The sequence below is a fragment of the Sardina pilchardus genome, chromosome 3, assembly GCF_963854185.1.
Source record: "Sardina pilchardus chromosome 3, fSarPil1.1, whole genome shotgun sequence".
NCBI classification, from domain to species: Eukaryota; Metazoa; Chordata; class Actinopteri; order Clupeiformes; family Clupeidae; genus Sardina; species Sardina pilchardus.
In genome coordinates this window covers 22,301,954-22,358,079 of record NC_084996.1, presented here as the reverse complement: position 1 = coordinate 22,358,079, position 56,126 = coordinate 22,301,954, and the positions used below count along the sequence as shown (strand labels likewise).

The 56,126-nt window shown below is 41.9% G+C and overlaps 4 protein-coding genes and 1 pseudogene across 8 annotated transcripts; 2 read left to right on the top strand and 3 right to left on the bottom strand.

The window, feature by feature from the left end:
• Positions 1–3,042: 3,042 nt before the first annotated feature.
• eif1 (eukaryotic translation initiation factor 1) lies at positions 3,043–5,371 on the bottom strand. The gene is made up of 4 exons (XM_062532464.1): positions 5,190–5,371; positions 3,902–4,065; positions 3,692–3,793; positions 3,043–3,500 (listed from the first exon to the last, which is right to left on the bottom strand). Exons 1-4 carry the CDS (start codon positions 5,218–5,220, stop codon positions 3,456–3,458), a joined length of 342 nt encoding a protein of 113 aa, XP_062388448.1. The 5' UTR covers positions 5,221–5,371; the 3' UTR covers positions 3,043–3,455.
• A 3,536-nt stretch (positions 5,372–8,907) lies between these two features.
• LOC134077075 (keratin, type I cytoskeletal 13-like) lies at positions 8,908–11,926 on the bottom strand. 5 transcript variants are annotated; one of them, XM_062532458.1, is made up of 7 exons: positions 11,459–11,926; positions 10,943–11,025; positions 10,526–10,682; positions 10,201–10,362; positions 9,781–9,906; positions 9,257–9,492; positions 8,908–9,163 (listed from the first exon to the last, which is right to left on the bottom strand). In XM_062532458.1, exons 1-7 carry the CDS (start codon positions 11,924–11,926, stop codon positions 8,959–8,961), a joined length of 1,437 nt encoding a protein of 478 aa, XP_062388442.1. In that variant the 3' UTR covers positions 8,908–8,958. The 5 variants fall into 5 exon arrangements, with proteins under 5 accessions (XP_062388442.1, XP_062388444.1, XP_062388445.1 ...); XM_062532460.1 differs by having other exon boundaries at positions 8,908–9,065; positions 9,261–9,492; XM_062532461.1 differs by having other exon boundaries at positions 8,908–9,062; positions 9,261–9,492.
• Positions 11,927–20,241: 8,315 nt separating this feature from the next.
• LOC134077073 (keratin, type I cytoskeletal 13-like) lies at positions 20,242–23,494 on the bottom strand (annotated as a pseudogene).
• Positions 23,495–28,389: 4,895 nt separating this feature from the next.
• LOC134077072 (keratin, type I cytoskeletal 13-like) lies at positions 28,390–31,305 on the top strand. Its single transcript, XM_062532457.1, has 7 exons — positions 28,390–29,049; positions 29,235–29,317; positions 29,548–29,704; positions 29,873–30,034; positions 30,244–30,369; positions 30,650–30,885; positions 30,979–31,305. The coding sequence occupies exons 1-7, from the start codon at positions 28,570–28,572 to the stop codon at positions 31,181–31,183; spliced, it is 1,449 nt and encodes a 482-aa protein (XP_062388441.1). The 5' UTR covers positions 28,390–28,569; the 3' UTR covers positions 31,184–31,305.
• Positions 31,306–45,475: 14,170 nt separating this feature from the next.
• Positions 45,476–49,658, top strand: LOC134075943 (GTPase IMAP family member 7-like). Its single transcript, XM_062530969.1, has 3 exons — positions 45,476–45,629; positions 47,793–48,556; positions 49,584–49,658. The coding sequence occupies exons 1-3, from the start codon at positions 45,476–45,478 to the stop codon at positions 49,656–49,658; spliced, it is 993 nt and encodes a 330-aa protein (XP_062386953.1).
• Positions 49,659–56,126: the final 6,468 nt, after the last annotated feature.

Below are 56,126 nucleotides of genomic sequence, written 5' to 3'. Positions count from 1 at the left end.
CACAGCAGGGGCAGCACAGACACAGCAGGGGGCAGTACAGCCACATAGACACAGAGACAGACAGACACAGAAGGCACACATAGCAGCACACAGGTATACGGACACAGACACAGCAGCCTACAGACACAGCAGCCACAGTACAGACACAGCAGCCACATGGTAGACACACAGACACAGCAGCCTACAGACACAGTACAGACACAGCAGCATGCAGACACAGAACACACGGACACAGCAGTCACGTGGACAAGGGGATCAACAAGGAACATGGGGACAGAGACAGAGCCATGGGCATGGGGCAGAGACAGGAGGAACGTGGGGACAGAGACATGGGCATGGGCATGGGGCAGAGACAGGAGGAACGTGGGGACAGAGACATGGGCATGGGGCAGAGACAGGAGGAACGTGGGGACAGAGACATGGGCATGGGGCAGAGACAGGAGGAACGTGGGGACAGAGACAGAGACATGGGCATGGGGCAGAGACAGCAACGTGGGGACAGAGACAGAGACATGGGCATGGGGCAGAGACAGCAACGTGGGGACAGAGACAGAGACATGGGCATGGGGCAGAGACAGCAACGTGGGGACATGGGGAGGGACGCATAGGCATGGGGCAGAGACAGCAACGTGGGGACATGGGGAGGGACGCATAGGCATGGGGAACATGGGGGAGTCAGGTGATGGGAGAGGTCATTTCAAGGACAGGATGAAGCATGTCATCCAATATGGAGGAGGAGCGGGCCTCTTTATGGATATAATGTGTGTGTGTGTGTGTGTGTCTGTGTGAGATAGAGAGATTAGGCTATGAGAGGGAGAGTGAAGGAGAGGGGGAGAGAGAGGGACAGAGAGAGAGAAATGCATTTTATCAGAGTTAATGCATTATTTTTTATCAGATCTTCATTACACTGTTGTCACCTGATTTTTGAGCTTAGACTGAGCCAAAAAAAAAGACGGAGAAAAAAAAAAGAGCCTGAAATGCGCAAACGAGCGAACGTGACGTCGCCTCCCGTCTGTGCTGGAATGTAGGTCAGCCGCCCGAGACCGTGTCCACGTGTCAGTGCAGCGGCGGCGGCGGCTTGTTGTGTCCTGCCCCGACCTTGTGAGATATCTAAACACACATTTAACACTCCCAGACAGCTTCCTCTCTGACTGCATCCTGCAAAAACAGGACATTTCACATTTCAAGTGCAGGGGGAGGAAGAACGGCTCCTGTGTGGACAATGCTATAGTGCTATAATAGGAAAGAATGTATAATGATTTTACCATTTAAATACACTGAGCGTGTCTCTATGTATGTCAAAACATGTTCTATTTGTGAAAAGAAACTGAAGTCCATTAATAGAGAATGAGTCATGAAGTGAAACAACATACAGAATCAAACTATCCTCGTGTCCCTTTCATCTTTTCTTCCCTCTGAAGTGGACAGATACAGTATTTCCCATTAAAAAAAAAAGAAAAAGTTTTCACTTTACCCTGCAACACGAATGTAAGTGCTGCACTTGAAGCTAATGAAATTCTTTAAGCCTTAAGCATGAGTATGTAGATACACTTTTAAGGAGCTTAGTGAAAGGGAGGCTGGGAATGTTATTTGTACGCTTAAAACCCGACAAAACGTCACAGGCTAGAATGTATAATTACGGGTGGGGACGTACAGTAGATTTTATGGTTTAATTGAAGGGGGGGAGGCACTGAAGGCCAAGCTCTTCTGGGAGCGTAATCGCTGAGGATGAGCTAAGACTGCAGGAGGCGAGGAGGGGGGCAGTCGAGGCCTCACCAACCAGTACTGGGGCTGTAAATTCACATTTTAATGTGCTCTTTAAGGTCCCCATGGCTTTGCACATCTCATGCCATATCCTGGCGGCCATATTTAATTATGCTGGAACCAAACACTCCCCAGAGGCCTACTACCACACCAACCAAGTTAGTGTGCATTATTTAGCGTCTCCCTATATCCATTGCATGCATCCTTTACTGCAGCCTGAGTTCAAAGTGTGTGTGCTAGGAGAAAGGCTGCTTCATCAAATAATATTGGGGTTACTTGACTTCACCATCAGTACATAACATGCTTTGTGAGTCATGAATCCAAACTAGAACCAAAACTTGTGCACACAATTCCATTTCGTAGTCATCTCAATGGACTCTGTTCCGTCATTACTTTAGTAAGGTAAACAGTCCTCTTCTGGCCCTTTTGGTTTGTTCATAACACTGGAACAATAACTGTCTAAATAAAAACACTCATCTTGACTGTTAAGTTTGAGGTTTAAAAGGCAAATAGTTGTACACCATTAGTGTGGCCCTCAAAGTTTTCTGCTTGTGGAAATTCAATGAATGTTTTACAACCTTGATTGTGAAATATTTAACCAACTGTAAAAGGAGACAAAATCAGTGTGACTGACATAAGCGGTTTCATTTTCTTGCTTCACAAGTGAGGACTGTTTCAACTACTTTGGTAAATGTGCATTGAGCCTTTCGATTCGTCCACATAACCTACAAACCTTAATTCAGAGGCCAATACCATATAATTTGGTTTATCATGAACCGATTCTAGTCAGGTCACACACAAAGCGAAGACCGCTATAAGGTCCATTTGTAAACCCTGCACACAAGATCAACTCATAAGAGAGCTATAGGTAACCATCAGAATCCCAGACCCTAAACTTGGAAATTACCTCTGTGAATCACTGTGCAATTGTTATAGGATTATGTATACAAATCAATAAATCGGTTTTAAAAACCAGTTCATTTCCTGAAAACAAAAAATAAAACTAAAATGTGGGCTACCCATGGAAGGGATCTCTACACAGCAACCAACGGAAAAATTTAACAATGTTTTTTTTTTCCCCCACACACACACATTCAGTTTAGCTCTGTAAAAGTAGTAAAAAGATTGAGAAACCTGCATGCTCCCATAGTCGTGCTAAATATTACATAGATGTATGGCCACCACCGCTGCGGGCTCCATGACAAATGCAATGGTTATATTCTGTTGCGCGCACGCACACACACACCCCTTCCCATACCCCATCAGAAGAATACCAAGTGGCGTCATAACGTTTTATTGTAACGGGTTGTACAAAACAAAGAGAGGTTACATGAAACTGTGCCTTGAGAACGGCACAAAGTTTACTAAAATTAGAAAAAAGGGGGAGGAAAAGAGATGGGGATTAAAATTAAAAAAAAAAAAAAAAGAGAATAAAGAAGGTCACCACTCGTCTCGTATCATTTGTGAAGCCGTCTGTCCATGTGTGCATTGATGGACCGAGCCCCACATCTCAGGGGCCACACAGGTTATTAAGAGTCTCATTTTGGAGGTAATGATCATCAGTATTAGCTACAGGGCCACGGTGGAGGCAGCGTAGGGTTAAACATCAGAGCCAGGACCCGGAGAAGGAGGGAGGGGGGGGCGGGGCGGGACAGGAGGGAGGAGAGCGGGGGGGAGGGTCACGGCAGCTTCTAGAATCCGTGGACCTTGAGCTGCTCCTCTTTAGCCAGGCCAATCTGTCGGGGGAGGGAGAAAAAGAGGGAGGGAGGTTAGACAAAGGGCACTTTCAGCTCCCAGTCAGCAGATCAGAGGGGCTGACTGAAAGCAGCTCTACAATCATGTTTATGAACAGCAGCTAACTGCTGGTTGTGAAATTACCGGCTGGAGAATGCAGCACGGACAAGTTATGTAGTCGGATGAAGCTTACCTCAGTCAAAAACTGGCAAATGTTCTTACGCTGGTCACCTTGCAGTTGAATCACCTCACCATACTCTGGATGCTCAATCACAGTCCCATTGCAGGCAAATTTCTGTGAAAAAAAAAGGGGAAAAAAACAATCACATCTACACTGCCCGCAAGGTCACAGATGAATCACGTCATCCAAGATGACCAAAACAAAGGCAAGATGGCCACATACCCTCTTGAAGGCCTTGACTAGCTTCTTCTTGTCATAGTCATTGGATATGCCCTGGACTGTGGTCAGCGTCTTCCTTCCGTTGCGCTGCTGGATTCTTATGTGGATGTAGTCCTCAGTCCCTGCTGGGAGCCGGTCATCACCCTTAGATGCATCAGCAAAGGGGTCTGAGGGGAATGGGGGAAAAAAATGCCACAAAAATTAAAAAAGGTGAAGTCAACATCAAATAGAGCAATTTCATAATACAAAAATATACGCAGATCGCCGTCTAGTTCGTTTCCAATACAGCCGGATCAGTTTGCCTGAGCAGTAACAGGAACACGGAAGTCGCGGCCAAAAATGCCATATTGACATGCAAACAGCTCCGACGATTGCAATCAAAAGCGCAGAGTAAGCAATTTGACATTTTCAAATAGCACCAACTCCAGCTACGTTAAACTTGTGCTGGCTTGTCGGTTACCTACACGTACATTAAAAGGCCACTTCGTTAATTGGGTGAGGACGCTAGATTTCCTGTGCTTCCGCTATAAAAGAAAAAAAAAATCCGATGACCCAAGGATGAAGGCCACATTTCAACAGTTGTTTTACATCCTGGTTTGAGTCATCGGTCTACATGGAGTGGATCCACTTGAAGCCCCCCCTACACAATTCATATTTATAGGGTGGTTGCGCAAACATCTCATATCAATCTAAAAATAGATGTTGAGACAGTACTTGGGGGCCGCAAAAGGGCCTGTGAATCATCGTGCTCGCCGAGATGCGTAGCATTAGCTAACAAGCTACAGCATGCACCAACCAAATAATTTACAGCAGCTAATGTTAACGTTAGCCAGCAGCAAATCGACTTACGGTTGACGTATAATTGCTGACCCAAATAGATAACAGAAGAATGGAAGCTGATCAATTAAGCCAGGCATTGCCGTGGAACATTTGTTTCGCTTGGTACAATAATACCAACAAAATGGTAATCAATGGTTGAGATAACAGCAGATTAGCGGACATCCAATCTGTGGGCCTGTTAGCAAAACTAGCTAACAAAACCAACGAACGTTAGCTAACGATTAGCATAGGGACGCAATTCGACAAGGAAGTGGGGTGATCCGACACATCCAAAAGTGTCAATTAACAGAGACAAGATGTTTAAAATGTCCATTTCAAAAATGAATTTCAGATTGGGCACACATTTTTATATTAGCCGGCGATCGAATGCTTAGCTGGCTAGGTCTGACTAGGCAATCCTCTCGCCCTTCCCCCACCCTACTAACGTTAACGTTAATTAAGTCTTTCTTACCAAAAGTTTGGAGGTTCTGGATAGCGGACATACGATAAGATTCTCTTTCCTTTCGGATGACAACTGGGTGTCGAGCGATTGGTTCTCTTTGAATAAATGTACTAGTTTTCAGCTTGCTTTCACCCGCAGGGTTGTCGTACCAGCTATTCACTGCTCTCAAAATGGCGATTGCACCGTTGGTGAAGAAGAAAACATCTCTTTATAGCCCCTCCCCGTGTGAAGGACGATGACGTTATTTGTAATACGCCACACCCGTCACCTTACGCAATCCTTACCGGAAAAGTGAGAACATGGTTCCCTTCAAGCTAAATGCTCTTTTCGGAAAATAACTCGAATCAGACGAAAGGTTTCATGTTTATTGTCAACCAACATATGTCTTAACATTGGTCGCTCATATATAGCCTGTAGGTTAGTGAGAGTAGGTATATGCCTTCAAATTGCTTTGTTGTTGTTGATGTGAAAAAATGAAATGTGTAGGAAGTAACCTATAGCCGTAGGCTATATGGTTTGTGTTTGACAAGTCAAGTAGGCCTAGCAATGTGTTAATCCTAAAATACGCCCTTGCTACACTAGGCTACACTGATACTCAACTGAGGTGAAACGATTTTCCAAACGAGTCGCAGTGAGGTTGCACAACCTGTCACAAAATCTGGTTGCCTTGGTCTGTTGATGAAGTGCTAAACAAACACTGTTGATTGAAGTAATTTAAGTAGGCTATTCACGCAACACAAAGCCCTGTTGTAACGTCATATCAAGAAGAAAAACAATGTGAAACAATGTGACAATGTGACTGGAATGGTAGGCTAATTATGATGAACTTTGTGAGAGCAGACTCGAGGATGTGGATTAGCCTATGGGACAACCTAGACCCAGAACCCACTTAATTGACATAGGCTGCTGTCTGATTGTTTTTGTTGTTTTTGTTGTTGTTGTTGTTGTTGTTGTTGTTGTTCATCTTTTTGTTTGTCTAACGAAATGAACATAATTCCATGAAGACATGGCCTTGGGAACACCTCTAGGGAAGATGACCATTTGTATCTCCATTAATATTAATCTTGGGAACACAGGACCCTGGAACGGACGACCCCCAGACTATAGACTCTGGATGTGGTTTCCATCATTACAACTCTTTACAACCAAACCGCATGTGTAGGTAACCAGCTGTGTTGTGTTGATCACACGGCTCAGCCCTGTAGGCCTACCTGCAACTTGCAGCACCTCAGACTGTGAGAAGAATGTAGCCTATAGGCCTAAGTTAATTTGTGATGTCCATGAAATTGGCTAGCCTGGGCTTGCTGATTGAAGAGGTGATCAGCTCATGGCATGGAGCTCAATCAACATTGGAACATGACTGTCTAACCTGCACTTAAAGCATCATTATGCAACAATTTAACATTTTTTGATATAGGAAATCATGGTGGTTGTAGCCACAAGTGTGAGAAAAAAAAACAAAGTAGCCTACCAAAAAAAACCTCTTGTAGGCCAACACTGCAGGTATCTAAACAATAACAGAACACATATTTTGATGCAAAAGAAATCATAGGGTGACAAGCTACAGTATCTCTTGATTGTTGAGGGCACAACCAAAATTAGATCGCTAGGTTACTCCATCAGCTAAAATTAGATCAGAGCAAGAGAGACAGAGCAGAGAAAGACTGCAAGCCAACTATAGAGAGACATTGAATTCACAGAGGACTGCTGAATACACCTACACATCATGTGAAGTCTTGTTAGAAGTTTAATTTTGAAGTCAAGTACACAGTTAATGTACCAGTAATTACTTATGTGCGCATAGTCTTATCATAATTCTATGAATTAATTAATTAATTAATTAATTAATTAACACATTCATAGTGTTGCATTCTCTTGCAATTTCTCTTGCTTTTTGATTTTGTGAAGGAACACAACCTTCTTATCACAAGGGAATGCAAGGGAACTGACTAAAAGCTAACAAAAAAAAATCCACCTTAATATAAATAATTCCCCACCTTGTCCTTTTGGTGGCTCCGTAGTACTGTACAACAAGCCTACTCTTCTGCATGGCAACACGGAATGGTTCCTTTGCTTCATTAAAGATGCTAAAACAATACAATTGAACAGAAAATGTTGTTACACATTCAAACGTCTGTTCTGTGCAGACGGCTTTCTACCATGTCCAGATCCACCTGAAACCCGTTCTCGTAATGGTTGTGTGACACTGTGCCTCATCGGCATGCTGCTGCTAATGCCCTCTGGTAGTGCCCCAGGATGCTGTGCCACCTCTGGCACATGCGGTTGAGATGGAGGCATCAGTTAAGACCCCACTGGAATCAGGAGCAGTTTCATTTAAAAGGACTTGGTCCAGATTCCTGTGCAGGGAAGACCTGCCACCTACCAGAAGAGATGCAAACAGCATTCTTTGCACATCACAAATATATCGCTTACATTCAGAGCAAGGGCAAACGAAAAGGAACAAAGCCCAAATCAAACAAGAAACAAGGGAGGTGCCATATGGGGACAGGGAGCAGCCCAAAAGCACTGAAAGATGAGCTGCCCTGTGTGGACCCCAACCATTGGTATCATTAGAACTGTGCAGAGGGAAATAGCATGCTCAGAGTATAGCCCCATTAAATGTTAGCCACAAAACATGAATGCAATGTTTTACGCTATACATCAATTTAAGCATAACATATAGAGAATATAATATGTTTAACATGCAATTGTTGGTTGCTGACGCCTTCATTTAAAATGTTTGCTTTCATACCTATTGCCAAAAGTATTGGCTCACCTGCCTTGACTCGCATATGAACTTTTGTGACATCCCATTTTTAAGCATAGGGTTTAATATGAAGTCGGTCCACTCTTTGTAGCTAATTGCTTCATCTGGGAAGGTTTTCCATAAGGTTTAGGAGTGTGTTAATGGGAATTTTTTACCATTCTTCCAGAAGCGCATTTGTGAGGTCATACACTGATGTTGGACGAGGAGACTAGCTCTCAGTCTCTGCTCCCAAAGGTGTTCTATTGGGTTGATGTTAGGACTGTGAAGGCCAGTCAAGTTCATCTACACCAAACTGTCACCCATGTCTTCATGAACCTTGCTTTATGCAATGGTGCACAGTCAGGAACAGGAAGGGGCCATCCCCAAACTGGGCTTGGCCCCTTAGTTCCAGTGAAAGTAACTCTGAATTCTTCAGCATTTACCAAGAGATTTTGGAAAATTCCATGCTCCCAACTTTGTGGGAACAGTTTGAGCCACATCTTATTCAGCTCTCAGTGTGTAGAAATCTTTGTGCCTCATCAAAAGTGTGGGGTCTCTTTGGTTTCCATAGTGAAATACTCAACATGTATGCTATACTGTAATTCTTAAACCTTTAACTGGAATGAGTTATTTTAAAAAGAAACAATGTAAGTGCTCATCACTTCATTATACCATTTGTTGTGTAATGAAAAAAAGTTTACACTTTTGGTTCCAACTTGTGGAATGGATACTAATTAGTGTGAATCCCCTCAATACCTGGCAGATGTACAGTAATCAATTATTACAAAGCTATGTATGTCTCTGTATCCAGTGTTTTTGAATGTTTGATTTTCTTTTTGTTTTTATCAACTCCACAATAAAGATGCACACAAAGAATGAGGATTTTAGTGGGCTCTTGTTTTATTGGTAGTTTTTCTGACTTGACATTACAGATAACCTGTAACAAACTGCAGGGTAAAGCCTGCCTTGTGCTCAGGTGAATCAGCAGGTAAGGATCAGGGGTTTCCACATTGAAATTCCACAAGTACTTCTTTAAGCGACGATGGAGGAGGAGGTGGAGGAGGACACCACCATTCCATCAACCAGCTCCTCCGTCACTGTCATCACTCTGGTACGTGTGGTGGACACGGATGCTGCTGCTGCTGCTGCTGCTGCTGCTGCCTCTGCTGCTGCGGATATCGATGCTGAATATGATGTCGACAGCGATGATGATAATGCTGCAGAAGACGATATGGTTCTGGAAGAAAGAAGAGAGACAGTGGTCACCAAGAGTGTATTGGTATTGAGTTTAATCAAGTGTAATTAAATTAAAATGTGGTCGGGTACTTACGAGTATGAAGAGGCGGCGTATGCGTCTCCGTCGAGCAGTCTTCTGTACTCGGCGATCTCCATCTCCAGTCTGGTCTTGATGTCGAGCAGGATGGAGTATTCGTAGCCCTGGCGCTCAAGGTTTCCGCGGAGGGCAGCGAGCTGCTCCTCCAGGCTGCTCACCTGTACCTGGAAGCCGGCCAGCATGCTAGCGTAGCGGGTCTGTGTCTCTGCCAGGGTGGTTTCCATGGACGCTTTCTAAGACACAAACAGAATAAAATAAGTCAGGAAGTCATATAAGAGAGTCATTGCATCCCACATTTTGAATATCAATACCACTGCTGTTATTAATAATCTTGTATATTACCGTTAATGTTGCAATCCCATTGATATGGGATAGCCTAGTGTAATAATAGCCAACTATGAATAGTTATTGACCTCAACAATTATGAGCTATAGGCCTATGGCCTACAAATTATTAGGATATCTTAGTAGGGCTATAGGTCTGATATTGTTAACCATAAAGTTGTTTAAATGCCCACTCACCATGCTGATGAGGCCTTGCAGCTCGATCTGTAGCGCCTGCACTGTGGTCCTCATGGACGTGACTTCTGAGGAGGACGTCTGCAGGACAGCTGTGCTTGTGAGGACTTCTTTGCTGAGCGCTTCCGTCTGTGGACAAGGAAAGAAAACACAACAATGTTACTGGAAGTTGCCTCTTCAATGTGACCTTGGTTTTGTCAATATAGAATTGCTCTTGTAGGCCTATTTTCAAGTTTCTATGACAACTGATTGATTAAGATGACAATTAACATGATCCAGAGATTGAGATAATAACCACAGTAGCCTATTCTTTATTTGAATGTGTTGATATTAGACTAATAACTTCTTTGCTGACTTTAACTTTGCTTACTAACTCCATGTTAATTAATAGCAGGTGTAGCCCTATAGGTCTAGGCTACTCACCTTCGCCTGGTACCAGGCCTCCAGTTCCCGTCTGTTCTTGACGGCCACAGCCTCGTAGTGTTCACGGACGCCGGCCAGGACTACCATGAGGTCCTCCTGAGGAGCAGCGTCCACCTCCACGTTTACTGTGCTGCCGACTTGTGCGCGAAGAGCCAGGAGATCCTGCGGAAAATATCATGAGGATGATGGAGATGCATGATAACGACCAAGGTGGTTATGCTGAACTTTACACAAGCAAAACGTTCCATGAGTGAGTGAGCAGAAGTAAGTAGTAGCCCATCAAAGATCACATGGAGATATGGACAAGGCAGGTAAAGCAACACACCTCCTGGTGGTTCTTCTTCAGGTAGGCGAGCTCCTCCTGGGTGGACGTGAACTGCATGGCGAGGTCAGATTTGGAGAAGGTGAGTTCATCCAGGACCCTCTTGAGTCCAGCAATGTCAGCCTCCACGGAGAGACGCATGGCCTGCTCTGCCTCATATCTGAAATCATAAAATAATGAATTATCGATGATTATCATTAAAATAAAGTTCTCAAGATACAGAATACGGTGAATGTGTTCGCGCTGACTGCATGTGTTTCTGCATCTGGCCACATACGCATACACTCCAGTAGAGGGCACTGCAACCTTAAATCAGATAGCGCCCTATGTTGGCGCAGACATCTGCAAGCTTTTCGCTGATAACGGAGTACGATTTCATTTTCAATTTTGTTCTAAGAGCAGAAGATAACTAAAACTTACTTGACTCTGAAGTCATCGGCAGCCAGTTTGGCGTTGTCAATACCCAGCACAGCTACTCCCCGAAAACTGATGATGCCCATAATCTTTTCATAAAAGTGAGAAAAAAAACAAACAAGAAATCAGATTAGATTAGAACATGTATTGGAATTATGCAAATGTTTTATTACTATTATTATTTAATTTGTGTCACATGCATATTGGGTATTCATTTCATGGAATGTATGCCACAATGGCAATTTACATGTCGTCTATGGACCTATTCCTATAGGTTAAAATGTCAGATCGGCTACACTTAAAATTTGAGTAACTTTAAAATACACATTATGGTAAAATAGTTGTGTTAAGGACACAAAGCATATAACACACGCATTAATAATATAACATTGTTATGCCTATCAATTGAACTGTGGAATTATCCCCCAGAGTCATGCATTCGCTGATATCATGGTAACGTTAAACATGGTCTTTAACTGTAAACTGAGTTTGTGAACTTAGACTTGACATCCGAACACCCACCTTGGTCTGGAGGTCACCGATGGTGGCCATGAAGCCCGAGAAGTCGTGCGTAGCAGGTCCGATCTTAGCGTCCAGGAACTGTCTGATCTTCAGCTCCAGCTCGGCGTTGGCCTTCTCCAGGGTGTGCACCTTGGCCAGGTAGGCGGCCAGTCGGTCGTTGAGGTTCTGCATGGTGAATTTCCCATTGCCAACCACGGCCTCGAAAGCTCCACCACCAGCAGCCAGGCTGAAGCCACCGCCACCGCCACCGCCACCGCCGCCGCCAGCAGCGAGCCCGAACCCTGCGCCACCGCCGAACCCTGCGCTGGCGCTGGAGATGCGAACGCCTGATCCTCCTGCTCCGCCGTAGACACTGCCGGCCCGCATGACGCTCATGCGAGCTCCACCTCCGGACAGGGAGAGCCCAGACATACCCCCTGCGATGGATGATCCGGAGGACATGGAGACGCGGCTGGAGAAGGTTGCCATTGCGAGTGGAGGATACTGATGCTTCTCAGAGCAGGTCAGGAGTGATAAGAGAACAGAAACGCAGCCCTTTTATACAGAGAGGCTCAGTCCGTAGAGTGTATGACCTTACTAGAAGTATCTCAGCAATTCTGCTTCAGGTGTTTCATTGCCGCTGGCAATTTTGAGAGTCCACCTCTTGTGACAGTGTTCAAAGCCTTCTATCGCGAAATATAACGCCCTGTTGTGAAAGTGCACTTATTACAACAAGGCTGTTCCGAATGGTCCGTGAAGATTTGTAAACACAGTTATTGTAATGTACAGAGAAGTTCTGTCCATAAATATTAATGTAGCAAGACATGAGTCTCTTTTGAGGGAGATTTAACACCGGCCTACACCAACACCTATAATGACTATTGTGCAAACATGGCACAATGTTAGCAGGCTGTAATTATGCATAGAAGACTAAATAAAAAATAATTATCTGAATATTCCGGTTGTCAGCTGATGGCCTATTGTAGGCCTACACTGCTTTTCAGTTTCAAGGTGACAGAGAATTGGGTAATAATGTAGCTGCCATAAAAACAAAATTCTAATTGGTCAAGAGACTGAAACTGTGTTCCGTTGGATTTTTGCACTTCTACCATGTTTTACAGTAAGACCTTCCTGCTTTATTATACTAATTGAACTGTCTCCTGGTCCCTGTTGTAGTCAGGATCCTTCCATCATCAGAAGTAGATAGATAGATAGATAGATAGATAGATAGATAGATAGATTGATCCCCAAGGGGAAATTCAAGAGTAGCAAGAGTAGCAAAATGACACACCCATTTTTCATAATCATGATTGAATGATGCCCCATTTAGACCACTTTGTCTCTTTAGCTGAATAATGTGACACATGCACACTCCTGTGACACAAGCCTGGTGACCAAAAGTGAGTGCACAGTGCACTGGATCAGGCAGATGGGCATGGGACACCTCCTGTGGGGCGATCACACACACACATCTGACATGGGACATGCTTTACAATATGGCACACAGACACATCTGACATGGGACATGCTTTACAATATGGCACACAGACACATCTGACATGGGACATGCTTTATAATATGGCACACACACACATCTGACATGGGACATGCTTTACAATATGGCAGACTGTGCACTGATGACATGGGACATGCTTTACAATATGGCACACAGACACATCTGACATGGGACATGCTTTACAATATGGCACACAGACACATCTGACATGGGACATGCTTTACAATATGGCAGACTGTGCACTGATGACATGGGACATGCTTTACAATATGGCAGACTGTGCACTAATGAGGATCTTTTGTACTATAAAAAGAATGCTGTTGGATATACAGTACACTGCTCTACAGTACATTGATCGGCACACCTAGTAAAGTTGAGTAAAGAGGTATAGGAGATGGCAGTTTATCTTGGCCTCACAATGAGAACAGTGAGGGGAAAATGCATTCTTGAAAGGAATAAAAGCACATTTATTGAACAAAAATACTTTATAAAGAGATTAATATTTTACATGTACCAGAATTATTAACGCCACAGTATGTAGTACTTCGTCAAGCCTCCGTTTGCCAATAAATCAGATCTTAATCTTCGATGGCATCTCACAAAGATAAAGAACGTAAAGCAAGGGATTATAAAACACTCTGCTGCATGCACATAATCCCCAGATCGACCAGATTCCAAGCGCCTCACTTCTGCATTCTCCTCGGTGGTTCACCCCACTGGTTTGCTGTGGCGCTCAGATCAGAGGACTAACATGGCCACAGCAGAGGAGAGCAAAAGAAGAGTTATTTTCCAGCCGAGAGTTCGTTTTAAAGGTACACACTATGCAGACTTGTCACCTTAATTTAACCTTTATGAAGTTAATTTGATGGTAAACCAACTTGTTATACTGTAGGGGAATCTTTCACCTAGCAGATGTAACGAGTTGCTAAAGAGAGAACCAGCCATGCAACTACAAGAACAATGGCCGGAAGACATCTCACAAGACTCATGAAACATTGCCTTGTGGATATAACTCTTTGAAGATCATTTTTGCCTGTTGTTAGTCTTTCACCTCCACATCTAAAGCATTTTCATTGTGTTCAGGGGGAACAAGCCAGGATAAGTAGGCTATTTACAATGGCGGAGTAAAATGTAAATATATCGTGACTCAAGGGGGTTGCTCTATGGTTGGCAAAAAAATCCTGAAACCTCATAGTATACATAGTGTATACGTTTCCAGAATCGTCTGAAAAAGCAGAGACGAGGAAGCACAGGGAAACAAGACAAGGCTCTGGCTGCACATCATTAAAGAATGTTTCATGATAGCAACATACTTTAGTGAACACTGTCTGTCACTAATCCTGAGTGAACTTTACTATGTAGCATTTAAGTGTTGCTGGAACACCAGGGGCATGATAGCGGGTATGTTGAAATGTGTGGGGAATGCAATTATGTTAAACATTATGTTTATGTTGAAACACTCCCAGCCCAGCTATTGTAATGCCCAGGCTCATTCCTCTTGTTATGCCCATGCTCAGGGCTCTGTGCCTCCAGGTTTTAGTTTAACTTAATCCTGTAACAAGTGGGGGGGAATGCAGTTGCGTTTCAGGATCAGCGGGGGTGTTGCAACAATGCCCATGGTCATTCTTCATGATATGCCAAACCCACCCCAGAGTATTTGTTGGCAAAAAGCTCAATTTTCATTTCATCAGACCATATAGACTATCCCACAAGAATGCAAAATTCAAAATCATATCTTCCCAACCTCCTTGGTACGTACAGTAATACCTTGGCTGAGCCTAGTTCAGTAGGAGAGACAGAGGCCAGTGTACAATGCCTGTATTTGTGCTTATAAAGCTGAGCTTTCATAACTCATGAGGGTCCACTATTATAATATCCCACGGCAGCGGTTCCCAAACTTCCCCCCCACGTACCACCTTCTAATGTACTTCCTGACTCAGCTCTCATACCCCCACCATTCGACACATTAAAAAGTAATACATTCTAATGAAGCATTCCAGACATCATGTTTAATAAGCCGCCTTTTTAAAAAATGAAAATGTAGCCTAGATAAAATGTCATGTTTCCATCATTATAACCCGATTTGAAAAAAGCAGGTGGGCTTCAGGGCCATTGTCTCAGAAGAACCCCTTTACTCAAAGAGTGGCACATCACAACCAGACTGAGGTTTGCCCATTAACATTTGAGAGATAAAGATGAGTTTTGGAAGTCTGTGCTTTGGTCTTATGTGACTAATCTGGAACTGTTTGGGCACCTGAATGTCACTTATGTTTAGCGAAGAAAGGGAGAGGCTTTCAACCCTAAAGGCCAGTTCAAACACAAGATCCGCGACGAGACGAGCTGCAACATTCTAAAAACCAGCAACGTTCTAAAACTCTGCAAGTTGCAACTAAGATTTGACATGTTGAATGTTTAGCGACTGCTTGCAACTGCTTGCAACTTTTGATTCACACCGCCGCAACTGCTCTCCGCAACCGTCTCAGACCGTCGCGAATCTTTGGTTTGAACTGGCCTTAAGAACACAGCTCCCATAATGTTAGATCGATTTTGATATGCTGTGGGTAATTACAGTGCATGAAAATGCACTGTACTGTTCTTCCTAGGCTTCTTATTACAGTGCATGAAAATGCACTGTACTGTTCTTCCTAGGCATTTTATTATTATTCTTCTTCTAACGCACTTAATGCAGCTTCAACCGCTTAACGTAGAAACTCCATTCAAACTATGTCGCGTAGGTCTTACTTACGCGATGTGGGCTTTGTATTTTTCAACTTTGTAACTTTTATACTTTTTAAACTATTAGTTAAAAACTATTATAATTTCCCCCATAGACTTAACATTGCTCATTATGACATCACGGCAGCAATTAGAATGTTACCCCAGCTGGTCAGCCACCTGGGCACCAACTGTCAGTTTCTCTCAGGCTTTAAGCATACAATCTCTCTGAAGACTACACATATCCTGTTAAACTGTTTCCTCTGTCCACAACTGTTTCAAAATAAAAGTCCTCACTGCAATAATACACTATTAAATCATTTAACCATTGAAACTACTCAACTATTTAACTGTTCAACCATTCCAACTGTCAGTTATCATCAACTATGCCTCCAGTCAACTACATGAAACCTCCATGTACCTAGCAACCAACATAGCAACCATTAAAATTAAGCGTTTATGACCGTTTCCATAGCAATCAACATGATTTTACTACAGTAACTTCTTTATTCCTGATAGTGGCCACCATGGATACCCTAGCAACAAATGTTTCAAAATAAAAGTCCTCACTAGCAAGTTATCTAGTTAGCATGGTTAGCATTGTTAGCATAGCTAGCATTTTTAGCATAACTGCAAAAAATCATCAACTAAGTTAGCTAATCAACCTGGTTAGCATTGTTAGCAAATCTACCATTGTTAGCATAGTTAGCATTTTTAGCATTACTGCTAGAAATCATCGGTTAAGTTAGCTAATCAACCTGGTTAGCATTGTTAGTAAAGTTAGCATTGCTAGCATAATTAGCATTTTTAGCACAACTGTTAGAAATCATTAGCTAAGTTAGCTAATCAACATTTTAACATGAATAGAAATCATTAGTTAAGTTAGAACTGGAATGTTTCAGCTTTAAACTGTCTACCTTCACACTATCAACTCTCTGTAAACTATGCAACCACCATGTTTACCCTAGCTACACCTTGGTAACCATATCTACATTATCTATCTTTTTTTGCATTTTCATGCACTGGTAATTCCTTGGAATTGCATTTCTAGTTCTTCTTCTTCTAACGCTCGCAATTCAGCTTCAACCGTTTAACGTAGAAACTTCATTCAAACGTTGTTGCGTAGGTCTTGCTTATGCCATGTGTGCTTTGTATTTTTCAACTTTGTAACTTTTATACTTTTTAAACTATGAATTAAAAAACGATTTCCCCATAGATTTAACATTGAGCTGTTTCCCCATAGACTTAACATTGCTCATTATGACATCACGGCAGCAATTAGAATCTTACGCCAGGTGGCTGGCCACCTGGGCACCAACTGTCAGTTTCTCTGGCTTTAAGCATACAGTCTCTCAGAAGACTACATATCCTGTAAACTGTTTCCTCTGTCCACAACTGTTTCAAAATAAAAGTCCTCACTGCAATAATACACTATTAAATCATTTAACCATTGAAACTACTCAACTATTGAACTGTTCAACCATTCCAACTGTCAGTTATCATCCACTATGCCTCCAGTCAACTACATGAAACCTCCATGTACCTAGCAACCAACATAGCAACCATTAAAATTAAGTGTTTATGACCGTTTCCATAGCAACCAACATGATTATACTGCAGTAACTTCTTGTTTCCTGATAGTGGCCACCATGGATACCCTAGCAACAAATGTTTCAAAATAAAAGTCCTCACTAGCAAGTTAGCTAGTTAGCATGGTTAGCATAGTTAGCATTGTTAGCATAGTTACCATTTTTAGCATAACTGCAAAAAATCATCAACTAAGTTAGCTAATGAACCTGGTTAGCATTGTTAGCATATTTAGCATTGTTAGCATAGTTAGCCTTTTTAGCATTACTGCTAGAAATCATCGGTTAAGTTAGCTAATCAACCTGGTTAGCATTGTTAGTAAAGTTAGCATTGCTAGCATAATTAACATTTTTAGCGTAACTGCTAGAAATCATTAGCTAAGTTAGCTAATCAACATTTTAACATGAATAGAAATTATTAGTTAAGTTAGAACTGGAATGTTTCATCTTTAAACTGTCTACCCTCACACTATCAACTCTCTGTAAACTATGCAACCACCATGTTTACCCTAGCTACACCTTAGTAACCATAGCTACATTATCTATCTATTTTTGCATTTTCATGCACTGGTAATTCCTTGGAATTGCATTTCTAGTTATCAGGATGCTGCTGTGGGGCTGTTTTGCAGCCTCAGGCACAGGGAACCTTGCTCGGGTGCATGGCATCATAAAAAAAGAAAATGCACATTTTTAAGGATAATATGCAGAAACCGGCTTGTAGTCTAGCTTTAGGTCGTCGCCGGGTCTTCCAACAAGATAATTACCCACAGCATATCAAAATCGGTCTAACAGTTCCTCAAGGATACCAAAACCAAGGTCCTGGAGTGGCCCACACAGAGCCCAGACCTCAATTCAATTAAGAATCTGTGTCGGGTGCTCAAAGTGAATGTCCATGTTCGGAAACCATGCAGTTTGGATCAGCTGGAACAATTCGCAATGAGAGAATGGGGCAAAATCCCTCAGGAAACCTGCGCCAAAGAACTACTCAAGAGATTGTTGTCAGTTGTGACTCAGAAAGGGCACACTATTGACTATTAGTCACTAGAAATCAAAAGTGTTGTGCTGATAATTTTGGCCTCAACTGTAAGAGTCGAAAGGAGGAGTGTGTTGTTGTTGTTGTTGTTGTTGTTACATTGTTGTTGTTCTTACATGCTCAAATATTAAGCATGGTTAAACGATTTCATGTGTAATTGTGGGCCTATGTTCATTCTTTACAAATAAAGTCATACCGGTAAGTTTTGATGGGGAAAACAAAAGGTGTGATTTTGTGCAGTTGTGGAAAATTTTCAATCTTGGACATACAGCACTTTGTGATATATATACAGTATATATATATATATATATATATATATATATATATATATATATATATTATGCTATTCTTTATTAAAAAAATGACTTGTATGAGTTCAGGTCAATGAGGCCTACAGGCCATACATAGCAAATAGAACTTTAAAACATGTAATGTTCACAAGAACTTAAGCTAATTAAATGATGAATAGAATGAATAGAATAGAATATATAATTTTTTGATCCTGTGAGGAAAATTCAGTTCTCTGCATTTAACCCAATTTAACCGAATTAGTGGACACACAGCACACAGTGAACACACAGTGAGGTGAATCACACAACCCAGAGCAGTGAGCTGCCTGCCCAACCAGCCGCGCGGGGAGCAGTGAGGGGTTAGGTGCCTTGCTCAAGGACCGTGGACTGGTCGGGGATCGAACTGGCAACCCTCAGGTTACAAGCCCGATGCCCTAATCAGTAGTCCACGGCTGCCCATAACAACATAAGGTGTATACATACTGTATGTCTTATTATGGATTTATGATCAACTATACTGACCGGGAACACAAAACTGATTAACATGAAATGCACTCCACAGGAGTGCTAACACAATAGTAAAGAAAAAGAAAAAGAAGAAAAAATATAATAGTAATATAAACAAAAAAACAAACCAATAAATGAAACATCATATATTTAGAATTAAGTAACGATGAGAATTCACAGGATGGGAAAGAGATAGATGCAACAACTGTAATAAAACCAGTGCAGTGAAAATAGGAAGACCCTGTAATAACAGCTGTGATGCATAATGGAGAAACGCAGCTTCTCCACTTTGCTTGTGGAGCACTTTGGCCACAATTAAACATTACCTTTGGAAGACCTAAGGTTCCGTTGTGGTTGATAAGATATTAAAAGCACATAGACATGGTGCTATGCCATTCAGAGCTTTGTAATAATTGACAGAGCCTCACAGATGTATTTCACTGAACTCCAGAGGATGATCATTTTTTGTATCCATCCCCTCAAAAACTCTTTCTCTGAGTTGTTTGGAATGTTCTTTTGTCTTCATGGTGGAATTATAATCAAGAATACTGATTGACCAGTGACTGGATCTTCCAGACGGAGGTGTCTTTTCCCATTTCCCTATTTGTGAGCCTTTTTAGCACCAATTGGCAGGACCACTGTTGATTTAGGTCAGTCACTTTAAGGGCGATGAATATTTATGCAGTTGCATATTTTGCATGATATATATTTTATTTAATTAACATTACTTTGTAGAAATTTGAAAACATTAAAGAGGGGGTGTTTGTAAATTATTGTAAAAAAGGCCAAATTAAATGGACAGATTCCATTTATTAAAGAAATTCTGCCCTACAAAGCAAAAAGGCAGTAACTGCATTTTGGTCAAAAATGAGTTATAATAATTTTCATGACATTCAAGTTGTCGTGAAGATTGATATTTCCCAAAAATAAATGTATGTAAAGTAGCACAACCTTCACATGTCCAGTAATTCACCTACAATTACTTTAAGGTCATTTTGTTTTCAGTTTGCACTCTGAGTTACAGCCTTTTTGCTTTGTAGAGCAGATTTACCATCTGGTTTTGATTGTCTTGTTGATTGTCACTCTTTACCATCTCAACATATAAAGATGAACACAGAGAATGATCATTTTGCTGTTTTTTTATTTCATTGGTAATGATTTCGACTTGACAATACAGATAACCTGTGACAAACTGCAGGGTTAAGCCTGCCTTGTGCTCAGGTGAATCAGCAGTTAAGTCATGGATCAGGGGTCTCCACCTTGAAGGAAGCACTTCCTTAAGCGACGATGGAGGAGGAGGAAGAGGAGGCCACCACCTTTCCATCAACCAGCTCCTCCGTCACTGTCACCACTCTGGTACGTGTGGTGGACACAGATGCTGCTGCTGCTGCTGCTGCTGCTGCTGCTGCTGCTGCTGCTGCCTCTGCTGCTGCGGATATCGATGCCGAATATGATGTCGACAGCGATGTTGATAAAGCTGCAGAAGACGATATGGTTCTGGAAGAAAGGAGAGAGACAGTGGTCACCAAGAGTGTATTGGTATTGAGTTTAATCAAGTGTAATTCAATTAAAATGTGGTCGGGTACTTACGAGTATGAAGAGGCGGCGTATGCGTCTCCGTCGAGCAGTCTTCTGTACTCGGCGATCTCCATCTCCAGTCTGGTCTTGATGTCGAGCAGGATGGAGTATTCGTAGCCCTGGCGCTCAAGGTTTCCGCGGAGGGCGGCGAGCTGTTCCTCCAGGCTGCTCACCTGTACCTGGAAGCCAGCCAGCATGCTAGCGTAGCGGGTCTGTGTCTCTGCCAGGGTGACTTCCATGGAGGCTTTCTAAAACACAAACAGAAGAAAAATAGTCTGTAAGTCATATAGGAGAGTCATTGCATCCCACATTATAATTATCAATACCATTGCTGTTAATAATAATATTGCACATTACCATTAATATTCCAATCTGACTGATACGAGATAGCCTACTGTAATAAAAGCCTAGTTATTAAACTGTAATAATGAGCTATAGACCCTGGGCCTACAGATGATCAGAATATCTTCTAGGAGAGGTGTACACCTATCACCATGACACTGTTAAAGTGCCCACTCACCATGCTGATGAGGCCTTGCAGCTCGATCTGTAGCGCCTGCACTGTGCTCTTCATGGTCGTGACTTCTGAGGAGGATGTTTGCAGGACGGCTGTGCTTGAGAGGACTTCTTTGCTGAGCGCTTCCGTCTGTGGACAAGGCAAAGAAAATGCATAGTTGTATAGGCTGTATTTCTGAGTTTGAATGTTAACTTATTTAGATAACACAATAAGCCATATTAATTTTGGGATAATAGCTTAAATTGTCTTTGTTAACAAACAGTTATTAATTATACTAATAATTAACAGTTATTGATTATTAGTTATTAATGTTAGTGGTTTTTACATTGTTTACAAACTCTTACAGTAGTTTATGTTCTGATCAACTTTTGCTCCATGCTTAGGTAGCTCTACTCACCTTGGCCTGGAACCAAACCTCCAGCTCCTTCCTGTTCTTGACGGCCACAGCCTCGTAGTGTTCACGGACGCCAGCCAGGACTACGGAGAGGTCATCCTGAGGAGCAGCGTCCACCTCCACACTAACTGTTTTGCCAACGTGTGCGCGAAGAGCCAAGAGATCCTGAGGAAGACATCATGAGAGAAGATGGGTGAAGATGATGATGATGACCAAGGTGATCATATTGAAACTTTCATACAAGTGGCACTGTCCATGCAAGTGAGTAGAAACAAACTGTAGTTTGGACCACAAGGATATATGCACATGGAAATGTTTGTAAAGCAACAAACCTCCTGGTGGTTCTTCGTCAGGAAGGCGAGCTCCTCCTGGATGGATGTGATCTGCATGGCGAGGTCGGATTTGGAGAGGGTGAGGTCATCCAGGACCTTCCTGAGTCCAGCGATGTCAGCCTCCACGGAGAGACGCATGGCCGCCTCTGCCTCAAATCTGAAGTGTAAAAAGCATTTAGTCTAAATGAGAAGATCACGACTAACAGGACAGGACACTGTGCTGGGGTGAGTGAATGTGTCTGTGCTGGCTGCATGTGTCTCTGCATCTGGCCACAAACACATCCAGCAGGGGGCACTGTGACCTTCAATCAGACCCCATTTATCTGTCTTGGGGGTGCCTCTCAACATCTCTCCTCGATCCTCGATCCTCGATGCTCGATCCTCGAGGGGCGTTCCCACTGATCTATAGCTAACACTGGATAGACTATCCCATTGTTGCCGCCCCATCATTCTTTATGTAGATCAGTGAGGATGGAGGCCCGAGGAGCGAGAGTGGACGTATAAAAGCCCAAATGAGAGGCACCCATGGTGTCCTGTGCTGTGCTGTCACAACTGTAGATGTTAGAAACCAAGATACCGCATCGTCCATCGAGTTCTATTTGGTGGCAAAGCCAATGCAGCCGCCACATTGCTGGGGGCAACAGCTCACTGTCTGTGGGCAACACTTGCTGGCAAGCAGAGACCACTGTCTGATATCCAATCAGAAACATCTGTCTCTCCATTGGCCTCCGGTGATTTGCTGTTTGATTGTTGCCACCAGAAAGATGGCGGCGCTATTGTCATATGCTCTGGACCAATGCGGTATCTACCGGTAGGTTTTTAATGTCTACAACAGCTCCCCTCCAAACAAGCTTTTTGCTGATGATGGAAGACAGTTGAATAAAACATTTAGTAGTAGAGGGATAAAACTCACTTGACTCTGAAGTCATCGGCAGCCAGTTTGGCGTTGTCAATGCTCAGCACAGCTCCTCCCTTGAAACCAATGATGGCCATAATCTTGAAGTACAAAAGATAAAGAACAACAAGATTAGATACTGTAACAGGTAATGAAACTGCATACATGATTTGCCTCTACAATTATGTAAACTGTAGACATTCATCTAATCCATGATGTAGGCTGCAGCATGTGTGTAAAACTATAAATGGCCTAAACTGTGGGGTTTTGGCACTGACACAAAACATTCCGTCACTCTCACCTTGGCCTGGAGGTCACCGATGGTGACCATGAAGCCAGAGAAGTCGTGCACAGCAGGTCCGATCCTAGCCTCCATGAACTGCCTGATCTTCAGCTCCAGCTCGGCGTTGGCCTTCTCCAGGGTGTGCACCTTGGTCAGGTAGGCGGCCAGACGGTCGTTGAGGTTCTGCATGGTGAATTTCCCATTGCCCATCACGGCCTCGAAAGCTCCACCACCACCAGCAGCCAGGCTGAAGCCACCACCGCCGCCGCCGCCACCAGCAGCGAACCCGAACCCTGCGCCACCGCCGAACCCGAAGCCTGCGCCGTACCCTGCCCCGGCGCTGGAGATGCGGACTCCAGATCCTCCTGCTCCGCCGTAGACGCTGCCGGCCCGCATGATGCTCAAACGAGCACCACCTCCAGACACGGAGAGCCCAGAAGACATCCCAGCAGACATCCCCGCAGAGATGCCGGCAGAGATCCCTCCTGCCATGGATGCTCCGGAGGAAATAGAGACGCGGCGGACGGTTTCCATTGTGAGTGGAGGCTAGTGATGCTTCTCAGAGCAGCTCAGAAGTGATGACAGCTCAGGCACACAGGCCTTTTATACAAGAGAAGCTTAATTCTGAGTGCATGCATGGCTTCGAAAACATCCCACTTATTCTGCTTCAGGTGATCCAATGTTGCCAAGAGCAGTTTTTAAAGTTCACGTTCACGTGGTATTAGTGGTGTTCATTAAAGTAGGGCCTGCATGTTGTGTGAATTTACACATATTACCAGAAGGGCATTCCAAATGGACCGCAAAAGAATTGATTAGATATTTGTGAATGTATAATGTGAGGCATTCTATGTTCCCATGAGTATGATGCAACACATTTTTAATTGACAGAGTCGTTCAAGACACCTTAACACAATATTGTGCAGAGACCTACAAACAATATTGTGCTACAATCACAATATTGTGCAGAGACATTATTGTGCAGAGACCTACGATCAATATTGTGCAGAGACCTGCAAACATAATATTGTGGAGAGACCTACAGTACAAACACAATATTGTGCAGAGACCTACAAACACAATATTGTGGAGAGAGAGACCTACAAACACAATATTGTGCAGAGACCTACAAACACAATATTGTGGAGAGAGAGACCTACAAACACAATATTGTGCAGTCATTGTAGGTAGGCCATGATTATGTTAAGCAGACAACAATCATAATAATAAAAAAAACAATAACTCAGCTATCTGAATATTGGCCTACTGCACACTGTGGGTCCAAGCTGACACAATTGTGTACAACTGGAAAATAATTCAGCTGCAAATTATGAGACTGAAACTGTGTGGCATTTGATCTTGCTTTGACAGAAGGTGCCTCCACCAAGGAATAAACCCCTGATCCACGACTGACCTGTTTTACCTGAGCACAAGGCAGGCTTTACCCTGCAGTTTGTCACAGGTTATCTGTAATGTCAAGTCAGAAAAACTACCAATAAAGAGCCCATGCACTGAAATGATCATTCTCTGTGTTCGTCTTTACATGTTGAGTTGGTAAAGACAAAACTGAAAATCAGCTAGACAATCAAAACCTAATGGAAAAAGGTTTATGAACTTGAAATGTCAGCAATATGTCATGTCATTTAAACTCAACTTCATGATTTGAATGTTTACTGGGTTTCACTCATTTGTGCCACTAGGGGGTGTAGTGCACTGGGTATTAGCAGTTGGTACCTGACACTGCCATGTTGGGTGCCAAGGTCAGATGATGACTCTATAGTGGAACCTTATGGGGCGAATATGCTATGTTGAAATAAGCCACTGATTTATTCATTTATTTATTAGCAGGCAAATAAATGTGATCATCAACATTTGTCAATATGTAAAAAGCCCTTAGCGAAATATTGGTATCCAGCATGCCACCCATTCGATTCCCTAGTTACCTGCAGATCTCTCTATACGGCTCTTGGTGTTAATCACGTGAATGGAAAGGTGTTATGTATATGAACATGTGTTCATGGATTAATGGAAACAGTGTGGATGGTGGAGAGATAGGATTTTTACTGTAGCCATAGCATACAAAACGGCAATACACTCCAACACTAATACGCAACAATACAGCATTGTGTCATATCACCAGCAGCACCGGGTTTGATTACAGTGGCTTGCAAAAGTATTCGTCTCCGTTGGACATTTCCTCTTTTATTGCTTAATAAATGGAATCTTTGTCCATTCAATTTGTTTTATAATAATTAATTCACAACGCATAAATATTCATCCCCCATAAAGTGACTGACCTAAATCAACAGCGGTCCTGCCAATTGGAGATTGCCTGAGTGAATGTGTAATATAAAGACACACCTGCATTTGAAAGGTCCAGTCACTGGTCAATCAGTATTCACTGGTACTGGTATATCAGCAATCAGTATCTATTGCTACGCATTTAAAGGAGAATTCTGGTGATTTTTCACATAGATCTCTGTTTCTTGAGGCTGCAGCCAACAGAAGAGGTGCTACACTCTGGGGGCATGGAAATGGGGGCATGTGATCCAGCCTACTCCTTGACCCTTTGTAGGGCCAGGTACAATACTCATTCAAACTTATCAAACATCTCAATCCATTAGCCTATTTATTTAGCTATGCGACCGGATCAGTCAGCAGATCAGTTTTTTTTCCCAATACTTAAGTTCTATCATAAATGATATTGATCCATGCTACTAATATATCACTATTCCTTTTAAAAACTTGGTCTGGTTATTCATTTAATAATTAATTATGAGAGTTCAGCTTGATAAACGCATTGTACATTGGTCTCTGTCTCTTCACTGAACTAGGCTCAGCCAAGGTATTATCGTAACAAGGAGGTTGAGAAACAGGGCCGATATGATTTAGAATTTTGCATTCTTGTGGGATAGTGTATGGTCAGATGAAATGGAAAATTTAGCTTTCTTGCAACAAATACTCAAGATGGGTTTGACCATGGGCATTGCTATCACTGCGGTTTGGGGCAATGCCCCCACTTGAAACACAATTGCACCTTGCTCCAACCCTTAACCTACCCCCCCCCCCCCCCCCCCCCCCCCCCCCCCCCACACACACACACACACACACTTTTTAAAGGATTGAATTAAACCAAAAGCTGGAGGCACAGAGACCTCTAATACGCGTGGGAGCCGCGGAGTGCCCTGTATGACTTCTGAAGCATCCCAGCTATCATGCCTCAGGTGCTCCAGTATTGCTGCGGGCGTCATTCTAAAGTTCACTTAGGATTAGCGACAGTGCTCACTAAAAATGAGCTGCTTTCATGGAACAGAACATTCTTTAATGTCGTGCGGTCAGTCTTGTTCCCCTGTGTCTCCTTGTCTTTGCTTTATCAGACGATTTTAAAAATTTAAATTGAACTCTCAGCTGCAAATTAGCCCTCCTCTTGCCTCGGCCCGGCCAATTTACAGTTCAGACTAACATACAGTATCTAAATAATTGCAGGCAAAATCATTATTCTGCTGTGGCCATGTTAGTCCTGTGATCTGAGCTCCACAGAAAACCAGTGGGGTGAGCCACAGAGGAGAATGCAGAAGTGAGGCGCTTAGAATCTGGTCGATCTGGAGGGATTATGTGCAGGGGAATGTTCTAAAATCTCTTACTTTCTGTTCTTTATCTTCGGGGGATGTCGTCGAAGATTAACATCTGATTTATCGGCAAAGGGAGGCTTTACAAAGTACTGTATACAGTGGTGTTAATAATTATGGTACATGTAGTAAAATATTTTTTTTAATAATATATTTTAGAAAATAAATATGATTTTCTTCAAAATTATTTTTCCCTCATTGTTCTCATTGTGAGGCCAAGATAAACTGCCATCTCCTATACCTCTTTACTCAACTTTACTAGGTGTGCCAATGTAGAGAGCACTGTATATCCAACAGAATTTTATTTTCTTTTTACCTCCGCCAAGGAGGTATATGTTTTCATCGGGGACCGGCGTTTGTCTGTTCGCCTGTGTGTTAGCAAGATAACTCAAAAAGTAATGGATGGATTTTCAGGGAAGGTCAGACATGACCCAAGGAAGAAATTATTAAAATTTTTTGAAGTGATCTGTAATTCCGTCGGGATTCCTGAGGCGTTTATGTATTTAGCTTAGTGGTGTAATGGCATGGTATGGCCACGTGGTGGCAATCTGAATAGTTTAGGTTCAAATATATGACAACCTAGAAAGAACAATACAGGCGGATGTCTGTGCTCTCTGAGTGCTTTTCTAGTTATCTATCCGTTTTTAGTTATGTACAAAAGATCCTCATCAGTGCACACTGCACAGTCTGCCATATTGTAAAGCATGTCCCATGTCAGATGTGCACAGTCTGCCATATTGTAAAGCATGTCCCATGTCATCAGTGCACAGTCTGCCATATTGTAAAGCATGTCCAATGTCAGATGTGTCTGTGTACCACATTGTAAAGCATGTCCCATGTCAGATGTGTCTGTGTGCCATATTGTAAAGCATGTCCCATGTCAGATGTGTCTGTGTGATCGCCCCACAGGAGGTGTCCCATGCCCATCTGCCTGATCCAGTGCACTGTGCACTCAGCTTTGGTCACCAGGCGTGTGTCACATTATTCAGCTAAAGAGACAAAGTGGTCTAAATGGGGCATCATTCAATCAAGGTTATGCAAAATGGGTGTTGTGTCATTTTGCTACTTCTGATGATGGAAGGATCCTAACGACAGGGACCTGGAGAGTTCAATTATATTACAGTAAAGCAGGAAGGTCTCACTGTAAAAAGTGGTAGAAGTGCAAAAATCCAATGGAACACAGTTTCAGTCTCATGCAAAATTAGCATTTGAATTAATTAAACCAAGAATTAGCATTCTTGAATTTCCCCTTGGGGATCAATAAAGTATCTATCTATCTATCTATCTATCATTTTGTTTCATGGCAGCTACATTATTATCCAATTGTAGGCCTACTCTATAGGCCATCAGCTGATTACCTGAACATTCAGATAATTGTTTTTATTCAGTCTGCTAAACATAATCATGGCCTACCTCCAATATCATTAAAATAATAATAATAATAATTCTACACACTCCATCGTAGTTGTTTTGAATGACTCGTGTAATCGCAACATAGAATTTGACAACATATAACTTCTCTGGACATTACGATCACTGTAGCCTATCAAATGTCTTGTAATTCTATCGCAGGCCATTTTGTCCTTGTGATAAGTACGTTCACGTAACAGGACAATATGTCGCAAGATAAGTAGGCTACTTTGAACACTTGACTCAGTAATGCGAAGTGAACTTTCAAAACTGCCCCCGGCAACACCTCTCAACATTTGAAGCAGAATCGCTCAGATGCTTCAAGTAAAGCCACTGGGAATACACTCCACGGATTAGCCTAACATTCTCTGCAGCCTATAAAGTGCCTGCGTGTCCGTATTCGCATCACTTCTGAGCTGCTCTGAGACGCATCAGTAGCCTCCACTCACAATGGCAGCCATCTCCAGCCGCATCTCCATGTCCTCCGGATCATCCATCGCAGGGGGGATCTCTGGGCTCTCCCTGTCCGGAGGTGGAGCTCGTTTGAGCGTCATGCGGGCCGGCAGTGTGTACGGCGGAGCGGGGGGAGCTGGAGTTCGCATATCCAGCGCCGGCGCAGGGTTTGGCGCTGGCGCTGGCGCAGGCTTCGGTGGTGGCGCAGGGTTCGGGTTCGCTGCTGGCGGCGGCGGCGGCGGTGGCTTCAGCCTGGCTGCTGGTGGTGGAGCTTTCGAGGCCGTGATGGGCAATGGGAAATTCACCATGCAGAACCTCAACGACCGTCTGGCCGCCTACCTGACCACGGTGCGTTCTCTGGAGAAGGCCAACGCCGAGCTGGAGCTGAAGATCAGACAGTTCCTGGACGCTAAGATCGGACCTGCTGTGCACGACTTCTCTGGCTTCATGGCCACCATCGGTGACCTCCAGACCAAGGTGGGTGTTGGGAAGTCTATGCACAAACTCACGGTTTACAGTTAATGAACACTTTTATCTTTAGGCTACATGCACGTCGTTTACGTTTCATGTCAAATTAATTTTAAATAGCCTACATTAACAACATGTACATAATTGTATTACCTGCTCTACCTAATATACGATTGTTTTTATATTACTTAAAGATTATGGGCATCATCAGTTTTAAAGGAGTCGCTGTGCTGAACATCGACAACGCCAAACTGGCTGCTGATGACTTCAGAGTCAAGTGAGTATTATCCCTCTTCTACTCTTAAGTTTTATGAAATCGTACTCCGTTATCAGCGAGAAGCTTGCAGATGTCTGACTTAAGGTTGCAGTGCCCTCTACTGGATTGTATGCGTATGTGGCCAGATGCAGATACACATGCAGGCAGCCTCTACACATACAAAGTATTCTGCATCTTGACAACTTCATTTGAATGATAATTATTGATAATTCATTATTTTATGATTTCAGATACGAGGCAGAGCAGGCCATGCGTCTTTCCGTGGAGGCTGACATCGCTGGACTCAAAAAGGTCCTGGATGACCTCACCTTCTCCAAATCCGACCTTATCTTGCAGATCACGGCCATCCAGGACGAACTCGCCTTCCTGAAGAAGAGCCACCAGGAGGTTTGTTTCTACCTGCCTTGTCCATATCTCCATGTGATGGGCTCTCTTTGATGGGCTACTACTTACTTATGCTCATTCACTCATGGAACGTTTTGCTTGTGTAAAGTTCAGCACAACCACCTTGGTCGTTATCATGCATCTCCATCATCCTCATGGTATTTTCCGCAGGATCTCCTGGCTCTTCGCGCACAAGTTGGCAGCACAGTAAACGTGGAGGTGGACGCTGCTCCTCAGGACGACCTCATGGTAGTCCTGGCCGGCGTCCGTGAACACTACGAGGCTGTGGCCGTCAAGAACAGACGGGAACTGGAGGCCTGGTACCAGGCGAAGGTGAGTAGCCTAGACCTATAGGGCTACACCTGCTACATAACAAAGAAGTTATTAGCCTAATATCAACAACTGTTTGTTATTCAAATCAAGTATATTTGTGTCATCTAAATCCATTAACAGTTATTAAAAATAGGCCAAGAAGAACAATTCTACAGTAACAAAATGAAGGCCACATTGACATTGTTGTGTTTCCTTTCTTTTGTTTGCAGACGGAAGCGCTCAGCAAAGAAGTCCTCTCAAGCACAGCTGTCCTGCAGACGTCCTCCTCAGAAGTCACGTCCATGAGGACCACAGTGCAGGCGCTACAGATCGAGCTGCAAGGCCTCATCAGCATGGTGAGTGGGCATTTAAACAACTTTATGGTTAACAATATCAGACCTATAGCCCTACTAAGATATCCTAATAATTTGTAGGCCATAGGCCTATAGCTCATAATTGAGATCAATAACTATTTATAGTTGGCTATTATTACAGTAGGCTATCCCATATCAATGGGATTGCAACATTAACGGTACAAGATTATTAATAACAGCAGCGGTAATGATATTCAAAATGTGGGATGCAATGACTCTCTTATATGACTTACTGACTTGTTTTATTCTGTTTGTGTCTTAGAAAGCGTCCATGGAAGTCACCCTGGCAGAGACACAGACCCGCTACGTTAGCATGCTGGCCGGCTTCCAGGTACAGGTGAGCAGCCTGGAGGAGCAGCTCGCTGCCCTCCGCGGAAACCTTGAGCGCCAGGGCTACGAATACTCCATCCTGCTCGACATCAAGACCAGACTGGAGATGGAGATCGCCGAGTACAGAAGACTGCTCGACGGAGACGCATACGCCGCCTCTTCATACTCGTAAGTACCCGACCACATTTTAATTGAATTACACTTGATTAAACTCAATACCAATACACTCTTGGTGACCACTGTCTCTCTCCTCTCTTCCAGAACCATATCGTCTTCTGCAGCTTTATCATCATCGCTGTCGACATCATATTCGGCATCGATATCCGCAGCAGCCGAGGCAGCAGCAGCAGCAGCAGCAGCAGCAGCATCTGTGTCCACAACACGTACCAGAGTGATGACAGTGACGGAGGAGCTGGTTGATGGAATGGTGGTGTCCTCCTCCACCTCCTCCTCCATCGTCGCTTAAGGAGGTGTGGAAACCCCTGATCCATGACTGTTGATTTACCTGAGCACAAGGCAGGCTTTACCCTGCAGTTTGTCACAGATTGTCTGTAATGTCAAGTCAGAAACACTACCAATAAAACAAGAGCGTACTAAAATCCTCATTCTCTGTGTTCATCCTTTATACTGTATTTTGAGTTGGTAAAGACAAAACTGAAAATCAACAAAACAATCAAAACCATGCACCAAATAGTGAAAAGTTGATGAACTTGAAATGTCAACAAGAATATGATAATGTAGGAGCCATTTATAGTCACCTTTATTATTTTTGAGTTTTATGGGTTTTACTTATGTTTGCCACTTGGGGGTGTAGAGAATACTGCAATACAACAGCGTTTCATATCACCACCAGCACTGGGTTTGATTTACAGTGGCTTGGAAAAGTATTCGTCCCTGTTGGATATTTCCCCTTTTATTGTTTCAATGATTTACAAAAAAACAACACATGCATATTCAAAAACATCTGCAACGTCAGAAAAACACCAGCAAACTCAGAGATACACCTGTAAACTCAGAAAATGCTGTAAATATTCACAACACAAGCAAATATGGAAACAAACTGCAAAATAGATGAAAACAAACGGCAAACTAAATGAAGAACTACAAACTATGACAACAGAATGAGGAATGGAAATGTTTCCAGGGGACCATAATCAGTGACGGACCCACATCCTGTTTACGTTAGGTCCAACCATATATATATATATATATATATATATATATCGACAATGTATATATCTATGAATATATATAATAGAGTTTAACAATTATCTGGAATTACACATTACACATTATTAGAAGGTATTTCCACACTGTTAAAAAAGTATTTCCACACTGTCTCCACATTACATTTTACTCTTGAACCCCTGGATCTGATATCGTTTTAACTCTGGGCCTATTCATTAATTTGTTATTAATTGGGGGGTTTTGTATGGTTGTATGATTGTCAGTGAACAAAGGCATCATGATCATGATAGACACAAACAAAATGAATGTCAGGTTCCCCACTGTGGACCCGCCCCGCACTGTTGCTGTATGGGCTCAGACATCCTTCAGCTTTCACTGCAGAAGGAACTGGAACAAAGTCCAGTGGGTGTTTCCACAAAAGAATATTTTATTATGTCAGGTGATTCTTTAGGAAATTAGGGGTAGATCCATGTCACCTGGTGGCTCCACAATCTGCACGATGGTCAGAGCTCTCAGTACGCTTTTGGAAACAGATTTATTATTTTCAATCCAGGACTTTTAGTCTTATAAATAATTGTTTTGGATGACTGGGGAACTTTTCTTGTCTTTATTTCTCCCTTTCAGGTAGGCATATTTCTCTTCCACTTTCAGTCTTGATTTAAACCTTGAACTCAAACAACAGCAAGACTAGAGGACCAACATGTACATTTAAAGCAGCAAAGTATATAAAGACATTTTGCTTGGGCATAACATTTGCATGAAACATCTCTGGCATTCTTTTCAGCCGATCAGGTCAGGTGGCGTAGTTTATTTGCTTGTACATAGGCTGTAAATAGCGGCCCGTTTAGGTTTTGAACAGGAAGATGTGGGAGATGCAGCAGGCCTTTGGATCAAATTTAAGTAAAGGGGAAGTGCTGTTCCACATGACTTCAAAAGGCTCTCTGAACTCCTTAAACCTGCTGTCAATTTTCATACTCATATTGAGCAAAAATCTTGCTGAATAGTTTTAAATATTTTTTTTTCATTCATTTTAGCCAATATGTACATTTCTGAAGTCTACAAACTTAATAAATTGTAAGCTATGTGCATTCTCTGACTTTGTACCTACTCACTAACCACTGTTCGTTGTAAAGCAGCTAACAGCCAATCAGAGCAGAGATCTGTGACATTGTCAAAATCCCGTTGACGCTTAAGTGGTAGCAATAAGGAAAACATTTTGTGCAAGTCATTAATTCCTTTTGCAAACAACAAGGTTGTAAATAATGTTTAAACGACTTTACTGCCTATGATATCAGTGGTGACAAATTGGCTAGCTATCATTAGCATGGTGAAATTAGAACTATTTAAAAGCAAGCACCAACCCAGAGCATTTATTCTTTTCATGAAGATTCAGGACAGGCAGTGAAAAGTAACTTGTAGCATATTAAGCTCAAGCTACACTATATTGCCAAAAGTATTGGGTCACTTGCTTTGACTCACATACTGTATGAACTTAAGTAACATCCCATTCTTAATCCCTAGGGTTTAATATTACCTCTGTTCACTCTTTGCAGCTAAATCTTAAACTCTTCTGGGAATTCTTTCCACAATGTTTCATGGTGTGTTCATTGGAATTTTTGACCATTCTTCCAGAAGTGCATTTGTCAGGTCATACATTGATGTTGAATGAGGAGACTGCGCTTTCAGTCTCGGCTCTAATTCATCCCAAAGGTGTTCTGTTGGGTTGAAGTCAGAAGTTTAAACCAAGTTTTAAATCAAGGTGCAGGCCAGTCAAGTTCATCCACACCAAACTCTGCCATCCATGTCTTTATGGACCTCAATAATGATCAGTTCAATGATCTATACTTGGTTGGAGCTAATAGTTGTATTCCCAGACTCACAGAACAGCTGAATTCTGAACAGGAACAAGGTAAAAAAAAAAAGAGCTTAATTCCCCAAATGATGGAATATCCGTTTAAAGGTGATGGACCAAATTGAAGATGGCAGAAAATCCAATATGGCTGAAAACGACATTAAGGATGTGTTGAACTCAGCTTGGCCCAAGGGTTCCAGTGATACATTTGTGAAAAAACGGATGAACAGGTCAAAAGTTAATGAACATTTATACATGTCCAACTTTGACCTGTTGGTGGGCTAGAGCTCTCGAGCTTGCGTTGCTTACACAGTATCACCTCTTGAAGCCAAGAAATGGGTGGTGTGGTGTTCAATTATCACAATATTGGGGAATTATTACATTTTCAGGACCTGTGAAATGAAGGCTAACCTAATGTTATAACCTCCTGTTAAAGGAATATTTCGGTATTTTACACTTTAAGCCCGTTTTCTGTATTGCCTAGCATGAACACGAGTGTTTGACACCGAAATATCGACGATTGAGCCTGTTTGTGCATTTCGGCACCTTTAGAATGTTCTCTGTATGGCGTTAACATTGCTCCCTATGTGCATAAACTATTCTGTCCTTAAAACACCCCTAAACGTTCGTTTTTAAAAATGTGCAGCTCACCGAGTGGTTACTGGTCTTCAATGATCTTCTATAGCAAGTTTCGCAGCGAAATTCAAATTCTGTTGTGTTATATTAGGCAAACACGGTTGTGAGTTATCTGAAAAATTACTTCCGGGATTTCGAAAATCCCTGATAAACTATGACTGAAGCTACATTTCGCTGTCAAACTTGCCATAGAAGATCGTTGAAGACCAGTAACCACTCGGTGAGCTGCACATTTTAAAAAACGAACGTTTAGGGGTGTTTTAAGGACAGAATAGTTTATGCACATAGGGAGCAATGCCATACAGAGAACATTCTAAAGGTGCCGAAATGCACACACAGGCTCAATCGTCGAGATTTCGGTGTCAAACACTCGTTTTCATGCTAGGCAATAGGCTACAGAAAACGGGCTTAAAGTGTAAAATACCGAAATATTCCTTTAATTGAATTCTTTATTACATTATTGTTAAAAAGCGTTTTATATTGTTGACTTATTGACATTATAATGACTGCGCGCCACGCAGTGAAGCGACGGTCATATAGGTTTAGATCTTTTTTCTTTCTTTTTTTTCGCATGAGCAAATTTCCGTCAATGATTTCCCGGACACTGAAAGACCGGGGTGCACGAAACTTGTTGGGCATGTAGCCCCACAAGAGTAGCATTATGCTGTATGGGTTCTGACAGTCTTCAGCTTCCACGGCTGAAGGAACTGAACAAAGTCCAGTGGCCGTTTCCACAAAAGAATATGTCAGGTGATTCTTCAAGATATTAGGGGTAGATCCATGTCACCTGGTGGCTCCACAATCTGCACAACAGTCAGAGCTCTCTGTCTGCTTTTTTTGATATAGATAGAGGGATATATTTTCAATCAAATTATTGTTCTGGATGACTGGGGAACTTTTCTCTTATTATTTTACCCTTTCAGGTAGTCAGATCTGACGTTCACGTTCAGTCTTTAAACCTCAAACTAAAACAACAGCAACATTAGATATAGAGGTTATCTAGCCCAGTGTGAAAGGCGCGAGTGGCACAACATTGTTTATTTTTGCAGCCAGACACTGCTGTTGTTTTATTTTATTGAGGCCTGCATGGTTAAACTTGTAGAAACAAATACTGCAGAGAAAAGGTGTGTATGACTTAGGCTACAGTATATGTAAGGGATAACGGCCGACGAGGTGACCGGTTCGATGGAAATAATGGCTAGGTGGAGGTCTAGAACTCCGGCGACGTGCGAAGCACGGAGACGGAGTTACCTCCGCCGTGCCATTATTTCCATCGAACCGGTCGACCTCGAAGGCCGTTATCCCGCTTATCTCCCGTTTGTATTCATAACCTGTATATTTAGAACATAGTTTTATTCCACCGTTGCGTCCGTTAACATCGCTAAAACTGTCTTGACTGCAGGGACTACTTTCCGCCACATTTCAACTTTCTACTTGCAGGACAAAACTGCCGTTACTAGTTCTAAATGGATGGTTGCTATGGCCAAAAGCCAGTCGTTAGTTCTAAATGGCTGGTTGCTACGGCCAAAAGCCAGTCGTTAGTTCTATCTCTCCCGTTGTCAAGCGGGCAAATCCCAGGATTCTGATTAACTTTAACTTTGAAAGATCGCTACTTTTATAGCCTACATGGCATCCAACTAGCTACAATCCACCTCCGTCATATGCTACAATGTTACTATGGTTCTGCACGTCTGTATTTCAGCTTGGATGCAACGTGACAGTCCATTTAAACTTCGCAACGAGTTTGGCGAATTAATATTCAAGTGTGATACGGGAACTACTTCATAGGTAGCAGGTTATACGAAGTTAATGGCCACCCCATCAGCCAATCAGAGAAGAGAATTCCATTGTTGAGGGAGATAAAATATACTGTAGGTAACAGTATTTTTGTACTTTTAGGTAGGCCTACATATGGACAGATTGCCATGGTTCAATGTGATCATGTAAACCGTATTGAAAAAACAACTGCAGTAAGCTATGACACTTTCTATCAAGATGTCTTTATTTACTCACTAAACCTAAACTAGCTGCCCAGGCATGCTTGTGTGGGTGCTCTCTCTCTCTCTCTCTCTCTCTGCACTAAAGTGAAAACATTAGAAACATTATCAGAATATTTTTCCATGATGTTCAGGAATGGACAACTAACCATTTCTAACCTGAATGGCAAATCAATAAATATTGATTAATCTTTTTTAGGCCTTGTACATTTTGATGCGAAACACTGCGACATCTTGAAACATTCCTGCACTGATAGGACAGCTTTTATATCTGTGAAACAAACAATAACAACAAACAATAGACAGAGGAATGTATTCATATTTTGAGTTGAGTTGATGGACAATATCCATGGCCATCTAGAAATGTGTCTGGGTAAAGATTTTCACTGAAAAGAACAAAACCTGTCCACATGTACCACAGTTTTATACTGCATGTCCACATACACCACAGTTTTTACCATGTCCTTCTCAAAGTATATTCAAATTACAGCCTTGGTATATGATGAATCAGTCCAGCATGTAAGATCATGTAAGAAGATTTGTATAGTGTGTATGTGTGTATGCCAAATGTATAAAGACTAGCACATTTCTGCCCATAATAGTGTATCCATGTGGAGATGACAATGTCCATGTCTGCCTATAACTAAGGCAAAAAGGATGAATAGCACAAAGCATTCATGCAGTGATGAAACCTGTAAAAACAGGTGTTGTGTATTGCACACTAATAAAGTAATATTGTAACTGTTTAAGCAGACAACTGGAATAGTAGAGCAGCTCGAAGAATAAGTATCTTTTATTTTACACAGTACACTATCACTAGCCAACATGGCAGTACCAAGAGCAAGAGGGCGCCCCAGTAGGCGGATACTCATTTATACAAACAGACCAATCAGAGACCTCCACTATCTCATTACCAATCAGAATGGCAAAAACTATTAAAACAATATCTGTGTGTAGAACCACAACAGGTAACATATTTCCATCAATGTTTGAATGTGAAATTCTTCCCCTGTGTTAACAAAAACATTAAAATGTGTGTGTTTGCATATGTGCATGAGTGAATGAGAGTTTTGGCATAAGAGAGCATAGTAAGTAATTTCATTCTTCCCTCCAGGTGAAGTAGTCTCTAACGCTCTTTGCAACAGAGGTCAGTATGGCGACTGCAGGAATTGGTGAGTCCAGTCATTCTTTACTAACCCCAAAAACACACTGTTCTCTATCAAGAATTAGTGGTATTTCACTATGCGACATGCCCCCTGTGGTTTCCTCAGAAGCCATATTTCACTATGCCAGCCATTAGTCATGGGGAGAACCTATCGCAAAACTGTTATCCATGCTTTTATCACATCCCGCCTCGACTACTGTAATTTCTTATATTCTGGTCTGATCCGGACAAACATTTCAAAACTTAGTCCAAAATGCTGCAGCCAGACTTTTAACAGGAACTAAGAAAAGGGATCACATCACACCTGTCCTGGCTAACCTACACTGGCTTCCTATCAAATACAGAATTGATTTTGAAATCTTACTTTTATATAATTTTTTCATATTTTTAAATCTTACTATTTTTAAAGATCTTAATGGATTAGCCCCTTCTTACATCACAGACTTTTTAACTCCTTACTCTGCCCTAAGGTCACTCAGGTCGTCCTCTCAGCAACTCCTCACAGTCCCACATGCTTGTCTTAAAACTGGAGGAGACAGGGCTTACTCAGTTACTGGCCCCAAACTTTGGAATAGCCTCCCTTCCCATGTCAAGTTATGCCAAACCATCTCCAGTTTTAAGTCTAGCCTGAAAACCCACCTTTTTACCCTTACTCTTAGCTCAGTCTAAATGACTCTTTGTTTTCTTATCTTTACTAGTCTTATGTTATTTATTTATGTTTGTATATATAATTTTTTTCAATTGATTTGAGTATTTTCTTATTTTGGACTTTTTAAATAGCCCCTTTTATGTATATTTACTCATTTATTCTATGTTTTATCTCTAGATTATGAGCAATGTAACTTTTATTCCTGGCTTGTGCTTTATTGTCATCTGGACACTTATTGTGTATCCTCCTTTTGTTAATGCTTTTTTGTAAGATAACTCTACCTGTGAGGCACTTTGGGTCAACGCCTGTTGTTTTAAATGTGCTATATAAATAACGTGACTTGACTTGACTTGACTTGAATGTATGGAGCGTTATTGCTTTAGTCTAAATTCAAGGCCCATGAAATACTTATTTATATCCTGCCTTTTTTTTTTTTTTTTTTTTTTTTTTGCAGTAATACAGCCCATGCACCTTTAGTGGCACACTGACAACAGTATCACATCATTACACATCTACCTGTATGCTCACAGAAGGTTGCTATGCCTTTAATGAACTGTTCATCTGTTTCTTGCAGGGCATCAAGATCCAAACTCCCAGCAGCGTAGCCACAGTCCAGAAGGCAGTCGCCCTATATGTGAGTATGAATGGGAACCAGCACAAAGTTGTATTAACAGCACCCTCACATCTGTTGGCACCCCTGGTGATGAAGCAAAATACAACCTTGAAGGGAAGCAAATTTATTCTAAGGAAAACAAAGAAACAAACTAATATGAAACCAAAGGGTGCCACTTTTATTGTATACAACCATGAATATACAGTACTACTTGTAAATCCTCCCTTAACTCATTCACTGCCTTTGACGTCTTTAAACGTCAATTTAGACACATACGTCAATTGCCTTTTTCAATGGGGAGGGCTCCTGGGTGGGCTTGGGAACGATCTGGCAGAGTTTCAGGCTTGTAAACAGACTGCACTAGCGATCCGAACCTCTAGATGGCAACAGTGCCATTTGGATCATTAGTATCTGCCTAGAGTGCACAAGTCATGCAGAGACAACTAGCAAACACACTGAAGATCGACCACAGTGGATCTAGTTTGCACGCTATGCAGGGAGTAAATATGCTTACTTCTTACATCAAGGATGGAAAACACGTGAACGGTATGATCCATTTACATTGGATATTGCGATATAGACTAACAACAACCTTGCTAGTGCTAGCTTGCTAAGTCTAGCGTCCTGTTCAGAGTCTTTAGCGACCATCAGAGTCCCTAGCAACCTTGACGAGACTGCCGAGATAACAGTGCAATCGTGGTTGACATACTACTGAAACGCTAACGTTAAAAAGTTGATTTTCACAAAAAGATCGTTTTCTCCATGTTTTGGTCAAAAACAGGTGTTTTTAGCAAAACTAACCCATGTTCTACTGACGATTACTAAAGAACGGAAAACGATAGAAACAAGCCGTTTTTTCCTGGTGAAAGAAGAGAGTCTACTCTTTCATTTGGTACCTTCGGTGTTTACATACAGTGGGTACGGGTTGAGAATGCACCTTCTCCCGCGGGACTCCCGAAGAGATCCCGCAGTGCGTCAAGCCGATTTTTTTCGAGGCTAAGGCAATGTACCCAAACAACCACCAGGTGGCAGAAAGTTTCAACTGCATTTAATGATGAAGACCGCATATCCGTCAATAGTCGACTCCTTAATCTCATTGAATCATTAAAATGAAGGTGATGACTGGCGAAATTATTCAAACGATACTTCAATGAACCATTGTTGAAATGAATGAAAATGGTTATAGAAATCGCCTACAGCCAGCGTTATAAGAAATATATAAGTAATAGTTAAAGTCTTCTTCCGTATTAAACAGATAGCCTACGGGACGCTCTTTGTTCCGTAGGCTATTTTAAGGAACTACTCAATGCCCACCCACTGGGTAAACTGGCGCACTACAAACATTAAAATGTCAAATCATATGTATTTCTCTTTGTCGCCATGATATTGGGGGAAACGCGGAGAGGCGAGATGGTCAGTCCTCGTATTTTTTCTTCGCGTTTCGTTATAAGAAATATATAAGTAATAGTTAAAGTCTTCTTCTGTATTAAACAGATAGCCTACGGGACGCTCTTTGTTCCGTATTTTAAGGAACTACTCAATGCACACACACTGGGTAAACTGGCGCGCTACAAACATTAAAATGTCAAATCATATGTATTTCTCTTTGTCGCCATGATATTGGGGGAAACGCGGAGAGGCGAGATGGTCAGTCCTCGTATTTTTTCTTCGCGTTTCGTTATAAGAAATATATAAGTAATAGTTAAAGTCTTCTTCTGTATTGAACAGATAGCCTACGGGACGCTCTTTGTTCCGTATTTTAAGGAACTACTCAATGCACACACACTGGGTAAACTGGCGCGCTACAAACATTAAAATGTCAAATCATATTTATTTCTCTTTGTCGCCATGGTAGGCCTATTGGGGGAAACGCGGAGAGGCGAGATGGTCAGTCCTCGTATTTTTTCTTCGCGTTTCGTTATAAGAATATATAAGTAATAGTTAAAGTCTTCTTCTGTATTCTCTGCCACATTCGACAACAGCATTCAAGTTCCTTCTCAGCACGAAGACGTGACTTTGCTTGCTGTTGGCCCAGAACAACATGCTCGAATTCACCAACAGAGTCGCGGCAACGTTGGTAGATACGGATGCCTGCTCTTCAGAGCCATCACCACAAAGGAGCACTACAGAGCCTGGTGCAAAACCACCAACTGGGATGGATCGAAGGGCAAGCAAGCACTGCCACACAACGTCAAAAGACCTTTGTGTTGTCAACACTAAGCAGAAAGTTTCCTACGATGGGGAGAAGTGGCCGCAAGGACTGCATCGATAAGATCAACGAATGCCTTCGCAAGCCCCGAAACCCTGGCGATACATTTTCTTTCCTTTAATTCAATAAAACATTGTTTATCTGAAGAACTTTTCCGAGGTTGTCTTGTCTACCAAATCCTAAACTTAAATAGAGTAAACATTTTATCTTATGAAAAAACTCTTAGGGGGAACAGTTAGGCAGCCCTTCCTCCAGTATCGTAGTAGGACTATAGGCAATTTATTAGAGGGGTCAAAAAAAACTCATAAAGTAGGCTAGACTAAATGTGTCACTTTAGTGATTGGCTCTTTCAAATGCAAATTAGGTGGATGGGCTTTTGAATGGGCCTGCTGCAGGTGAGAGGACAAATCCTAAGAATTTATTGTTTTTAGAAAGTGCCATTATCATTGCCATATTCTCTTAAAACATAGGCTATATATTTGAAAACGAGTTGATTAAAGGCTTCTAATGGTGTTTCTATAATATGATAAAAGCAGAGATTGAGATGTGTGTTTGGAACAGTTTTTCAAATCCCCCGGGGATATTTAGACTCCAGGGTGTTAAGCACTCATTCACAACTGTCCCATCGCTAAATGCTCTCTTGTGTTGCGTGATCACACAAGTATACCTGTCGTAGTGTGCTTTTAATTTGATAGGCCTAATTATTATCTCCGCCAAGGATATAACAAAGTCTATGGATTTGCTATCCAGTAGCCTAATAATTAGGCTATGTGCCACGTCCGATTTCGCAAGTGGTGTAGTAGGCTACATTTAAAAATCGACAGCCGCCTGTGAGATTCATTTCATGAAGAGCAATTGTCTTGTGCGATCATTCACCCTCCCCCACACTCGTCTAACCAGTTCACTACATTATAGCCTACCTATATGCGGCACTGAGGACGACACTTGAGCCCGACACTATGTCTATGTAAAAATGTGTGTGAGTGCGCGCTGAACCACGAATTAACATATTAACTTTTCTTTTCAGCAGACATCGCAAACATAAAATGAATCTCAAAACAGAAAGTATTTCATTTTTTTTAATAAATCGATGCATTTTGTTTTGATGATTTCCGGAGAGGTTCCTCGACTGGGTTTCGAACCCTGGTCGCTGGCGTACGACACCTATGCTTCAACCACTTGCGCCACAATTGGATGTACAACAGGCTTTATTCGGCAAATGTACTTGAAACGCCGATCAAAAGTTCTGACATGTTAAACTGACGTTAGTTAGCCTATTAATTTACCACATGATAAAATGCTGTCATATAGCTTGACGCCCAGCAGCCTATGGTAGTCTATGCCTATCTCTGAATCAACATGAACATGCATACGATACATATGTTGCTAGAAACTTATTTTGCGGAGCTAGGCCTGCTAGTCGATGGTTACAATTACCCTCACTGCCCTATCGCATATCTGACCATCCATTGTTACAATGTTACAAAATGCGCAATCTTCTCCATGCATGTAGCCTACGGTTATAAGTAAAGTGACAAGCATAGGCATGTATTAAAGAGATTTCTGTTAAATACATTTTATTTTCAGTCGTCAAAAGTGGTAGGGACAAAATCTGTGATAACAAGTGCTGGGTACATGTAGGCTACCCAGCGTCGCCGGTTAAAATGAACATGCCTCCGTTTTAAAATAGCCTACACATTTCTAAGTATTCCTAGCATGTAAATGTTGCCAAAATGTCCATCTTGTCCATCTCTTTCGTCTTCGCCTTGACGTTGACAATAATAGCCTATTCACGGAAATGCGGTCTTGTAACCGTAATGAATTCATGAATTAATCTAAGGTTGCCTTTCGAGTATTTCAGGTTGAATTGAAGGCTATTTCCTTCTGATAGGCCTATATGTTTCTAAAACCATTTTCATTCATTTCAACAATGGTTTATTGAAACGTCGTTTGATTAATTTCGCCAGTCATCACTTTCATTTTAATGATTAAATGAGACGGATATGCGGAGCATTTCTCTCCCTCTCCATTGACCAAAACGTTGCTCTGGCATCTCTGCTGGACTGACTGAGTTATAGGCTACGTCGAGTGAGAGAGCTGTGAGGTAGGCTGTAAACATTCGAAAACTCTGCAACTGCAATCTAACATGCCGAGCGTCATGTCTCTTTTCTCCGCTTGTCACCAGCGCGGTGTCCTCGGGTTTTTCCATGAGCCGAACCTTCATATTATTAGGGCGGTCTATTTTGCCCCCTTGCGGTTGCAGTTTTCCCGATGCTTCGGGAGTCCCGATGTGCGGGAAAGAAAGGAGCATTCTCAACCCGTACCATCTGTAGTCATAAAGCTCACCGTTCGGTGGATCTTGGAAAAACAGTCAAAATGCTGTAAAACGTCTGGCAGTATGGAGCGCTCTGCACTGAAAATCGCTGGCAGCCAATGAGTTAAGGGATATTCCGCCATTTTTGGAAATAATCTCATTTTCCACCTCCCCTCGAACAAAACAATTGATATTGACCTTTTTCCCGTTCATCCAGACATTCTGTGAGTCTACCGATACAACTTATAGCTTCAACCTATAGCATAGATCATTGAATCGGATTAGACCATCGGCATCTCGCCTGCTAGCATCATGCTTAAAAGTGATTTCCGGGAATTCTCCCATTTAAGACGTGTTTCTTCTCAAGGTAGAAAGTGCAATAAGACCAACTGAAAATGAAACAACATTGGCCCAACGTCAGATTGCTACCTGGGGGCATAAATTGTAGTTTGGATTCCACCCAAAAGTATGAGAGAACATTTGTAGAGCAAAATTGAATGTACCCTATATTACAGTAAAGGGAAACTATGCAGGGTGCACAACTCGTAACAGGGTGAACAGCACTTCTGCATTCACTTTGCGGCCCTCTATTGGCTATAACCGCACTATGTAACTTTACCAGATCAGGTACCATACCTGTAGTTCAATATGAGACCTAAGAAACTACAAATTTGACTTGCTTCGATGTCGCAATACATCACACGTTCATAAAATCATGCAACATGCTCTACCTTGTCTGTGGACATCGTTATTTGGTTGATAGCGTGCGTGCAACAGAGGAAAAGTGCTTTAGTGTTGCTTTAACATAGGTATACACTAATATAGTGTTACATTTTAATTGCAACACATAAGGTGCCAAAACAGCAATAACATACAAAACACTAAATAAAATATGTATTCATTTATTTATTTATTTTTCAGTTTCTGAGATGAGGGTTGTTCTTCTGGGGAACAGCTGGGCTGAGAGGAGTTTGGTGGGGAACTTCCTACTGGGAGACTCTGTCTTCAACCCTGAGGAACAAGCAGACTACTGTTCAAAACACACCAAACAGCTGAAGGAGAAAAAACTAGTAGTGATCAACACTCCAGATCTCCTGCATCCAAGTACATCTGAGGACAAACTGACCCAGTTAATAGATACCTGTGTGAAACTTTCTGATCCTGGACCTCATGTGCTCCTGCTAGTTCTGCAACTTGAAGACTTCACTCAGCAGCACAAACACAGGCTACAGTCAATCCTTGAATGTTTCAGTGATTCATATAATCATTCATTGGCACTGTTATCAACACCTAGAGAGAACAGCTTAGGTCTCATTGAAGAACAATATCCAGTGGTAGGAGACCTGATCAAAAAATTTGAACACAAATTAATATGGCAAAAGAGCCGTGCATATCCAGACTTGATACCGCTCATAGATCTGATGGTAGAGAAGAATGGTGGTGAACATTTGAGCTGTGATGTATTTCTAGCTCCCTCTGAATTACCAAGTCGTGAAAGCCTGACACAAGGCACACCACATATTAACCTGGATCATGCAAGAGCTGTTGGTAAGTTCTAAAATACTTTTTATTAATATGATAGATACAAACAATCCTAATCAAGTTGAATGGAGTGTGATTGGCAGTGCTATTTCTTGCAGGGATGAAATCAATCATGGATTCAAGAGGAAAAAACTGTGAGTGAACTTACAAATTATTGTCATATCTTTTAAGATGATGGTAATGTCCTGTAATGACTTAAAGGTTTGAAGTTGATATGTGTCTTTTCGTTTGCATAAAACAAAAACAAAAAAAAACAGTAATAAGATAGATACAGTAGGTACTGTAGATAGATAGATAGATAGATAGATAGATAGATAGATAGATAGATTGATAGATTGATAGATGGCTTCAATATACAGTATAACAATGGATCAACAGTATGCACTTATCTACATTTTCTAGACTGACCTTTTGAACCGTCAAGAATATTTTTTTACTTTTTTGATGAGTTCCCTGAACATGTTCATAGCATTAATACGCTTTCAGAGCTGTCCTCATTAACAGTGCTGAAATATCTGGTGATATCACAAGCTGCCATTTGAAAGCTTGACTTATAGGTTGCACTGTAAGCCTTTATGAAAGCATAAACGTAGATGAGAGCAGACCCAGCCATCACTTTGTATGCCAGCATTAGGGCCGGGACACACCAACCTGATAATCGGCAGTCGGACGTCTTTGGACAGTCGGGGGCGGTCGGGGACTTGAATCTGTTTGGTGTGTCCTGTGCCGTCGCCAGTCGGCATCAGGGTTAGTGTTGACATGTAGACTCTGCCAGTGGGCATCGGCCTCAATAACGAATCTGATTGGTGGAGTCCTAACCCTTTGAAACATCTCGGACCATAGGTAGCAAAGGACTTTGCTTAGACTAACCATTAGCCCTAAATTCAGCGATGTAAGTTACAAGCCCATTTTGATAAACTATCCTAACATACAGTATTTTTGCTAGAACTGGTTGACTGCCACAGTTGCTCAGGGACGTGTACAGGAATTTGAGGAGCAGTTGCTCTGACCTGAAAAAAGGGCACACAACTTATCACTGGGCCTATCTGCCCTGGCTATGTGCCTTCTCCTGGTCCACTTTTTTTCATGGGCTGGACTCTTGTGGCTGCTTCTCATCTTAGATGTAACGTAGCCTATGAAAAATTGTCATTAGGCTAAAATATGAGTCTGATAAATTAATCAATTCGCCTACGCAGTGGGATAAACAATTATTTTTTAAACTAATAATCTATAGGGATTATTTTTTTGATGCATCGATTAATCTAACGATTCATTTTTCAGTCAGATTTCGATTCTATTATCTCCCCACTAATACTAACAGCTAGTCATACATGTTGATTTCATGCATTTTCATGTCATACATTACATACATTTCTTAACATTGCAATATATGTTTATTGCTCTTAAAATTCCAAAATGAAAGACTATAACTGCAAAGTAATGCATTCTAAATCAGAGGTAGCATTCAATAAAACCTTGAAGCCTTGAAAACACTGGGAGTGGTGTTTAATTGAAGGACACAGATCTCAACTGTCATCAATCGTACAACAACAAATCGTATTTTCTGATCTATTCTTCTGTGTTTGTTCTCATTGTTTCATTAGTGTCTGGGGCCAGGATTGTTCTGCTAGGGAAAAGTGAAAGCAAAAAAACAAAACTGGCCAACTTTATCATTACTGGAGAATCACAGTTGTTTCTCCAGAGACCCTTACTTGCAGTCAAGCACTGTGTGGCAATCTGCGGAGAGTGGAAAGCAAGATCTCTCACTGTAGTGCAAACACCAGACCTCTCCACTTTGTCTGAGCATTCAGCAACAGAGGTGAAAAGATGTAAACAATTGTGCTTCCCTGGACCAAATGTTCTGCTGCTGCTAGTGAAACCTTCAGAGTTCAATGAAAAGGACAAAGACAAACTGGACTTGATCTTGAGTTTGTTTGGTCCAGATAGTTTGAAATACACAATGGTCATCATAACACACAATGAAAATGAAACAACTCATGTGAGTCAGCTGCTTATAAAATGTGGAGGAAGACGCTATGACATATCTAAGAATAACCGTGAACAGTTAATGGAGAAGATTTTGAATATTGTGTCTGAAAACAATGACATCTACAACTTCACTGAAGATGCCATAAGTCCGAAGTTTGAACAGATCGAACCAGCTTTGAACCTGGTTTTGTGTGGGAGGAGAGGAGCAGGGAAGACTGAAGCAGCCAGAGCCATTTTAGGCCAGACGGAGCTTCATTCAGTCTCCAGCTCGCCAGTATGTAGTAAATATCAGGGAGAAGTGAGTGGACGCTGGGTTTCCCTAGTGGAGCTGCCTGCCTTGCATGGAGAACCCCAGGCAGTAGTGATGAATGAATCACTCAGGTGTATCTCCCTCTGTGAACCCGAGGGCATCCATGCCTTCATCCTGGTCCTACCTGTAGGTCCCCTCACTGATGAAGACAAGTCAGAGTGTCAGACCATCCAGAAAATATTTGGCTCACAAGTCAATGACTTCAGCATGGTTATGTTCACGGTAGAGTCGGATCCTACTGCTCCAGCTGTTGTTAACTTTCTGAGAGAAACCGAGGACATGAAGAAACTCTGTCAAAGCTATGGTGGAAGACATATTGTTCTCAACATCAAGAACCAACAGCAAGTCCCTGAGCTCTTTGTTAATGTTGATCAAATTAGATCCCTCAAGGACAAACCAAGTAGCTATACAGTTGGCACATTAGTACACAACCAAATGGAAAAGATGAGACAGCAAGAGAACGTCATCACTATGCAACAAGCTGAAATTGAGAATCTGAAAAAGAATGTGGTAACTTGTAAGTATTTCACTCTTCTATTGGTAAATTGTATGCTGATTTTCTTAACTCAAAGTTAATACTTTCAATAACTCCTGCTGTTTTGATTAACCAGGTGATGACGCAAAACAAACTTCAGAGTTTCTCAGGATTGTGCTGATTGGGAAGACTGGAAGTGGAAAGAGCTCTTCAGGAAACACCATTTTAGGAATAAAGGAGTTTAAAGCTGAATCAAGTCAAACATCCATCACAAAATGGTGTCAGAAAGAACAATGTGAAGTGGATGGTCGTTCAGTTGTTGTAGTCGATACTCCTGGACTGTTTGACAATAGTTTGTCAAAGGAGGAAGTCGTTGAGGAGTTGGTAAAGTGTATCGGCCTTGTGTCTCCTGGACCACATGTGTTCCTGCTAGTGTTACAGATTGGCCGATTCACACCAGAAGAGAAGAAAACATTACAACTAATCAAGGAAATATTTGGAAAGAATTCTGAAATATTCACCTTCATTCTTTTCACAAGAGGAGATACACTTCAGTATGAGGGACTGACTATTGACGATTACATTGATACAAAATGTGATGATTCCTGCAAAAAGCTTATTGCTGACTGTGGACGGCGATGCCATGTGTTTAATAACTATGATAAAGAGAACCGTAAGCAAGTGAGTGAGCTGATAGCCAAGATTGAGACAATGGTGAAGAACAATGGAGGCAGCTGCTACAGCAATGAGATGTTCCAGGAGGCTGAGGCTGCAATACAGAAGAAAATGGAGAAGATCTTAGAAGAAAAGGAAAAACAGATGCAGAAAGAGAGAGAGGAACTTGAAAGGAAACATCTGGAGGAGCTGGAAGCAATGGTAACAAGACTCGAGGAACAGAGTGCAAGAAATGAACAAGAGAGAGAACTGAGAGTCAAACAACTTCAGGAAAAGAAAGAAAACATTGAAAAGGAGCACATGGAGAGACAGAAAGAAAAGGAAAAGAGAGAGAAAGAAGATAGAGAGAAAAAACAACAGGAACATACCCAGCGGCAGGAGTGGGAACAAAAACTGGCTGCTTTGGAGAAAAGGATCAAATGTGAAACCAAGGAAAAAGAAACCATTGATAAGGAACTGGAGCAGAGCAGGAAAAACCTGAGGATGGAGAGACAGGCCTGGGAGAAGAAACAAACAAAATGGTGGGACAATCGATATCGAGAAGATGAAGTAAGACGACATGAGGAACACGAACGATTAAAGAAGCTTCAAGATGACTACGAACAAGAACGGAACAGAAATGAAAAGAAAATAAAAGAAGAAGATGAAATCAGAAGAGAACAAAAGGAGAAAGAGAGGAAAATATTAAAGGAAAAGTATGAGAAAAAGCTCAATGACATGAAAGAAACAATGAAGAAATGTGAAGAGGAAGCCAGAAAACGAGCAGAAGAACTTAATGAATTCAGAATGAAATACAGCAAAGACTTTACAGCTCTAATGGATATGCACATGGACGAAGTAAAAAACTTGAAACTGAGACACATGCAAGAGACGGAAGAGTTCCACCAAAAAGAGTACAAGCTGTTGGGTGAACTCTCTAGCCACGAAGAAAAACATCTCAAACAACAAATGGCAGACTTGAAGAGAAAGCAGGAGCAAGATATCAAAGCTCTGAGAGAACAGTACCAGAGCAAATGTATCATCCTCTAATAATGATTGTCCGCCTGAATGGTTGTCCTTACCAAATGCTACTTGTTGAGATACTGAGAAGTGGAAACTCTAGGGAAACGGATCTAAAGCAAAATGGGAACACCAAAGCGAGAAACAACAAGGGAGAGATGCAATACTTTTGCTTTGGAAACAGTCCCTGTTGCCAACAACCACCGCACTCAGAATTACAACAACTCTCATCCCCATCAAAATGACTTCTCAGCCTGGCCCCCATGATCCAGAGGCCCCCGACCCCCACACCAGACTGGCTGTCTATCTAGATGTAATAATGGGATAATGAATATCTTTCCGGGTCCAACGGCTTTCAAACTCACATGTTGTTCTCCATAGACAGTAAAATAAACTATTATTTTCCCCTATTCTGACTAGCCTTTAAGAAAATTGTCATCTTACACGGACTTGTTGCCTCAACCTAATCAAATCTATACTTTTCGCGGAAGCCTGGACGTTACCCATTAATATATAATCTGGCTGCATAGCTACAGTGATTACTTTGTTAAAGTTTAGCAATGTTGTTTTAAAACCACTAAAACGAAGGTGGTGATGACAAAGTTTACAAGTCGCAAAAACCGCCTGGCTGCGCTAATAAGCGTCTTTTTACAAAATAGCTGTTGGGCCCGTGACGTTGGACTTAAAAAACGAATGGAGGGCCTAGGCAGCCTGATGCATCCTGATGACTAATTCCAGGCAAAGACAGACAACTTTTTGACACATGAATTTCTGCAGCTGCACATGAACTGTTGATAAAAGGAAACTGCCCGGAACTAGTTTTAACACCTAAAAAATATTATATACAGCATATATACGGTATATATTTATATACGACAATATATCCATTGTGTATCACCGTAGTTTTAGAGGAAGACCTGCAGTATATTAGAACACTTAGCTTGCCTTCTTGCTTGTCACAGATAATCTCTTTTTGTATCCTAATAAATCTAGGCGATCGGTGAGATCGAGCAAAGACCGTCCAGTCTAGTTTGATTTTTGTCTCATCCCTGGTTGCATTTATATAATTTATCCTTGCCTCTCCATGGAAATCTGCTACAGCGTAACCTGCCCATACCCAGACGGTAAGTAGTATCTGTATTTGTGTCCAAAAAAAATTAAAACCAACAGAACTCATTCTCTGCACTAAATAGTAGCAGAAAGTGGCCGAGAGCCGAGAGCACCCCAATGTCTGAAGCTAGAAGACAAACAAAATAAACCAAAGAAAAAAGGCAAATGATGGGTGATGGATGTGGCCCGCGGGCTGTAGTTTGCCCAGGTCTGTGCTATACTCACCAATCACTGTTCATGCAAATAGTATTGTACACCCAATTAGTGCAGGCTGCAGATATTTCACTGTGACATCTGAGCCGTGACAGTAAAGAGAACGATTGTGACGCCGGTCATTAATTCAAGTGCTTCTGTGACTTTACAGTCTATCATATCCAGTGATGACAGATGGGCTATACTGTAGCTAACAGGATAATTAAAAATAAAAAAGTTCCTTGAAGGATTAGTTTTTTTCCCTATTACTGTAAAAAGATTTAAGAGAAACATGAGATGACAGTCAGAACAGAGGTGTTTTTGTTCTTGAATTAATCTGTTGTACCTCTTCATTTAAATGTGCAAGCAATTTGCAGTTGGCAAGTGAATGGCCAACATTGTCGTGCAAATATATTATAATTTGTTATTCATTGGTTGTTTTGTATAAGTGTATGATTGTCAACAAACAAAGGCATGAAGCAGGAGTGGCACAAAAAAGTAAAAAAAAAAAAAAAAAAAGTGCCACTCCTGCTTCCCCTCCTGTCATGTGTCCACTCCCCACTGTGTGGGTCCGCCCCCTACTTTGAGAACCACTGCTCCATGGACGCTCGACTCCGACATCCTGCAGCTTCTGTGCGGTTAAGAATCTGTGACACTGCCCAGTGGCCGTGTCCGCATGAGTGCCAAGTGCACAGGCAAGCACAGTTACATTTTCTTTGCCCATTTACATTTTGAACATTAAAGGAATCACCTGTTCATCAGTTTTGCAACAAATATCTATAATCTGTCTGTAGTCACATGTACAGTAGATGCAGTTGTAGGTATGAACTTGTGTTTATGTAATTAGTCACCCTATGGATGATTAAATAAATGCATTTGGACGAACATACTGTATTCTACAGGTGTGCAACTTTTGTTGCATTAATTCACATAAACGTTTACACATGTACACATTTTGTTTATATTCTCACATTTGTAAATACATATGTACAAATGTGTTTTTTGTGAAGTTGTAACTAACCACTGATGTTGTATTTGTGTGTTTGTACGTGTGTGTGTGTGTGCTTGTGTGTGTGTTGTGTATATATATGTGCTCATGCGTACTGTGTGTGTGTGTGTGTGTGTGTGTGTGTGTGTGATGTGTGTACACGTGGCTCACACACACAGGGAGAGTGAACAGTCTTTTGGCGACGGAAGGGGCAGGATATGTGTAAACTAACCCCATACTGTACACAGAGGTGGGCACAAATACATCAAAAACTATTTTGTTACAAAATACAAATACTGGCCTAGAAAATGTAACAAAATAAAATACAAAATACGGATGTGAAAAATGTATTTAATTAAAATACAAGTAATTAGTAATTAGAAAATACAAAAATACCCCCCCCCCCCCCCCCCCCCCCATTAATCATGGTATAGCCTACCAACTTTTAAAATAAACTACAAGAAATACGAGTTTTTTATTGGCGGACAGAGGCCTAAATTCTTTACTTTTGGCTGAAGTAGCCTGGTCCTACCATACTCTCGTACATTCATAATGTACAGAGAGTCTGGACACTTTCCATCGCCAAGCATGAATTTCCTTGAATGCGGATACTCATCCGCCAGGCCAGGCTACCCATGAAGTAGATCTAGTAAAAAAAATTAATCAGCATCCCATATCAATATAAACGATGACTGAACTGACAACAAGCAGGCTTTGCAACATTGGAATCAACTCTGACGAAGCAAACTACCCACCATCATTTTCCGTATTCAATGAAAGTAGTACAACAGATTGAACAGGTTACCGTAGCCTTGAAATGCATTTCCCTTTTTGTGCTATAAATGCATGCCTTTTGCCTTCATACATGACTGCCAACACGGGGACAAATAAAGTAGCATCCTGTAAGGTGTCTCAATATACAGAATTAATTAACTGGGAGATGAAAACTCGAGACTGTTTCGCATTGGGGAGGTTTTTGCCTCAGTGTCCTCCATTATTTCAGCAGATCAGGACACCTTGGTTGATACCTTACATAAATCCTCATGTCATGGGGTTCATGTCTTAAAGATTCTAACCTTTGGCTCCCAGACTATGATAAGCATATTGTCATGGTTATACTAGGTAAGAGGCTATATTTAACTGTGTGATGAATTTTTGGCTAATTTGAGGGGGGAAATGATGAGATTTTAAGTATTTTAAATACTCTAAATACAACCCCTCAAAGTAATTTGTTACAAAGTACATTTGATTTTTTCCAATCCTGCAAAATACAAATTACAAAATACACTAAAGTAATTAAATACGTATTTAAAATACATATAATTGAAATACTGCCCATGTCTGACTGTACATTTCTATTTCATCAAGGACAGTGAAAATGAATATGCTCTTGTAGCCTAACATAAGCTCAAGCTATATAATATAATAAGACACCAAAGCTTGTACTTTATGTTCTCAAAAGCTTCAACGTTTAGAGGAATTACATACCAGAATGGCATTTGGCCTTTGCATGTATCAAACTTGTATCAAAATCGAGAAGAACCTCCGATGAAGAGAATAGTCAGGTATTGTACTTTCAAGGCTAACGAGTTCGTATCAGGACAGCACACTCTCTCTCAGGCATTTGTGTGTGTGTGTGTGTGTGTGTGTGTGTGTGTGTGTGTGTGTGTGTGTGTGTGTGTGTGTGTTTCTAGGTACAGAGCGTTCGTGAGAAGGAAAGTAACACAGAGACAATTCACATGCTTAGACTGAGAAAGAGTGATACACTCAGAGCCGCCAAGCTAAGCTGTCTTCAGAGTGAAAATCTCCCTCTTCAGTCAGTGGCAGCCAGAACAGAGACAGTGATAGTGACAATATGTGGGCAAGTGCGCTGGAGGTGTATATTTTTGGCTGTCAGGTGATTGTTCTTCTAGAGGGTGCCGCTTTGAATTAGGGGTGGATCTACCTGGTGGCTCCACAATACGCACGAGGATCAGAGCTCTTAACTGCTTTTCTTTGTATAGATAATAGACTTTCTTATTTTAGTATTTTTAGTGTTAGGCTATTCAGCAGCAGTCAGGAGGAACGGAACTCGCACACCACGAGTGTGCGAGTGGTGTGCGAGTTTCGTTCCTCCTGACTGCTGCTGAATATACTAATTTTGGAACTGACGCACCCATCAGGACTGGATTTACTGGCGCGACACCCTTCCTGTTTTACATAGTGTTAGGCTATAGCACAATTTCTGGGGGACAAGAGGGACATTTATCTCCTCCGTCTTTTCCCCTTTCAGGTAAGCAGATGTAACGGGTGCTAGCTGGTTAGCTATGCTGTGGAACGTTAGTAAACCTCACTCCCCGACACTTCAAGAGCGCTGCTGGCATGAAAGCTAGTAGCCTGGGCTTTTAGCTGGATTGTTAGCGCGCTCGACTCCCGATCCGAGGTGCTGCTGTCTCGCGGGTTCGAGTCCGGGCATGTGCAGGGCTGGACCGCGGTGGTTCCACACAACGCAGGTTACATTGGTGCCGTGACCCGGATCGGGAGTGAGGTTTAGGGGGGTGAGTGTAACGGGTGCTAGCTGGTTAGCTATGCTGTGGAACGTTAGTAAACCTCACTCCCCGACACTTCAAGAGCGCTGCTGGCATGAAAGCTAGTAGCCTGGGCTTTTAGCTGGATTGTTAGCGCGCTCGACTCCCGATCCGAGGTGCTGCTGTCTCGCGGGTTCGAGTCCGGGCATGTGCAGGGCTGGACCGCGGTGGTTCCACACAACGCAGGTTACACAGATTTTACTTAGTCTTTCTTATCTTAAAGGTAAACTATGCAGGATTGGCGATTGCAACGCCGGTTTCGCTTTCGCTTTTCGTTTTCTCTCGTTTTATGCTTGCATATTTCTCTGCGGAGCTTCTCCAGAGCTTCCCCCGAGCTTTAGCGTGTATATTTTACAGAAGTCCTCAATCGGTCTGTCTGCCTTTTCATGAGCATGATGATGGAGACCAGAGACGGTTTATAAAGCGAGACGACCCATATGAGGGTCAATTCCGGTTTCCCTGTGACGTAGTGCCACTCCCATTTAGGAGGCAAACGGAAGAAATAAACCTTATCTCGGATTATGACCATTCCCTTAGCCCTACATTCAGCAATGCGAGTAACGAACCCATATTCTACAAGGCACACGCCTTTCTAACATACCCACATTGATATCGTATTTTCCAGCGAGATAAATACATAGAAAAATAACTTTGTTCACGACCTGTCCCCCCTGACCTGACCTGTCTCCGCTAATTGCGCAGGCCACCTGTTATCAACGGCACACTGCTTCTGCTGCTTCTACACTGGTCTAAACCGATTACTCGTCACTGATCACGCTCAGATAGGAGGCGGAAGTGGGCACCATTTAATTCCATTGAAAACCCCCTTTATGACTCAGTAACTATTCATGGGTTTCATCAGGTCCCTTTCCACAGGTGTATCAAATGAAGCACCTTGATTATCAATGCAGACTGCATGGAGCTTGATTAATACACCTGTGGAAAGGGACCTTATGAAACCCATGAATACGATCTTTGATGAGACTTCACATGAGACTTCCTGGTCCATGGGCGCGTGCCCGAGGAGTCCTGAAGTTGCAAGCGTGGTTCTACGGCTATAGACCACTAGGGCGGCCGAAAAAGACATCATTTGACAGGTATTGACTCATTTAATCATATAACAGTATGAAACGAATTGAAAACGTTGCATAGTATAGGCCTAGGCTACCTTTAAACTAGAACCACAGCCAAACTAGACATAGAAAAACACACAAAGCAGCATGATTGCAGGTGGCAAAGAAGTTGAGAGAACTAATATCATACACCATTCCTCTTCATCTTTATCAGGGAATTGGCTATAACCTGTGATAGTGCTGGGGACAACTATTATCTCTCTGCCATACTATCCACACCTTGGTAGCATGGTAGCAAGTCACAACTAACCAGCCAGAGGGCTAAACATCCAGACACAGACAATATGTTGCATGCCCAACAATGCCTACTGTATATTTCTCGAATGCAATTATTACATTGTCAAGTAAAAATAGATAAATTAGTAAATACTAACTAGAAATGCAATTCCAAGGAATTACCAGTGCATGAAAATGCAAAAATATATAGATAGATAATGTAGATATGGTTACTAAGGTGTAGCTAGGGTAAACATGGTGGTTGCATAGTTTAAAGAGAGTTAATGTGTGAAGGTAGACAGTTTAAAGGTTAAACATTCCAGTTGTAACTTAACTAATGATTTCTAAAAGGTATGTTAAAATGTTAACAATGATAACCAGGTTGATTGGTTTACTAAGCTAATGATTTCTAACAGTTATGGTAAAAATGTTAACAATGCTAACTATGTTAACAATGCTAACCAGGTTGATCAGCTAACTTAACTAATGATTTCTAACAAAAATGTTAAAAATGTTAACTATGCTAACAATGCTAACTATGCTAGCAATGTTAACCAGGTTGATTAGCTAACCTAGCTAATGATTTCTAT

Excerpts from the sequence above, each read along its gene's own strand:
- eif1 (XM_062532464.1), bottom strand. The coding sequence starts at position 5,220 with ATGTCCGCTATCCAGAACCTCCAAACTTTTG. Across the intron at positions 3,794-3,901 it reads TAGTCAAGGCCTTCAAGAGG|AAATTTGCCTGCAATGGGAC; the intron begins GTATGTGGCCAT and ends TTTTTTTCACAG. Across the intron at positions 3,501-3,691 it reads TTTGCCAGTTTTTGACTGAG|ATTGGCCTGGCTAAAGAGGA; the intron begins GTAAGCTTCATC and ends CTCCCCCGACAG.
- LOC134077075 (XM_062532458.1), bottom strand. The coding sequence starts at position 11,926 with ATGGCAACCTTCTCCAGCCGCGTCTCCATGTCCTCCGGATCATCCATC. Across the intron at positions 10,683-10,942 it reads GCCGATGACTTCAGAGTCAA|ATATGAGGCAGAGCAGGCCA; the intron begins GTAAGTTTTAGT and ends TTATGATTTCAG. Across the intron at positions 10,363-10,525 it reads TGAAGAAGAACCACCAGGAG|GATCTCCTGGCTCTTCGCGC; the intron begins GTGTGTTGCTTT and ends TATTTTCCGCAG.
- LOC134077072 (XM_062532457.1), top strand. The coding sequence starts at position 28,570 with ATGGCAGCCATCTCCAGCCGCATCTCCATGTCCTCCGGATCATCCATC. Across the intron at positions 29,318-29,547 it reads GCTGATGACTTCAGAGTCAA|ATACGAGGCAGAGCAGGCCA; the intron begins GTGAGTATTATC and ends TTATGATTTCAG. Across the intron at positions 30,886-30,978 it reads TACGCCGCCTCTTCATACTC|AACCATATCGTCTTCTGCAG; the intron begins GTAAGTACCCGA and ends CCTCTCTTCCAG.
- LOC134075943 (XM_062530969.1), top strand. The coding sequence starts at position 45,476 with ATGAGAGCAGACCCAGCCATCACTTTGTATGCCAGCATTAGGGCCGGG. Across the intron at positions 45,630-47,792 it reads CGTCGCCAGTCGGCATCAGG|GTGATGACGCAAAACAAACT; the intron begins GTTAGTGTTGAC and ends TTGATTAACCAG. Across the intron at positions 48,557-49,583 it reads CAAGACTCGAGGAACAGAGT|CCTGGCCCCCATGATCCAGA; the intron begins GCAAGAAATGAA and ends ATGACTTCTCAG.